This window comes from Marmota monax, unplaced genomic scaffold (genome assembly GCF_021218885.2).
Source record: "Marmota monax isolate L192 unplaced genomic scaffold, Marmota_monax_Labrador192_F-V1.1 WCK01_AAM20220418_F8-fsc00212, whole genome shotgun sequence".
NCBI lineage: Eukaryota > Metazoa > Chordata > Mammalia > Rodentia > Sciuridae > Marmota > Marmota monax.
Window position 1 is genome coordinate 2791656 of NW_026692413.1, and position 63821 is coordinate 2855476.

The following is a 63821-nucleotide window of genomic DNA, read 5'->3' on the forward strand; positions in this document are numbered from 1 at the left end:
CACATGTGAGGCAAGCACTCAACCACTGAGCTACAAACCCAATGCTGAGTTGACTTTTAATATAGGGATAGATAAGGATTAAATTTTATTATTTTATATGTAGATATTCATTATTTTTAGCACTGTTAAAGCAATTAACTTTTCTTCATTATGTATTCTTCACATACTTTTTGAAGATCAATTGACCATATGTGCATGAGTTAACTGGTGGAAGGAGGGCTCTTTATTCTGTATATGAATATGTATGATTTTCTCCCAGTTCTATACTGTTTTATCACGGTAGTCTTCTAATATGTTTTGAAATAGGGAAACATGACACCTCCAATTTTGTTCTCTTAGCTCAAAATTGCTTCAGCTATTCAGGGAATTTTCTTGAACCAAATAAATTTTATCATTTTTCTTCCTATTTCTCTGAAAATTTCTCTGGAAATGTTGGTCATTATTGCATATTTAGCCTAATTCAGCAATTTTTTTAACAATATTAACCTTTTAAGCCTGTTTATATGCATTTTCTTCTATTTACTTATTTCTCTTGAATTTTTTGCACAATATTACATAGTGTTCACAGCACAAGTTTTTAACTTTTGTTTTTCATACCTAAGCATTGTGTTAACTTGGTTGCTATTGTAAAGTCATTTTATTTTTTGCATACATAATTGTTAGTGTATAGACACAGCCTAATTTATACATTGATTTCTTTAATGCTGTCAAACTGCTGAATTCACTTACAGTTATAAGAGTTACTTTATGAAGTCTTCAGAGATTTCTACACATAAATAATCTCATCTTTGAAGAGGTTTTACTTCTTACTCTATGATTTCTATGACTTCTATTAGCTTATCTTGCCTAATTGCTCCAGCTAGAACTTCCTGCATTAAAGATGAATAAGAGAAGTAAGAGTGGGAAAGAATGTGATCTACAGGGAAGTGACATTTCTCATAACTCAGTGACACATGATTAAAACAGCAGGAACTCAGGTTCTCTGTGAGGTGGGTGAAAGAGGGATTTAACTAATCTCAACACTGGACAGAGTGCCTTAGAGACTTAGAAATTTTGAGTACATTAAATAAGGATAGAGGGGAAAAAATTGTGGATCACACAGCACTCTCCAAACTTCTCCTCCTCATACTACCAAGAAAGGAAGTGAAAAATTTTGAACTTCAACAACCAACTTGATGAGCAACACACAAAAAAGGAAGATCTTGCCAATCTACAAATTTTATATCTCTGTGAAGTACATACATAAAAACTCAGAAAAACATTTGGAGCAGAAAATGTACATATAATCTCATTGATATTTTTTCCACTGCAATAGAAATGATTCCTTAATTTTTCATCAAGAACTTTTAAAATTTTATTTTAGTTTCTTTTTTCTTTTTCTTTTTTTCTCTCTTTCTGTTTTGATTGAGTGATGAATAATTCATGGACATTTGTATATATACATATTTGTCTCAATTTTCTCATTTCTAGCATTTTTTGAAAGTAGTTCTATTTCATGACACTGTCTTTTGAGGGTTAGGGTTTATGATTAATATATTTTGGTTTTGCTTTGCACTTATCTAATTATAATATTCTCTTTCTTTCATTTCTTTTCTGACTAAATAATTCTACTGTTCTCACTTTCACACTCCCTTTATTTTTTTACTTCTACTTTCTCTTCTCCTACCTCCTTAACATCACATCCTACGTCTATTTTGCATTCTCTCTGTTCACATTGTAAAATAAACATCTTCTACAAACTCAATCATTTTATTGTTGGTAATTGTTTATCATACCATTTCTATTTATTAGGCCAATCATCATTGTAGATGTCATAGTAGAAACTAAAAATTCAGTTTAATGTTGTATACTTTTGCATTGAATATTGTGCTCATTTGTTTCCCCCTAATGTGTTAGGTACTTGAAACCTTCAGGAACACTACAAGTTTATAGGGTAGAAGCTCTGTCAGCTGAGATTTATACTGATAAATGGGTAGGCACACAAAATAACATGAAAAAAAACAAGGGAACAAGCCATCCCAAACAATCCAAAATACCCCCAAAACAAAATCCTTCAATAACAGAGTGGAGAAAATGTCATAGAAGGAATTGAAAGAATTCATAGTTAAACTGATATGCAAGGTAATAATCCATGTTATGGGTAAAATCAGAGAAAAATCCAGAAAGTAAAAGATCACTCCAATAAAGAGAGATTCTGAAAAGCAACCAAATGGAAATCCTTGAGAGGAAGATTTCCATAAACTAGCTTAAAAATTTAGTGAGAAGCATCACCAAAGTCTAGACCACTTGGAAGATAGAGTTTCAGACAACAAAGGCAAGATATGTAATCTTGAAAATGGTGTTTACCATGGGGAAAAGATGTTACGAGACCATGAAAAAAACCTTCAAGAAATATGGGATAATATGAAAAGGCAAAATTTTAGATTCATTGGGAGAGATGAAGGCTATGAAATAGAAATGCACTATATTTTCAATAAAATAATATCAAAAATTTCCAAAATATCAAGAATAAAATGGAAGATCAAATACAGGAGGCATAAAGGATCCCAAATACACAAAATTACCAGACCCACACCAAAGCACATTATTATGTAAATACCCAACCTACCAAATAAGGATAGAATTTTAAAGGCTCCTAAAGAAAACTGACAGGTTCAAATTAAGAGGTAAACCATCTGGATGCCAGTTGATATCTAAACTCAGACCCTCGAAGCTAGGAGGTCTTGGAATGATATATGCCAACCTCTAAATGAAAATGAATGCCAACCAAGAATATTATACCCAGAAAAAAATTTTCAGATTTGAAGATATAATAAAAACAAAAGTTAAAAGAATTATAAGTACAAAGCTTGCTCTACAAAACATACTCAATAAGATATTTCATGAAGAAGAAATTAAAAATAAAATTGAAAATTAGCAAAGAGTGGAATTACATTAGAAGAATAGTGAGTCAAAGTAGAAACTAATACAAATTAAAAATACAAAGAACCCAAAATGAGAGAAAATAAAAATAATCCCTCAATAATAACATTGAATGTAAATGAAGTAATATCATCAATAAAAATACATAGGATAGCAGAACAGATTAACAAACAAAACTAAACAGTATACTGTCTCTAAGAGACTCAACCTAAAAACCAAAGACATCCACAGACTGAAGGTGAAAGAATAGAAGAAAAACATATCATTCACATGGATCTTGTAAACAAACAACATTTTTATCCTCATAACAGTAATGTGAACTTCAACCCTAAATTAATCAGAAGAAAGAGGATTATTTCATACTGGTTCAGGGAATTATATAATAACAAGAAATAGCAATCATAAAATTTATGCCCCAAACAATGGAGCATCTACATACATCAAACAAACCTCAATTTCAAGAATCAAATAGACTGCAATACAATAATACTGGGTGACTTTAGCATGTTTCTCTCATGTATGGATAGAATTTCAAACAAATATAAATTAAGAAGCTTTAAAATTAAAATACATTAAATAATTTAGACTTAATAGACATAAAAGAATATTTTATTCATCAATGACTGAATACACTTTTGTTTCAGCAATACATGGATAATTTTCTAAAATAGACCATATCTTAGGCCACAAAGCAATTCTTAACAAATACAAAAAAATATTTAAAATATCTTGTATTCTATCATATCATAATGAACTGAAATTAGAAATCAACCACACAAGATTAAAAAAGGGATCTACTCTGATATCTGGAGATTATAACATGCTATTGAATGATAAATGGATAGGAGAAGAAATAAGGGAAGAAGTAAAATACTACTTAGAGTTAAATGAAAATAATGATACAACGTATCAATATCACTGGGACACTATAAAGGCAGTTTTAAGGTGGAAATTTATAGCAATGAGCTTGGTCATTAGAAGAATAGAAATACACTAAATAAATAAACATTACATCTAAAAGCCCTAGAAAAATAAAAACAAATCAACTCCTAAATCAGTAGAAGAAAGAAAATTAAAATCAGAGAAAAATATCAATGAAATGTTGTTGCAGTGACATTGAATGTACGTGACCTTGCTCAAGGACCAAGGCAGATTAGGGTGTTCCCGGTTTTAAGATAATCGTGTTTAGGGCGTTCCCAGTTTAGGTTCCAGGTTTAAGGTTTAAGATTATTCCTGCTGGGAATAGGGCGTATCCTGCTGCCTGAGTTCCCCTTGAGTTCTCACGGGATTTAGACAGTATATTTGGGAGATAGAAGCCCAGTGGAGGTGGATTTGGGCAGAGAACGTGGATTTGGGAAGAGAACGTGGATTTCCCCAGAACGTGATTGTAGACGGCTGGTGTGAGTTCGGGAATAAAGAGTTGCTGTTTGAATCTACAAGCTGTGTGGTGGCTCGTGATTGTGTGCCCGGCCACCAAATGCCGCAGTCTGGCTGGGCACAAATGCCGCAGTCTGGCTGGGCACAAATGCCGCAGTCTGGCTGGGCACAAATGCCGCAGTCTGGCTGGGCACACAATCACGAGCCACCACACAGCTTGTAGATTCAAACAGCAACTCTTTATTCCCGAACTCACACCAGCCGTCTACAATCACGTTCTGGGGAAATCCACGTTCTCTTCCCAAATCCACGTTCTCTGCCCAAATCCACCTCCACTGGGCTTCTATCTCCCAAATATACTGTCTAAATCCCGTGAGAACTCAAGGGGAACTCAGGCAGCAGGATACGCCCTATTCCCAGCAGGAATAATCTTAAACCTTAAACCTGGAACCTAAACTGGGAACGCCCTAAACACGATTATCTTAAAACCAGGAACACCCTAATCTGCCTTGGTCCTTGAGCAAGGTCACGTACATTCAATGTCACTGCAACATGGGGTACGCTGGCAAGGAAATTGTCATACCTACTTGGCTAATGGCTCCCAGCAAAATGTGGATGTGTAACCGATGTGATTCTGCAATCTGTATTTGGGGTAAAATTGGGAGTTCATAACCAACTTGAATCTAATGTATGAAATATGATATGTCAAGAGCTTTATAATGTTTTGAACAACCAATAAAAAAAAATTAAAAAAAAAAGAAATTCGAATAAAATCAAAAAAATCAATTAAACACAAAGTTGGTTCTATAAATAAATAAATAAAATTGATAAATCCTTAGCCAAGCTAATCAACAGAAAGAGAAAAATACTCAAATTATTAAAATTCATGATTAAAAAATCAGCATAGAAACTACTGATATACAGAGAATAGTTAAACTATTTTGAAAATATATAAAAAATAAATAAGATCATCTTGAAAACATTACAAATTCTAGAGATATATTACCAACACACATTGAACCAGGAGAACATAAAATATTAAACAGATCAATTTCAGTAATGAAATTGAAGATGCTCTCAGAAGCCTACCAACAAAGAAAAGTCCAGGATTAGATTCTCAACTGAGTTCTTACAGACCTTTAAAGAATAACTAAAACCAATCCTAATCAAATTATTTCACAAAACAGAAAAGGAAGGAACCCTTCCACACTCATTCTATGAAGCTAATGTCATACTGATACCAAAAAACACATCAAGGAAAGAAAACTTCAGACCAATATCTCTGATGAATATAAATGCAAAACTTCTTAAGAAAATACTGGCAAATCATTGGATTAGATAAAAGGGCTGAGCTTGTGGCTCAGTGGTAGAGAGCTTGACTGGCATGTGTGAGGCACTGGGTTTGATTTCAGCACTGTATATAAATAAATGAATAAAATAAAAGTCCATCAATGTATAAAATATATATATGTATATGTATATATATATATATATATATATATATATATATATATATATAGGGGAATGAAGGGAAAGGAAGTCAAATCATGTATAAAAACATATTAAACGGATAGTTTATCATGATCAACTGGGTTTTGTTACATGGATGCAATGTATGTTCAATCAATACATGTAATTACCCACATAAATAGATGTAAAGATAAGAATCATATAGATGATATAATTCGATGCAGAAAAAGCATTTCACAAACTACAGCATCCATTTTTGTTCAAAGCACTAGGAATAATATCTCAATTTTATAAAAGCTATATGTAGCAACCTCAAAGCAAACATCATTCTAAGTGGAGAAAAACAAGAAGCTCTCTTTCACCACTTTTGTTCAACAGCTTTCTTGAAACTCTAGCTAGAGCAATCAAGAAAAAAAATTAAAGGGTCATGAATAGGAAAAGAACAACTCAAGCTGTCTCTATTGGTGGATGCCATGAACCTACATTTAGTAGATCCTCTGCACCCCAAAAAAACTCCACTAGAAAACTTCTAGAATGCAAAGATGAATTCAGTAATATAGCAGAATACAAAATTAACAACCATAAATCAATTGCATTCCTATACAACAATGATGAATAAGCTGAACAAGAAATTAAGAAAACTATCCCATTCACAATAGCTTCAAAATATAAAATATTTTGGAATCAGTATAACAAAAGATGTGAAATATCACTACAATGAAAACAACAGAAAAATTAAAGAAAGAAATTGAAGAAGGCCTTAAAAGATGGAAAATTCTCCCATGTTCTTGAATAGGCAAAATTATTATCATCAAAATTGCCATACTACCAAAAGCAATATACAGATTTAATGCAATTCTCATTAAAATTCCATTGATGTTCTTCATAGAAATAAAATATACAGTCACAAAAGTCATAAGGAAAAATAAGAGGCAAGAATAACCAAAGAATTCCTTAGTGAGAAAAGTAAAGCAGAAGGCATCAAATTACCTGTGTATTCAGTCATTTAAATACAGAGTTATAGTAACAAAAGTAGTATGATACTGACAACAAAACAAGCATGAAGACCAATGGTGCAGGATACAAGACACAGTGACAAAACCATATAAATACAGTTATCTTATATTAGACCAAGGTACCATAGACATACTGGAGAAAAGATAGCATCTTCCACAAACGATGCTGGGAAAACTGGAAATCCATACATAGAAAAATGAAATTAAACCCCTATCTCTCACTATACACAAAACTCAACTGAAAGGGAATGAAGGACCTAGAAATTAAACCAGAGACCCTGTAGCTACTAGAAGAAAAATGAACTACAACTCTCCTTCATGTCAGTTTAGAAACAAACTTCCTCAATAATACTCCTAAAGTGCAAGAAATAAAATGAAGAATCAACAACTGGAATGGTATCAAACTAAAAGGCTTCTTCACAGCAAAGGAAACAATCAAGAATGTGAAGAGAGATCCTACATAATGGGAGAGAATCTTTGCCATCCACACTTCAGATAAATGTTAATTTCCAGGCTATACACAAAATTGAAAAACTTAACACCAAATAATATAAAATAAGGTATATAAATAAAATCAATAGATGAGGAAAGGAACTTAACACTTAACAGAAGAAGACATATGATTGGTCAACAAATATATAAAACATGTTCAACATCTGTAGCAATTAGAGAAAAGGTAATCTAAACCACACTGAGATTTCATCTCACTCCAGTCAGAATTTCAATTATCAAGAATACAATGTAACTATAAATATTTGTGAGGATGTGGGGTACAGAGTTCCCTCATAAATTGCTGGTGACACTGCAATTTGGTGCAACCACTATGAAAAGCAATATGGCATTTCATCAATAAACTTTGAATGGAGCCACTATTTGACCCAGTTAATCCACTTCTTGGCATATATTTAAAGATTTTAAATCAGCATACTACAGTGATGTAGCCATATCAATGTTTATAGCAGCATAATTCACGATAGCTAAGCAATATAACCAACCTAGATATCCTTCAACAGATGAATGAATAAAGAAAATATGGTTTATATAATAATGGAGTATTACTCATCCATAAATAATAATGACATTTTGACTTTTACTGGTAAAAGGATATGTAGATGATCATGCTAACTGAAATAAGCCAGTCCCCAAAAGCCAAAGATCAAATATTTTACAGCTATTTGAAATCTATCACACAATAATAGAGGGGTATAATAAATATTCAGTAGATTAGACAAAGAGAAATAAAGAGAAAGGAGGGTGAATAGGAAAAGGAAATATAGTGGAATGAGTCCAAAATCATTTTCCTATGTACATATATGAATACACCATTGTGAATTACACCATCATGTACATCCACAAGAATGCAGTCCTAATTAAAATAAGACATATTCCATGCTTCTATATTTATAGCAAAGTAAACTCTACTGTCATGTATAATTAAAAGACCAGTTTTAAAAAAGAAATTCATCTTTGCAAACTCTTTCTAGAAAGGCAAGATTTTGCCTAGAAGATGCCTAGAATTTTGTATTGAAGTTTAAATAATTGTGTGCTGAAAGACATAAACATAAAATTCCTTTAAATATTGTGGCTTCATAAGCAGGTGGCCAGATGCAGTGGAACATGTCTGTAATCCCAGAGGCTTGGGAGGCTGAAGCAGGAGGATCACAAGTTCAAAGCCAGCCTCACTAACAGCAAGGCACTAAGTAACCCACAAATACAAAATAAATACAAAATATGCCTGGGGATGTGGCTCAGTGGCCCCTGAGTTCAATCTCTACTACCAAAAGACAAAAACTAAAAAAAAGCAGGTGGGTCTTCTGAAAGAAAGCACCTTAGCTTCTCAAGTGTGCAAAATAAATATTTGGCATATTCACCATGTTAATACACAGTGAGGCTTCCAGTAATCTTTGTGGGGAAAAACTCTACCTTTTAGAAATTCATAAGATAACACTTCTGGCATTCAAATGATAAACTCTGTCACTTCTCTATGATGTAAAGTATATAGATAAATAGATAGGTAGATAGATAGATAGATAGATAGATAGATAGATAGATAGATGATAGATACATACATACATACATACAGATATAGTTATATAGCTATCAGATAACTTTTGCTACTTCACAAGACTAATTTCTGCATATAATTAAATATATTATAACCTATAATCTCATAACCTATATTCTCTATGCATCATATTCTGTACTCAAGCTGATCTGCATAATCTAAGAGTAAAATAATTTCTAACTTTCTATTTGTAGACAAGATTTTATGATGGTTTTATGAGATATTGAAATCAATGTGACAAAACCATACTTTCCCACATCAAACAATGGGAAATAAGATTTTTAAAAAGGAGATGTAAGACTGAATGTCTTTTCCTTTTTTCTGAATCTTAGAGGGAAATCTTTTATTTACTTATCATTGAGTATGATGTTATCTGTGAGCTTATAATATATAACCTTTATCATACTGATGTACATTTTTCTATCCCTGTTCACTTTTTAGTTTTATTGAATGATGGTATTGAATTTGTCAAGTGCTTTATTTCTACATTAATTTTCATATAATTTTATCTGCCATTGTGACATTATGTTTAGGATATGAGATTTCCCCCCCAAATCTCATGTGTTGAAGACTTCATCCCAATGCAGCAATATCCAGAGGTGGGGCTTTTGAAAAGTGATCATATAATGAGGATCTGACCTTATCAGTGGATTAACCCATTTGATGAATTAATAAGTGAAATGGATTACAAGCAGGTTGTGGAAACTCTATGCCTGTTTGATGTGATTGGAATATGTAGGTCATTTGGGGTTTGTCTTTGGAGACTACATTTTGACCCTGGACATCATCCCCCGCCCTTTCTCTCTCTCTCTTTCTGTGTGTGTGTGTGTGTGTTTCCCAGCTGTAATGAACTGAGAATTTTCCCTCCACCATGCCCTTCTGCCATGAAGTTCTGCCTCACCTCAGGCACAGAGCTATTGAGTGGGCTGGCCTTGGACTGAAACCAATGAAATAATGAGCTCAAAAAAAACTTTTCTTCTCCAAGTTGTTTGTGTCAGGTATTTTAATCATAGCAATGAAAAGTTGACTAACAAATAAAATCGATACTAAAACAATGGTGTCCCTGCTATGAATACACATGATGATCTGTTTCAGAAGCCTTTGGAACTACTTTGCAGGAGGCATTTGAAAATTTTGGAGATGCAGAATAGAGAAGTCTTTGAATATTTTAAGAAGAGCTTAATGAAAAATGCTGGTGTGAGCTCAAAAGACAAGAATATTGCTGTCATGTGGACAGTAAACACTGATTATGTAATTTCAGATGGAAATGAGGACTCTACTAGGAATTGGAATATAGGACACATGTGCTACATTCTGGCAAAGAACATGCCCTTAAGACTTTGTATAAAGTTGAATTTAAAGGTGATGGACTAGTTAACCTCGTGGAGTCTGCACAGACTTCAGTCAGTGTCATGAGTACTGCTGACTGGTTTTGACTATGTTTACTGTGAAAGTTTCAAGTGCAAAGCAGAGCAGAATTTTATAAATTACATTTTGACCAGAAAGTTGCATATAAAATTGAGAATTTTCCCTCCACCATGCCCTTCTTCCATGAAGTTCTGCCTCACCTTAGGCACAGAGCTATTGAGTGGGCTGGCCTTGGACTGAAACCAATGAAATAATGAGCTCAAAGTACTTAGTATTTAATAGGGCTAATCTCTTCTGCAACCACACAATTTTATATGCAATTGAACTCGCCACTATGTCCAGAGTTTAATACCATATTGAGAGGACATACTATTCCCAAGTCATTAAAGCCACTTCAGAAAAAAATATATTAAACTAACATGCCTTAAAAAAAACAAAAAAGAAAAAATACAAAACATCATAACAACGTTCTTTAGGATCCACTTTTCTATTGTTCTTGGTAAAGTTTTTGAAGTAAGATGTTTTCTTTCTGGGGTTTCAGCTATTCTGCAGTTTGTTTATTCTCAGCTCTGAACCTAACTGGTTGAAATTGTTAGAGTAGTCTGTGCAGTGTTTTTCTGCAGAGTTTCACTCTCATTTTGACTGGAAAGCTTTAAGCCTCCCCCTTTTCAGACCACATGCTGGGGTAAGGACAGTAAAATGCTTTGCTTGTCCTGTAATACTTTCTAGGCTTGAAAGAGATGACTAAGGGCTCACCAGATTTGGTTTGAATTTAATTTGTCTCAGTTCTTCACTCTATAGTATCTTCCAGGTTTCTAAATACAGAGCTCAGATCATCTATTTCAAGTGAAAGGGTTCCTCACTCTTCTCAGCTTTGCATTCTCAATTTACCAGTTCTAAATTTTTGTTTTGATTCACTCTTTGGGAGCTTCTAGGATAGTATGGCTCCCTCTGAACAACCTTCTGCTCTCATAGATACCTCCATCAGGTCAAGATATAACAAGAAAAGAAAATTACAGGGCACAATCTCTTATGAACATAAGAGTGTGCAGTGGTGCATACCTGTAATTCTAGTGACTCAGACTGAGTCAGGAGGATTGCAAGTTCAAAGCCAGCCTCAAAACTTAAGGAGACTCTAAGCAATTTAGCAAGACTCTTTGCCACAGTCTGGCTGGGCACAAATCACCAAGCCGCCACAAAGCACTTGTATGTTCAAACAGGAAACTTTATTGCCTGAACTCCAACAGCACTCCACGCACACTCCCTGGGAACTCTCCCCAATGCCACCCACTCTGGCACCCCACACACCAAGGGGAACTCCCCTCCCCCCACCGGGCTGCACGAGCATGGAAACCCAGGAGAACTCAAGGGGAACTCCAAAGTAGGGCGCCCGAGGCAGCAAGAGCCATCCTATTACCGGACAGTAAAGGTCTAATATACAATTGAATCAATCCAGCATCATTTTAATGGCTCGCCTCTCAACCATTACTTCTGGCAAAATGCCAGGGGCCATTCATCCTTGATTTCTTCAGCTATCCATTGGTCATTCCAGAGTGTATTACTTAGTCTCCAGGTGTTAGAGTAGCTTCTATTTTTTATTTTATCATTACTTTCGAATTTCATTCCATTATGATCTGCTAGAATGCAAGGTATTATCTTTATGTTTTTTTGTATTTGATAAGAGTTACTTTGTGGCCTAAGATTTGGTCTATTTTATAAAATTATCCATGTGCTTTTGAGAAGAAAGTGTATTCAGTCATTAATGGATAAAATATCCCCTATATGTCTATTAAAGCTAAATTATTAATTGCATTGCTTAGTTCTGCAACTTCTTTAGTTTTTGTTTGTAGGATCTATCCAGTGATAGGAGATGCATGTTAATGTCACCCAGTATTAATTTGTTGTGATCTATTTGATTCTTGAAAGTGAGAAGGGTTTGTTTGATGTATATAGATGCTTCACTTTTAGGGACATAAATATTTAAGATTGTTATGTCTTCTTGATGTATAATTCCCTTTAGCAGTATAAAATATCCTTCTATATCCTTTCTGATTAACTTTGGTGTGAAGTCCACTTTATCAGATATGAGGATAGAAATTCCTGTTTGTTTACAAGTCCCATGAGAATGATAGATTTATTTCTTATTCTTTTACCACCAGTCTGTGGATGTCTTTGCCTATGAAATAAGTGTCTTGGAGACAGCATATTGTTGGGCTGACAGACTATGTCTTTTCATTGATGAGTTTAGGTCACTTAAATTAGATGTTATTATTGAGAGATGATTTTTTATTGCTGTTATTTTGGATTATTTCTAGTTTTTAATTTTAATTAGATTCTCCTTTGACTATTCTTCTAGTTTAGTCACTCCCTTTACTGGTTTTCAATTTTATTTTTCATTTCTTATTCATGAAATATCTCATTGAGTATGTTTTAGGTGCAGGCTCTCTAATTGTAAATTCTTGAAACTTTTGTTTATCATGGAAGGCTTTTATTTCATCATCAATTCTGAAGCTTAATTTTTCTGTGTATAGTATTCTTTATTGGCATCCAATTTTTTCAGCAATTAGAATACTTATCCCAGGACCTGTTAACTTTGAGTATCTGAGTTGAGAAATAAGTTGAGATTTGGTTGGTTTTCCTCTAAATGAAGCTTGCCATTTTTCTCTGTCAGCCTTTAAAACTATATCATTCTGTATGTTAGGTACATATAATAATATAATATAATATAATAATATAATATAATATAATATAATAATATAATATAATATATAATAATGTGTGTTGGTGCGGGTTTGTTGTAATTTTGTATAATTGGGGTCATGTACGCCCCCTGTATTTATCTTCCTTATTATCCTTAAGGTTTTTCTTGAGTTGCAGATAAGACATTGGACTTGGATATTTTGGATAATTCTGGAACTATTAGTACTATGAAGGCTCATGAGGATGGATTCAAGATATTTGCATTGTGAGATGGGCATGAGCTTTCCGGAACCAGTGAAAGAATGTTATGATTTAGATACAAGGTGTCACCTAAAAATTCATATGTAAGACAAAGTAATAATTTTCAGAGGTTAGATTATGGCAGGTATAATATAAATAGTGGATTAATCCGCTAATATGGATTAATTGTACAATAACTGTAGGCAAGTAGGTATGGCTGGAGAAGGTAGGTCACTGGGTGCATGTTTTGGGGGTTTTTATCTCTGCTGAGCAAAATTTTCTCTGCTTCTTTTTGGCATGTCCTAAGTTGATTTCTTTTGCCATACTCTTCTTCATGATATTCTTCTTCACATTGGATCCAGAGCAATGGAATTAACTATGCATGGACTGAAAACTCTGAAACCACGAGCCAAAATAAACTATTCTGTTTTATGTTGTTATTGTCGGGCTGTTTGGTCATATCAAGAGTGCTGATTAAAATACTCTAAACAAACAACATTTATTCTGTCATCAACAATGCATCTTAATGCCTGTCTAACTTAGCTTACACAATTGAATAATTTGGAGGACTCCAAAAATAAAAATTCACTCAAGGTTTTGAATGCCAGCATATTCACATCCTACCTAGTTTTCAAAGCTCATGTCAAATTCTACACACTTTAAAAAGTCTTTTCAGAAAGTACCACCTCAAATTATGCTGTCATCTACTTTTCATATCATTTGCTATTCACTTATATACCTACATTTTGTCTTCCAAGTTAAGACTGTGACTTGATAATAGGTACTGACATATCATATAATTATTTTATATTCTCTACTACAACTAACACAGAACTAAGGAGGAAATAAATATTCAATCACTGCTTATTATTCTGACAAAAGTATACAGCATAAAATGCACTCTATTAATTTTTAAGGATACAGTACATTTTTGTTAACTATATATTTTTTCATCTTAAAGGATCTGAATTCTGTACCCATTGCACAACAATACCCCTCTTCCTTCTCCCTTTAGTCTCAGCTGGCATCATTAACTTTAATAATTGTTTTCAACATACAAAATAATGTAATTGAATAATAAAGGATTGAAAGGTACTTAAAAAATCTAAGAGGATATAGATCAGTGATTTATATCTAATTAGTTTGATGCTTGTATCTATTATCTTTCTTATAGTATTGGTAATGAATTTTCAAAACTTTGGTAAAAACAGATTGTTTAGCCCAAACTAAATGTAACCCTTCTTCTAGCTTTATTACAGACATCTTGGAGGGCTTTTTTTTTTGTACCAGGGATTGAACCCAGAAGCACTTAAACACTGAGTCATATCCCCAGTCATTTAAAGAAATTATTTTGAGACAGGGTCTTACCAAGTTGCTTAGAGCTTCACTAGGTTGATGAGGCTGGCCTTGAACTTGAAGTCCTGCCTCAGCCTCCCTAATTCCTGGGATTATAGGCATTTGTCACTGTGTCTGGCCTTTTTTGCTTCACTTAAAGCTCCCTGGCTGGTCACCTCCTCCACCCAATCTTACTTTTTTTGTATTCCATTGAAATAACTGCAAAATAAGACAAAGTCTGATTTTCATGATCAGTTCTAGAGAAAAAAAATATTTGAATGAGAAATTTATTGAGCAATCAGAGAACATGAAAAATAACTTTTGCCTTTATTTTTTTATTATGCACCTTAAATAACTCTTTTTGGTTTTTTTTGAAGTTTTCATTGTTGTGACCAAAATATTTTACAATAACAATTTAGATGAGAAAAAGTTTATTTGGAGATCACAGTTTCAGAGGTTAGGAAGGATAGTAGAACAAATTGGAATTAATAATCTATGTGCCTATATAGTCATAACCAGTGTGATCCTGCATCATATACAACCAGAAGAATGAGAATTTATGCTCAATTTATGTATTATGTATAAGAATTCATTTCACTGTCATGTATAACTAAGTAGAACAATAAAAAACTTTAAAAATAAATATAGTGTATTATAAGAAATTATGGATTATAAGAAAAATATAAAACCTAGAAAAAATGGACACTACTGGACAATTTTCCAAGTTTTAATCAAGAAAAAATAGAAAATATGAATAGACTAATACCAAAACAAATTCAATAATCCATCAGAAATTACAGACCATGGTCAAACAGGATACATCCCTGTTATGCAAAATGGCTCAATATATGAAAATGTATAAATGTAATACATTGTATCAAGCAAACAAAAAAAAACAAACCCATATGATCCTCTCAATAGACAGAAAAAAATTTGACAAAATTCAACATCCTTTTATAATAAAAATTCTAAATAAATTAGGTATATAAGGAAGACAACTTATCACACTGAGATCTATGTATGATGCATTTACAGTTGATGTAATCATGAACAGGAAGAAGTGTAAAATATTTCACTGATGATATGGAATAAGATTAGGATATCAAATTTTATTTTTTATCTGTCTCATTCAACATATAATAAGAATTTTTAGCAAAAGCAATTAGGAAAGATAAAGAAAGAACACCAAATTAGAAAGAAGTTAGTCTAATTTTTTCTGGTTGAAGATGGTATAATTTTTAGAGAGTAAGACCTAAAGACCCCATCACAGTATGGTTAGAACTGATAAACAAATGTAGTAAAGTTTCAGATTATAAAATAATCATACAAATTGCATTACCATTTTTATATATCAAAAATTAATTTGCTAAGAAAGAAATCATGAAAACAATTTTAAGTAGATACAAAAATAAATGACAAAGAAAGATTTAATCCAAGGAATTAAAATAACTCTATAATTATGTATGATAAAACACTGATGAAAAAAATTCAAGCAGGCACAAAAAAAATGAAAAACAAATCACATATTCATAGATTGGAAGAATTAGTGTTGTTAGCGGCAGGGCACAATCAGGAGCCACTTGTCAAAAGAAACTAACTTTATTTTTAGAACCACACATGCCAAACAAAACAGCCTCTCAGGAAAAACCCTCAGAGCCTCAACTGCCACCACCGGCTTTCCACAAGCCTCTCTCTCCCACACAAGCTTCTAGCCACCTCCCACAATCCTCCTGCTCTTGAGGGCGATTGGCTGGGTCACGTGGGCGGAGCCAAAAAGTCCCCCAATGAGCAGCTCCGTGGTCTGAAAGGGCAGGGAAACAGCCCAATGAGCATCACCGCAGAGGAGCCAATCAGCTAGATGTTGCTGAGGCCGCTGTGAGCCAAACATCAGCCGGCAGCTGGAAGTTTGCTGGCAGCTGGAAGTTTGCTGGGGCCCCTTCGGCTGTGGCTCTCAACATCTCCCCCGCTCTGTTTAAACAACAAGTATGTGGCTTAGGGACCGTGTCTGCCTTAGGTTGTCCAATAGTACCTATGGTCCTTAGGTTGGTACCATTGCAATTGGATCTTACCCATCACTGACTACCAGTCCAGTATACAGCCACATCTGTGGAGAGGTCTTTGTACCAGCGGGGGGGTGAGGTTCTTTGCCTCACCTCTGTTGGCCCCCAAATTTTAGCTGGACGATCATCAGAAGCAGAAGGGAGGAAGATACACCAAGCCAATTGACGGCTCCTTTTGGAAAAATTGTACCACCAATGACATCATCAGCAAAAATACCCCAACACTACCACAAGTTGCTGCACCAACAGATAGTTCACAATGCATACAGGTGAGCTCACAATGTGTCCAGGCAAGTTCTGCAAGCAGTTCAGTGATGGCTATTGTAGAAGCTGTAGATTGGTTTTATCTTTGACTTCACCAGCACTGGGATGAAGATAGGAATTCTGGCCATAATGGCTAAAGAAAAAATTATGTAACATTACAGAAGGCACTAAAAGAAAACAATTTTCTTAACAATTTACATTATCTTTAAGAGAATTATTAAATATAATGAAAAGGAAAGGTGAAAGTAAACAAACAGATCTGTTAACCTTCTTTTTTGTTTACATATTAAAACAATCCTCAACAGTTGTTTACCCAATTTAAATTAAACCATATAAATCACGTGAAAAAAAAATTTGGATCCATTTTATCATGAGCGCTCATCATATATGATATATGGACATACGTACATTCAAACATATAACACAAGTGTGCACACATAATATAATACATACAACACATAACATTATAGTAAAGGCCTTATAACTTTTTACAGGTGAAATCTCCATTGCAATGCTTAAAAACTCTATAGTCAAAAAATAGAACTGATCAGCAAAACATTAACCTAGGTCTGTATGAGCTCAAAAAACAAAATAGAACTTCATGATATGGCAAAGGGCAATAATAAAATAGATATTGAAAAAAGCATCCTGGTTCTGTCGCAGATGTAAGAATAGCCAAACTGGAGTTTTGGATATCAGTTGTTATGGATTTGAGCCAAATCATCTTCTTTTTGGTCTGTAGAAATCGCTTTAGTTAATCTTTCTGGAATCCAAATCGGCTGCTGTTCTCCCTGTGGAAACACATAAACAGACCCCCGACTCCAGACAATCACTGGGTCAGGACCTTGGTTAATCTCTCTGGAATCCAAATCGGCTGCTGTTCTCCCTGTGGAAACACACAAACAGACCCCCGACTCCAGACAATTACTGGGTCAGGACCTTTCCATTGTCCTGTTAGAATATCCTTCCAAAGTACCTTGGGCTTATGTACATTTTTTGGACACATATGCCTTTCCGCAGCACTAAGTCCTGAGGAATCCAAATTTAAAAAGTTTAGAGTAAAAAGGGTTATTTTAAGTTTATCTTTGGGGAATATATACCCCTTCCCAATTCCTTCTTTTTGCTTTAATAAGTACATTTTAATAGTTTGATGAGCTCTTTCAACTATGCCTTGTCCCTGTGGATTGTATGGGATTCCTGTTATATGAGTAATGCCAAATGTTGAGCAAAATTGTTTAAAAGAGGTAGAAGTATAACCAGGGGCATTATCTGTTTTTAACTGTTTTGGAACACCCACAGTGGCAAAATTTTGTAAGCAATGAGCTATAGCATCTTTAGTTTTTTCTCCGGCATGAAGGGAGCCCATCAAAAATCCAGAAGAAGTATCAACTGTAACATGCAAATATTTTAATTTTCCAAATTCTGGCAAGTGTGTGACTTCCATCTGCCAAATATGGTTAGGTATCAGTCCTCTAGGATTGACTCCAAGATTAACTTGTGGTAAAAAGGTCACACAATTTTGACATTGTTTTATTATTTGTCTAGCTTGTTCCTTAGTTATTTTAAAATGCTTTTGTAAAGTATTAGCATTGACATGGAACTTTTTATGAAAATTTATAGCTTCTTCTAGTGTAGAGAAAATATGTATGTCATGTGTAGTTTTATCTGCTAAATCATTGCCCAAACTAAGGGCTCCAGGCAATCCTGTATGTGCCCTGATATGTCCTATAAAGAATGGATCTTTTCTGTCCCAGATTAGACTTTGTATAGTGGAAAGCAAAGAGAAAACAGTAGAAGAAGGGGAAATACTACCAGCATCTTCAAGGGATACTATAGCATTAACTACATACTGACTATCAGAAAATAAATTAAATACAGAATCTTTAAACATCACAAAAGCTTGTAAAACTGCATTAAGCTCTACCTTTTGAGCTGATTGTTTGGGTACTAAAAATGTAAAAGTTTGATCAGGGGTAACTACTGCTGCTGTACCATTATTTGACCCATCAGTGAATATATTTGGAGCATTCATGATAGGTGTTTTTCTTGTCATTTTTGGAAAAATTACAGGATGCAATGACCAAAAAGACAATAAAGGATTCGATGGTAAGTGGTTATCAAATGAAACATTAGATTTGCACATGATTATTGCCCAAGTATTTAACTCATTAGCTAACTCATCAATTTGATTCATAGTATATGGAGTAATAATTTTATTGGGAGAAATTCCAAACACTCCCTTTGCTGCTTTTATTCCTTTGAGTATTAATTGTCCTACAGCCTCAGGATACCTAGTAAGAATAGTGTTAGGAGAATAAGATAAATGTATCCATAAAAATGGACCTTCTTGCCAAAATACTCCTGTAGGAATATTTTTTGTTGGTAGTACAATAAATAATAAAGGCAAACATATCAATTCTATCCAAATGCATATTTTCCATATATGTTTCAATGAATTTTAATGCCTTTCTTGCTTCAGGTGTTAACATTCGGGGTGAATTTGGATCTGATGGACCTTTTAGGATATCAAATAAAGGTCCCAACTCTCCTGTTGGTATACCTAGATAAGGCCTTATCCAATTTATGTCTCTTAATAACTTTTGAAAGTCGTTAAGTGATTTGAGTTGATCTATTCGTATTTGAATTTTTGGTGGACATACCATGGTTGAGGATAATAGAACTCCTAAATAATTGATTGGAAAATTTAATTGTACTTTATCTATTGCTATCTCTAGATTATAATTTTTTAATAAGTTTGTAAGTGTGGCATAATATTCTAGCAATGTGTTTTTATCTTTGTGTGCTAATAATACATCATCCATATAGTGAAATATTTGTAGTTCGGGATTTTGATTTCTAAGTGGCTGTATTACTTTGTTAACATAAATTTGACACATAGTTGGGCTGTTAGCCATCCCTTGAGGGAGTGCTTTCCATTCATATCTCTGATCAGGACCTTCATGATTCAGTGCAGGGATAGTAAATGCATAACGTGGACTATCCTCAGGATGAATTGGAATTGAAAAAAAAAAACAATCTTTAATATCTATAACTAAAACATACCAGGTTTTTGGCAAAGCAGACAATTGAGGAATCCCCGATTGAGCAGGTCTCATAATAACCATCTCATTATTAATGGCTCTTAAATCTTGCAATAATCTCCATTTACAAGATTTCTTTTTGGTGACAAAAATGGGAGTATTATGGGGAGATACAGAAGGTTGTATATGTCCTTCCGCTAATTGTTGTTTGACCAGTTCATGGGCTGCTTGCATCTTTTCTTTAGTCAGTGGCCACTGAGGAATCCATACTGGTCTTTCTGATTTCCAAGTAATTTTTATTGTCTTAGTGACCCCTCCTGAAAATCCAATCCATGTCTGTCTGTTCCTTGATCTATTTTTATTGGTGCTGCTATACCTTGTTCTTGTTCTCCTAATCTTTTTCCTTTCCTAAAACCTTGTCTAGCCATAATAGTGGGTGCATTTGGATTGATGTTATTTGATAATGTTAGTCCTAATTGATGTAGGACATCTCGTCCCCATAAATTTACGGGAAGATGATCCAATACATATGGCTCTATAGTTCCTTCATATCCTTCAGGATCCTTCCAATCTAATACCATTGCACTTCTATGGGGATTAGTCACCAATCCTAGGCTTCAAAGCATTTGAATGGTTTGTTGTAATGGCCAATATTTTGGCCATTCTGGACGAGAGATGATGCTAAGGTCTGCATCTGTATCCAGTAGCCCATTAAATTCATGTCCTTGAATATTTAGTTTTAGCATGGGGCGAGAATCTAAATTTAAAGAAAGCATAGCCCAATCTACACCTGTGGAGCCTAATCCCTTGGAACCTCTTTCTACAGTACGACTGGAAAATTTATCATGTAGGCTGGGTATTATTAGTAACTGTGCTATTCTATCTCCTGGTGAAATTACTGATATACCCTTTGGAGAACTGGCTATAATTTTTATTTCACCTTCATAATCAGGATCAATTACCCCAGGACTTATCATATGTCCTTTTAGAGTAGAAGAGCTGTGTCCCAATAATAAGCCTACTGTTCCTTTGGGAAGAGGTTCTTTTACCCCTGTGGGAATGATTTGAACTCCCATCTCTGGAGTTAGTACTGTTCTGGCAGAGGCGCAGATGTCCAACTCTGCACTCCCTCTGGTTTGTCTGATGAGAGATCTAATGGACAATGTGTCCTGGGCACTACCCTGATGGGGTTTCTGGGTTCCTCCAGTGCTCTGTATATTTGTGGCCTTGGGCCCTGGAGCATTGGGCCCCCCTGTCCATTTTTTGGCAATAGAGCCCGATGCCTTTCTCCATGATATCGTCGATAAACTCCTGGTCCTTGTTCCTTTTTTGATAATGGAGTACCCTCTATGGTGGTTTGAGAACGGCATTCATTAGCCCAATGTCTCCCTCTATGGCATTGTGGGCAAATTCCCATTATTCTACTCCTTTGATACCTAGTTTTGTTAAACCCTCCTCCTATGGAGCAATTCCTTTTAAAATGTCCTGTTTGTTCACAATTGTAGCAGGTTTTTGGCCTGGAATCTGAAACCTGTTTTACTGCAGCTGCCACGACTTGCCCTTGTTCATTAATGTCTCTACATAATTTGATATATGTGTTTAAATCTTCATGTTTCCATGGTCTAATGATATCTCTTCACCAATGATTCGCTTGCTCATAAGCCAGTTGTTTTATTAATGGCATTGCTTGTTCTGTATTCCCAAAAACTCTGGTAGCTGTTTGAATAAGTCTATCTACAAATTCAGTGTAAGGTTAATTAGCTCCTTGTATTACCTTAGATAATTGACTTTGTAAACCTCCATGTCCTTGTAAAGTCTTCCATGCCCTAACCGCATCAACAGCAATTTGTAAGTATATGCCAGGATCATGTGCAATTTGTTGCTGCTGATCCTCATAAGGTCCCTTTCCTAACAACATATCTAGATTTCTCTGAGGATAACCAGCTGCTGCATTTCGCCTAGCCGTCTCCTTGCAAAATTCCTCATTGGCAACCTTCTATAACAGGTATTGTCCTCCATTTAGCACAGCTTTACACATATTAGCCCAATCTGCTGGCTTCATGTTCAAGTTGTTAATGGATTCGACCATGCTTACAGTGAAGGGTGCTTGAGGACCATAGGTTGTTACAGCCTCTTTTACCTGCTTCACTGTTTTGAAATTTAAATCATGGTGAATTTGCTGCCTCCTGCCTGCTCAAATACAGGGCATGTTAATATTTGAGATCCTGTCTCACGATCCCATCTATCAACTGCGGGGTTTTGGGGCCTTCCAGCATATGGAGGTGGCCTTGTTAGTTGGACACTTACGTCCTCTGGTGATAGAAAGGTGTTAGTAGCAGTCTCCTGTTGTAACTTTTCCCCTGATGGCTTTTTCTGCTCTAAACTTTCTTCATCTGTCTGACTAGTCCGAGAGACCTTCTTTTTTACTTGAATTTTTTCCTCTGTCTGACTAGTTCGAGAGACCTTCTTTTATCTTGAATTTTTTTCTCTGTCTGACTAACTCCAGAGACCTTCTCTTTTACTTGAATATTTCTACTATAATACAACCCAACAAGATAATGCTAAACAAAACTGAAACAAAGTGAAACAAATTGGAACAACAAAAAATCATTATAATAGCCTCCTGAAATGTCCATCCATCCTTTCTCCCTATCTGTTCCTCAGATGTGAGCGGTTTTTCTTCCATCTTACACATCTCCAGGGACAGGCAACTTAAAACAAAAGTGAAGCAAAACAAAAGAAGAATCTTAAAATGGCTACCCATCCTCTTGCCCTGCCCTCAGGGGCGAGCAGTTTACCTTATCATTTACCCTCATTTGTTCCCCTTGTGGGCCAACAAATGCCACAGTCTGGCTGGGCACAATTCAGGAGCCACTTGTCAAGCAGAAACGAACTTTATTTTTAGAACACACACACACGCCACACCACACGAGCTCTTCTGGAATTCCCTCAAAGCCCAACTGCCACCACGGGCTTCCCACAAGACTCTTCACCTCCCCCACTCCTCCTGCTTTTGAGGCCGATTGGCTGGGTCACATGGGCGGAGCCAAAAATGTCCCCCAATGAGCAGCTCCGTGGTCTGAAAGGGTGGGGAAACAGCCCAATGAGCATCACCGCAGAGGAGCCAATCAGTTGGCAGCTAGAAGTTTGCTGGGGCCACTGTGAGCCAATCATCAGCTGGCAGCTGGAAGTTTGCTGGGGCCCCTTCGGCTATGGCTCTCAACAATTGTGTTCATTTAATATATCACATTGATTGATTTGCATGTGCTAAATAATACTTTTATACCTGGGAAGAATTTCACTTTATCATGGTAAATAATCTTTCTAATGTGCTGTTGTATTTGATTTGCTAGTATTTTACTGAGGAATTTTTCATCTATTTGGATAATAATCTTTGTTTATAATTTTTTTCTTTGTTGTGTCCCTATCTTTTTTTGGAATTAGAGCAATGCTGGTCTTATAGTATGTATTTGTAAGAAGTCCTTATTGATCATATTTTTTGGAATAAATTAAATGGCTTAGTAATGTAACCTCCCAATCCCCACTTTTTAAAAAATATTTTTTTCAGTTGTATATGGACAGAATACCTTTATTTCTCTTTTTAAAATTTTATAACTTTGTTATATATGTCAGCAGAATGTATTACAATTCTTATTACACATACAGAGCACAATTTTTCATATCTCTGGTTCTACACAAAGTAGTCTCACACCATTCTTGTCTTCATACAAGTACTTATGGTAATGATGACCATCTTTTGTATCCCCATTTCCCCTTCTTTCCCCTCCCTCACCTTTTCCCCTTTGCCCTATCTAGAGTTTAATTAATCCTCCCATGCTTCCCTCCCCACATTATGAATCGGAATTTTTAAATAAGAGAAAAAATTCAGCATTTTTTTGGATTGGCTATTTCACTTAACATTATATTCTCCAACTCATCCATTTACCTGCAAATTCCATGAGTTTATTCTCTTTTAATGCTGAATAATATTCCATTGTGTATATATACCCACGTTTTCTTTATCCATTAAGCTACTGAATGGCATCTAGGTTGGTTCCACAGTTTAGCACTGTAAATTGTATTCTAAAAACATTGATGTGGCTGTGTCCCTGTAGTATGCTGTTTTAAAGTCTTTTGGATATAGACTGAGTAGTAGGATAGCTGGGTCAAATGGTGGTTCATTTTGTTGCATATGGATTTCCAGTTTTCCCATCAACATTTGTTGAATAGGTTATCTTTTCTTCAATTTTTGTTTTTGGTGCCTAGTCTAATATAAGACAACTGCAATTATGTGGGTTGAAGCAGGTAGCATCACTATACCTGAACTTATACTACAGAGCAATAGTAACAAAATCAACATGGCATTGACACAAAAATATACTTATAGACCAATGGTACAGAATATTTATTATTATGTGGTGCTGAAGATTGAACATAGGGCTTCACACATCCTAGGTGGGAACTCTACTACTGTACCACAGCCCAGGCCCCCTAACCCTAACTTTTGTTGCCTACTTCTACAAATCCTCAGTGTTTCTGTCAGTCCCTTGAAGATAGATCTTTGGTAATGTTACCCCTTAAACTACTTTTCTTGGCATAGCCTTGAGATTAAAGCTCATTTCTTGCCCTTCACCACTACTCATTTTTTTAGCATATTGGTATTGGTTGGCAAGCCTGAACTTTTGGCACCACAGACACCAAGATCAAAGATGCCAGTGTTCTCTAGGATACAATTTAACTCAGTTGTCAGTTTTCTGCATGAATGATCTGCTGAAAGTGGGATGTTAAAGTGTTTAAATATTATTGTATTGGAGCCAATTTCCGTCTTTAGGCCTACCAATATTTGTAAAATGTATTCAGTTGCTTTGATTTTGCATACACTTGTATTTAGAATTTATTATTTCTTCTCACTGTACTGACCTTTTATCATTATATAATTGTTGTGGGGCAGGTCATTCAGAAAACATACCAAGTCACAGTTTTGTCAAAATTAAAGTGTCTTTATTTAGCAGGAAAGCCAGTGACTGTTCCCCAGAGGACCCATAATTGTCTCTGCAAGGAACAGCCCCAAGCCTGAACATTTTAGGATATTTAAAGGCAAAAACCACATCTGGGTTGATGTAGCTGCCAGCAAGTAGGCACAGAAGCTGAACTGGGCATAAAAACACAAGGGAGGAATGTGCCCCTCAAAATCCAGGATACTAAAATAACAGAACCCATGGACAGCAAAGTTGATGAAATGTCAGAGAAGGAGTTCAGAAGGTTCATAATTAAAATGATCTGTGAGTTTAAGGATGACCTAAATGAGCAATTACAGGCAAAAATTGACTACTGCAACAAAGAGATAAGAGAGCAAATACAGGTAGCAAAAGATTACTTCAAGAAAGAGATTGAGACTCTGAAAAAAAGTCAGAAATCCTTGAAATGAAGGATATAATAAATCAAATAAAAAACTAAATAGAAAGCATAACCAGTAGACTAGATCACTTAGAAGAAAGGTAATAAAGATAAAGTATACAATCTGAAAAATAAAATTGATCACACAGTGAGGATACTAAGAAACCATGAACAGAATAGCCAAGAATTATGGGGCAGAATCAAAAGACTGAATATAAGAGTTATTGGGATAGAGGAAGGCACTATTTCAAACCAAAGGAATGCACAATCTCTTCAATGAGATAATATCAGCAAATTTCCCAAGCATAAAGAATGAATTGCAAAACCAAATACAAGAGGCTTACAGGACACCAAGTGTACAAAATTACAACAGATCTAGACCAAGGCATATTATAATGAAAATGCCTAGCATACAGAATGAGTATAAAATCTTAAAAGCTGCAAGAGAGAAGAATCAGATCACATAAGGGGGAGACCAATTCGTATCTCAGCAGATTTTTCAACCCCAGACCCTCAAAGATAGATCATGAAACAACCTATAAGAAGCTCTGAAAGAAAATGGATGCCAGCCAATAATCTGATATCCAGCAAAACTAAGCTTTATATTTGATGATGAAACAAAAACTTCCCATGATAAATAAAAGTTAAAAGAATTTACAACTAGAAAGCCTGCACTACCAAGCATCCTCAGCAAAATATTCCACAAAGAGGAAATGAAAACCTGATGAAAATCAGGAGAGGGAGGTATTACACTAAAGGAAAATCTAATTAGACAAGAAACCAAGTCACATTAAATACCAAAAATAAACCAAAAAGCCTGGGAATAAAAATAATAATAACCTGTCTCAATAATAACCCTGATTGTTAATGGCCTAAACTCACAAGTCAAGAGACATAAATTACCAAAATGGATCAAAAAAAAAAAAAGACCCACCAATATGCTGCCTCTAAGAGACTCACCTCATAGGAAAAGACATCTACAGACTGAAGGTGAAGGGTTGGGAAAAATCACACCACTCACTGGACTGCAGAAGCAAGCAGCAGTTTCCATCCTTATATCAAGTAAAGTAGACTTCAAACTAAAGTCAATCAAAAATTATAAAGAAGGACACTGCATACTGTTCAAGGGAACCATATGCTAACAAGACTTAACAATTATAAATATATATGCCCCAAACAATGGACCATCTATGTTCATCAAACAAATTCTTCTCAAATTCAAGAGTCAAATAGACCACAATGTAATAATTTTTGGGTAATAACACACATGTTTCATCACTAGATAGATATTCCAGACAATAGCTGAACAAAGAAACTATAGAACTCAATAACACAATCAGTAACTTAGACTTAACTGACATATATAGAATATTCCAACCTTCAATGAGAGAATACACTTTCTTCTCAGCAGCACATGAATTCTTCTCTAGAATAGACCATATCCTATGCCACAAAAAAACTCTTAGCAAATATAGAAAAGTAGAAATACTACCCTACATTCTATCAGATCATAATAAAATGAAATTTTAAATCAATGATAAAATAAGAAATAAAATCCATACTCCAATACCTGGAGACTAAATAATATGCTACTGAATGAACAATGGGTTGGCAAAAGATACCAAGGAGGAGATTAAAATATTTTATAGGTGAATGAGAACACAGATATAACATCGAAATCTCTGGGACACTATGAAAGCATTTCCAAGAGGAAAACTCATTGCATGGAGTTCATTCCTTAAAAGAAGAAATGTCAACAAATAAATGACTTTACATTACATTTCAAAGCCCTAGAAAAAGAAGAACAAGTCAACATCAAAAGCAGTAGAAGACAGGAAATAATTAAAATCAGAGGTGAAATCAATGAAATGGAGATAAAAGAAACAATTGAAGAAATTGATAGAACAAAAAGTTGGTTCTTTGAAAAAATACATAAAATTGACTGATCCTTAGCCATGCTAATGAAGAGAAGGAGAGAGAAAACTCAAATTACTAACATACATGGTGAAAAGGAAATATGACAGACACTACATAAATACAGAAGATAATTAGAAATTATTTTGAAAACTTGTACTCCAATAAAGTAGAAAATATCGAAGGCATTGATTCCTAGAGTCATATAATTTGCCCAAATTGAATCAGGGTTAGGGTTAGGGTTATACACAATTTAAACAGATCAATCAAGTGATGTAATAGAAGACACCATCAAAAGTCTACCAACCAAGAAAAGCCCAGGACCAGATGGAGACATAGCCAAGTTCTACAAGACCTTTAAAAAAGAGCTAATACCAATACTCTTCAATTTATTTCAGGAGATAGAAAGAGGAAGCACTTCCAAACTCATTCTATGAGGCCAATATCACCCTGATTCCAAATCCAGAAAAAGACACATCAAAAAAGGAAGACTTCAGACCAATATCTCTAATGAACATACATGCAAAAATTCTAAAAGTTCTGGCAAATAGAATACAAAACATATTAAAAATATCATGCTCCATGATCAAGTATCCCAGGGATGCAAGGTTGGTTCAATAAATGTAATTCATTACATCAATAGACTTAAAGATAATAATCATATGATCATCTCAATAGATGCAGAAAAAAACATTGACCAAATACAGCACCCCTTCATGTTCAAAACACTAGAAAAACTGGAAATTACAGGAATATACCTCAACATCTTAAAAACTTTCTATGCTAAACCCCAGGCCAACATCATTCTAAATGGAGAAAAATTGAGGGCATTCCCTCTAAAACCTGGAATGAGACAGGGATGCCCCCTTTCACTAATTTTATTTAACATAGTTCTTGAAACACTGGCCAGAGCAATTAGACAGAAATTAAAGGGATACACATAGGAAAAGGAGAAGTCAAATTGGCACTATTTCATAATGACATGATTCTATACCTAGAAAACCCTAAAAGTTCCAACCAGAAATTTTCTATAACTAGTAAATGAATTCAGCAAAGTAGCAGGATATAAAACCAACACCCATAAATCAAAGGCATTTCTGTATATCAGTGACAAATCCTCAGAAAGGGAAATGAGGAAAACTACCCCATTTTCAATCACCTCAAAAAAAATCAAAAACAAAAACAAAAACCAAAACAGAAACACAAAAGAAAAAAAAAAAAACACCTTGGGAATCAACTTAATGAAAGAGGTGAAAGATCTACATAATGAAAATTACAGAACCCTAAAGAAAGAAGTCAAAGAAGACCTTAGAATATGGAAAGATCTACCTTGCTCCTGGATAGGCAGAATTAATATTATCTAAATGACTGTACTTCCAAAAGCACTATACAGATTTAATGCAATTTGTATCAAAATCCCAATGTCATTTCTCATAGAAAAATAAAAGCAATCATGAAATTCATCTGGAAAAATAAAAGACCCAGAATAGCTAAATAAATCCTTAGTGGGAAGAATGAAGTGGGTGGCATCACTATACCAGACCTTAAACTATACTACAAAGCAACAGTAACAAAAACAGCAGGTATTGGCACCAAAACAGACTGATAGACCAGTGGTACAGAATAGAGGACAAAGAGACTAACCCATAAAATTACAATTATCTTATATTAGACAAAGGTGCCAAAAACATTCATTGAAGAAAAGATAGCCTCTTCACAAATGGTGCTGTGAAAACTGGAAATCCATATGCCACAAAATGAAATTAAACCCCTATCTCTCACCATGCACAAAACTCAACTCAAAGTGGATTAAGGACTTAGGAATAAATCCAGAGACTCTGAATCTAATAGACGAAAAAACAGGCCCTCATCTCCATCATGTGGGTTTAGGCCCCAACTTCCTTAATAAGACTCCTTTGGCAATCAAGAATCAATAAATGGGATGGACTCAAAAAAGTTTCTTCTCAGGAAAAGAAACAATCTGTGAGGTGAATAGAGAGCCTACATCTTTGGAGCAAATTTTTACCCCTCACAATCAGATAGTATACTAATCTCTAGGGTATATAAAGAACTCAAGAAGTTTTATATAAATGAAAACAACAAACAAATAACCCAATCAATAAATGGGTCAAGGACCTGAACAGACACTTCTCAGAAGAGGATATACAATCAATCAACAAATACATGAAAAAATGCTCATCATCTCTAGCAAGCAGAGAAATTTAAATTAAACTTCTCTAAGATACCATCTAACTCCAGTCAGAATGGCAGCCATTATGAAGTCAAACAACAACAAGTGTTGGCAAGGATGTGGGGAAAAAGTATACTCATACATTGCTGGTGGGACTGCAAATTGGTACAGCCAGTATGGAAAGCAGTATGGAGATTTCTTGGAAAATTGGGAATGGAACCAACATTTGACCCAGCTATCCCTCTCCTCTTCCTGTACCCAAAGGACTTAAAAACACCATACTACAGGACAACAGCCACATCAATGTTTTATGGCAGCAAATTTACAATATCTAAACTGTGGAAACAACTTAGATGCCCTTCAATATATGAATGGATAAAAATAATGATATATATATATATATATATATATATATATATATATATATATATATATACACACACACACACACACACACACACACAATGGAATATTACTCATCAATACAAGAGAATAAAATCATGACATTTTCAGGTAAAAAGATGAAGTTAGAGAAGATAATGCTAGGTGAAGTTAGCCAATCCCCCACAAAACAAATGCTGAATATTTCTCTGATATAAGGAGGCTGATTCATAGTGGGTTAGGGAGAGGGGGAATGGGAGGAATAGACTAACTCTAGATAGGGTGGAGGGTTTGGAGGGTAAGGGAGGGGGCATGTGTTTAGAAATGATGGTGGAATGTGATGGTCATTATTAACCAAAGTACATGTATGAAGTCAAAAATTGGTGTGAATATACTTTGTATACAACCAGAGATATGAAAAATTGTGTTCTATATGTGTAATAAAAATCGTAATGCGTTCTGCTGTCATGTAAATTTTTAAAAGTTCAGGAAAAAGAAAGAAAAAATGCTATAACCTAAAGAGTAAAATGTTCAATATTTAAGCTTAGATCTCTCTGTACAGCTGTGTGGGGGATAGGAATTAAAGAAAACAATATCCAATGACTTTTATTGAGGATGGTAAGCAGACTTTATTCAAGAGTGGAATGTTATGATAATTACAGTGACAATAGTAATTGGATCTAGCAGTGTATGATGAAAGATTGGTGTCAACTCTTCATATATCATGGATAGGTGGGAATTTATAGCCAAGGAAGAGGTAATCAGTAGATGGAAAATTCTAAACAGTTACATTTAGTGTTAAGGAAAATCTCTGGGTAAACTCTCCTAACAGGATACTTTGGATATCAGATATCACTTCAAGGATGGTAGAATATGAGGAAACTAATTCTATCTAAAAGATGATCAGATAATTAGGATAGGGGTTCTTACTAAACTGATTTAGCAGAATTCTTGCTACAACTGAATTTTATAAGGAAATTACTAGAATAGTCTTAGGATAAGTTTCAAGAAATAGTCAAATATTTGGTCAAAGAATCTTGCCAGGTTTATCTGCATATAACTTACTTTTTCTTTTAAGGGTACAGAAGTTATGCTTTATTGTTGAGAGCCACAGCCAAAGAGGCCCCAGCAAACTTCCAGCTGCCAGCAAACTTCCAGCTGCCAGCTGATGATTGGCTCACAGCAGCCCCAGCAAACTTCTAGCTGCCAACTGACTGGCTCCTCTGCGGTGATGCTCATTGGGCTGTTTCCCCGCCCTTTCAGACCAGTAGCTGCTCATTGGGGGACTTTTTTGGCTCCGCCCACGCAACCCAGCCAATCGGCCTCAAGAGTAGGAGGAGTGGGGGAGATTGACAGGCTTGTGGGAAGCCGGTGGTGGCAGTTGGGCTCTGAAGGTTTTTCCTGAGGAGCTGTGTGGTTTGGTGTGTGTGTTCTAAAAATAAAGTTCGTTTCTTTTGACAAGTGGCTCCTGAATTGTGCCCAGCCAGACTGTGGCACTTTATTTCATTATTTGTATAGTTGCTGGAATGCTAAGTAAAAGAGAAATTTAATGAATCAGACACAATTTTCCTATGTCCATATATGAATACACAACCCGTGAAACTAACTCTACATCATGTACAACATAAAGAATGGGTTTCTAATTAGAATATGTTGTGCTACGTGTGTGTATAATATGTCAAAACATACTCTACTTTCATGTATATCTAAAAAGAACAAATAAAAATTTAAAAAATAAGTTTAACAAAACATGATACAGTCATATAAAGTAAGACTGCTACTTTTTAACCCAAACTCAGAAATTGTTTCTAAAGTGAAGCTGCAGCTTCACTTTAGAAACAGAGGTAAAATGCTATATTATTTTGGTCTCAGTAGTTGAGGCATGTAATAAAAACAAAACTCTCTAAAGTACCTTAATAAATTATATGCAAAAAATAAGTCCCTGGTTCCCGTGAAAGAATTGTTTTTATTTATTACAGTTCCCCAGAAGTAGTAATGCTCTTTGGAGAGTAGTAGTTGGTGCTTATTCTAAGGCCATTCTGTGAAACCAACTGCTTAGTTGTTCTTTAAAGCAGCTTATGAATCCACTTTGCTTCAGGCTGAGGAATAAAGCAGAAAGATGAAAATAAAACAGAAAACATTATTAAATATAGAAAACCCCTGATGTGTTGCAGACCATACCAAAGCATATAATTAATACATGGAAGGATACTTGGATATCATTTTTATTATTTATTCTTAAAAATGCAGGTTCCTGGACTCCAGATCTACCAAATCAAAATCTCTGAACATTGAGTCTAGCAATGTGCATGCTGATCAAGCTTCCTGAGTGATGATAATGTCCAGTGAAGGGTGAGAATTAATGAATGCGAGACTAGTCACCATTATTTGTACATGAATCAAAGTACATCATTATCACTTCATCAGTATAATCTCTCACTTTTTAACTACTAACTATTTTAGTGGACTAGAATGTCTAAAGATGAAAATATAACATAAAATGGATTTAAAAATAACTGATAGTAACTGCAAATTTTACCAGGATGATACAAATATTTTTAGTTGTAAATGTGTCTACTATAGAGATGTGTCATTCACATATAGATTTTTCTCTAGCTGGAATATGATAGTATTCTCTGCTGCCTCTATTAATATTATGGTTTTATCTTTTCCTTCTAATTCTCTATGTTTCATAATTATCATTTCCATGAAAGTGTATTATTCTGTTTCATGTTTTACTATAGCATTCCCTTAATTTTATATATTTAATTTAATTCCAAAGTCTTTCTCTTATAGATTGCATTGCAGTCATCATTTATGATTCTTTCTACATATTCCCACATACACCCAGAAGAAGGTAGGAAAGTTTGCATAGGTCTCCTTCTGTAATCATCAGTGAATAAATGCACCACTGTCTTTGAAGCTTCAACAGCTGCAATATATCTATTACATAAATAATAAATACAAAATTATATTTGCTGTATTTATGATATATGTGTGTGTGTTTTGTTGAATTATTAGAGGTGAAATTACCCCATAGGGTTGATTAGATTGATAGCTACCCATAGTCAACACATTTTCATGATTATATCTCATATTTATTTCTTCCTGCACAAATTATCTCTTATTTTTGTTTAACTTTTCCCCTATACTAAGGATTGAACTCAGAGCCTCATGCAAGCTAGGCAAACATTGCACCACTGAACTATATCCTTAGCCCTTTTCTGATTTAATCTTATAAGGATTTTGATTTTATTCTCAGAAATGTGCCTCTTCAGCACTCTTGATTAATAGTTCAATATTCTTTCAAACATTGCTATGCTTCCCAAATAATTGAGGTAAAGTGTTGATTAGATCTAGCTTTAAATACATGTGGAATTACTTCTATCTAGATATTGTGATTTGGGAGATGCACTACAGATGCCTTGCATTCTAAAGCATTCCACATTATTCCAAATCCAAATGCATTTTTTAGATCTGTAGCTTTAGCATTTTTAAACTCCTTTGTTAAACTATAATTATTGGTGGAAGAATAACAAAAAACAAACTTAATGCCTTCTTGGTAAGTTAACTTGATAGCTCTGAAAATGAAAAATTTTTGAAAATGTCCAAATAATGGGACATTGTACAAGGAAGTGATATTGTGGAATTAGAATTTATTATTGACAGCCGGGGTCCAACAATAGGACATGAAGCCTCATGGTAGGTGAGGAGGAAAGGGTAGATTAATTGGATGCATTCTTAGAGTGCCAGAAAGTAGCAGAAAATCAATAATTACAACACAAGCAAAACATTATTTGGAAAGTATATAGATTAAAAATGCATTTAAGAAATTATCCTCATATAAATCAGAACTTAATTTCCCTTCCTCCTGTTAGAGGTTTTACTTATTTCTTGTAATAAACTTTTGGAGTGGTGTCAAAATATCCTGTTGCTGCTTTTATGGGCTTTAGCCTTTTATTCTGACTACTATGACAGTTATTACTCAGTTAACATACTCTTTCAGAATCATCTTTTAATGTTCCATCTCTTAATACAATTTCACAGTTGCGTTAGTTGAGTAGTTTTGGATAGAAACTTTTCTATTGTCTGTCTGTCAAAATTTTCCTCATCCTTCATGATCCAGCTTAAATATCAGTTTCTTCACCATTATTCAACTAATGAATAGATTAGTTCATAGACTGAGCACACCAAAAATTCATAATAACTCCATCCTGTGTTCATGTAACTGTCCAATAATTATTTCATTCATTTCTCCCTACTTATCTAAGAAATATCATCTACTTATTCAACAAATATTGAGTGCCAGACACTTTTTAGGTCATTTCAGATATATTAGTAAGCAAAGCAAGGAGTTTAGCTTTAAGGAGTTTGCTTTTCTAGCAAAGGGTATGTACAATCCACAACCAACATAATAAATAATTAAATTAAATATTGGAAGGTAGCAAATTAATGAACATGTAGATGAGATAAGGGTGAGAGTGTGAAGGGGAAGAATAGCATTTTTTTGGTACCACGTATTGAACCCAGGGGCACTTAACTGCTGAGCCATATCCCCAGCCTTTTTTTTTTTTTTTTGTATTTTATTATAGACAGGGTCTTATTGGGTTGCTTAGGGCCTCCATAAGTTGCTGAGGCTGGAGCTGAATTTTCCGTCCTCCTGCCTCAGCTTTCTGATGCTGGGATTACAGGTAAGCACCACCATGCCCAACAGTTGCACTTTTAAATAATGAGGTCAGAGTTGCCTCATTGAGAATTTGACAGGTGAGCAAATTTTTGAAGAAGTAAGGGAGTTAACCATGCAGAAATCTATGGAAAGAATACTCTAGGTAGAGGAAATGACAACTATATACCCCTAAATAATATTCCTGGGTTATTCAAGGAATAGTGGAGGAGCCAATGTGGTTAAATCAGGTTGACAAAGTAGAAAAAAAATGAAATAAGAGGTAAAAGTGAGTCATATTATCTAGGGCTTTGTTGAAAATTGTAAACATTTTGTCATTTATTCTGGCATTATAGAGTTTTTTCAGGTTAGTTTGTTTCTTTCAGTTTTAATTTAATTCTGCTGATTCTAAGTATCATATATTTTCATCAACTTTGTTTTAAACAGCTTTGTTGATTAAATGGATATAAAACAAACTACATCAATTTACAGGTTGATGGGTTTCTACAGACATACAGTTGTCAAAACACTCCTGCAGTCAAGACATTGAACACTTCACTCACTCCCCAAAAGTTTCATATGCCCCTTCCCTTTGTTACAGGAGTTGTAAGCATAGGGTGACATAATCTGATATTCAAGGGGACATTTTTAAGTCTTCTTTTTAAACTTATTTATTGGTGCATAATAACTATGCACAACAGTAGGATTTGTTGTCAGATATTCATTCATGCACAGGATAGAACAGCATAATTTGGTGATAATACAATGAGGAAAGATTAAAAGCATAAAGATCTCTTATACAGTTACTGCAGTAATTCAGGAGAGTGATAACAATTGCTTAGACTTGCAGCATCACAACACAGTTAATGGGTAGCAATTAAATTCTAGGTATATTTTCAAGATAGGGTCAACAGAATCCAGCAAAGTTTGCAAAAGATAATTCAGATAAAATGGAGAAAGTTAAATTGATGAGTCAAATGAATATTACAAAAAATCCAAATAAAAATGTAATGTTCAAGTTAAAAATAAAGCCATGGCTTCTGCTGGCAAAATCTCCATGTTAATCAACAGATATTTATTAATCATATTCAGCATGCAGAACAACATTCTGGTGCTATGGTGAATATAAGAATTTAGTCAATGCCAATGGGGGATTTTCAGTTTGTTTGGAAGATAATATTAATGTCAACCAAAAAATAGAAAAAAATGTGTTATTTTTTGGAGGGAAAGTTGTGTTTTGAAGTAAATAACAAAAGAAGGGGGTACTGAAGAAAAATGGGAGTAATATAAAGAAGGCAAAAGGCAGTAATAACTATAATAAATCATTGTATTTATATAATAATTTGTCATTTACAAAACTCTTTTAACTTCTTTCTCATTTGAACATAAGAATAATTTATTATAATGAGTAGGTTAGATACTATTATTTATAGAGGATTTATTTCAAATCACTCATGCACAAAAATACAATTTAAAGATAAATTTAAATCTCAAATCCTTTTTTTCCCATCTGCAACTATAAATTGATTAAATATAAGAAATAACAGGTGAGCTTTTGGATAAGAGAACAGTCTAGAGATATATTTTATTCCTTCAGAGGTATGAAAAAATAAAAATAGAAATGCAAAATGGAAGAAATAATAATATAAAAATGCTTCCAAATAGAATATGTAGAGAAGAATGAACGTCTAAAAACTGAGCCATAAAAAAACAATATTGAATTGCACATGGAAAAAAGTGTAAGTATCAGAAACTGAGATAGAGAAATAGTGATATGAGAAGAGGAGGAAACAAATATGAGAGTAAACATTCAGGGATATTACAGGAAGAGATATATTTCTGATAAAGACAAAAGGTGACAAGGAAATGTCAATAGAGACAAAGCCATAGAATTTGGTGAAAGATCACTATAGGAAATCATGTATACTATGGAGGCTTACTCAGCCATAAAAAATAAAATGAAATTATGTCATTTACTGTTAAATGGAGGAACAACAGGAGGTACATCATACTAAATGAAATAATCCTGACTCAGAAATTGACTGTTCAAACGTTTTTTTTCTCATATTTGGAATCTATTGAGAAGGAAAATAATGTATAAAAAAGGGATCTCATGAAAATAGAAGGGAGAATAACAGAACAGACAAGGGGATCGAGAGGGAGGGAATAGTGTAGTGCATCAGGTGGTACTAGAGAAGGAAAACTACCAAATTATGCTATATTCATGTACAAATACACCACAACAAATACAGGTTTTACATATAACTACAATGAAATGATTAAATTAATAATAATAAAAAGAAAATGGATATTAGAATAGAGAAAGTGAATCATGCAGAAGGTGGAGGGGAGGGAAAGGAAAGTTTCAGGGGAATGAATCTGATCAAATTATGTGCATGTATAAATATGACATAATAATCTGAAGAATTATAATATGCTAATTAAAATGAGCAATTTTAAATGAAGAACTAGTAGCAACAGGAAAGAACTTAAAGAGTAAGGAAACTAGGCAAAAATTTCAAAATATAATATTTAAAGTCATAAATGGACTTAATAAAGAAATAAAAATAAAGGTTGAACCATACTAGAAGAAGGAATGTGAGGTCCTTAGAACATATTACATAAACATGGTAGAAAATCAATAGAAAATGTGTAAAATTAAGAAGCATATATGTAAAGATATTATTTATAGATATGGAAGTAAGCAGAAAAAAATTAAAATCTGGAACGTATATATGAGTCTTTCTGTCTAGGCTATTAAATTACAATCATGTAATTCCATATAATCTTTTTTTGGCTCAGTAAATGATAATACTTGATGGAAAACAAAATGCATTATCAATTAATCAATTTTCTAGAGAAAACAACAACAGTTGAGAATATTGGTTGGTTTACTTATAGACTTGAACATTTTCCACAGAATCTTTTTCTTTTTAATTTTATTTATATAATCTGAATAAAATTAAAATCCACCTATATATTTTGGGGAAATATAATAGGAGGAGAGGAGAGCTTCAGGGTTATGCAAAATACAATGCCATACACTACACTAAGCAATGTACATGCTTAATTTTCCTATGAAAAAGGTCTTTTTAATACCCCATTTTGCAATTCTGAAATGTGGTGTTCCAAATGATTAAGAAAGTACTCAACAGTATTGGTAGTAAGATGTAGACCAAGGATTCAAGTCAAAGCTATCTTAATACAAGAGTGTTAACAGAGCTAACCCTGAAATGTGACAGTAACTTTGTTTATGTTCTGCTGTGAAGCTCAGTAGAACTCGAATGGGGATGGAAAGAGAATATGACGTGATTCTTTGAATCCCTACTAAAGGAAACCTAAGACTTATTAACACAATCTGTTCATATATTCTTCAACACTAAATGAAAAGTATAAATATAAATATTTTTCCAGACACTTAGAATGCACAATGCACTTAAAAAAAATCCCACTTCAAATACCTTGTCTATTATGGCTAGCACAGATATTGGAGAGATAATGATAATGATGATGAGGAGGAGGAGGAGGAGGAAGAGGAGGAAGTGGTGAAGAAGGAGGATGATTGGTACTATTAGTTATGAAAATGTAGAAAAATTGACTGATTCAGGGTATATTTTGGTGGTAGGATAATCATGTCTTACTAAATGTAGAACAACGGGTTTCAGAAATTCAATTATCATGATGTGAACTTGTTAGCTCTTTGGAGAGACCAAATTCTCCACACAATAAATATAGTTCAGGTTCTGCTGTTGAAATTGTGCATATAGCAATAAAGAAAAAAATTACTTCCTGCAGGGAACTTGAATTCTAACAATGATTATAATTTTAAAAATATTGGGCTAGGGTTGTGGCTTAGCAGTAGAGCGCTTGCCTAGCGTGTGCAAGGCCCTGGGTTCGATCCTCAGCACCACATAAAAATAAGTAAATAAAGATATTTTAAAAAAATATTAATCAGCAATTAATTTGAAAATAAAGATAAATTCAGTGAAGAGAAATAAAGTAGGATTCAGGTTTTAGAGATCTAATGGACAGTGGGTAAGCGGGGTAATTAAGGAAGGCTTCTCTGAAGACCACATTTAAGCTGAAAAACTAAGTAATGAGTTTTCTATTCAGAGAGAACAATATAAATCAAAGACTTGGTGAGTAAATGGCTTTGATATGTATGAGAAAGAAAAAGAATGCTAATTCAGCTAGATAGCTAAATAAAAGGCAAAAAGTGATACAATTTAAGGGTGAAAAAAAGGGTAGCAGCTGGATAATGTAGGGACTGAAAACAAGAGTAAGGAATTTGACTCTATCCTGATTGCAATGGGAATCCACCAAAATCTTTTAAGCATTATATTGGTACACTAGTTGGAAACTTTCATAGTATTCCAGAAAGACAATGTTGATGATTTGGGTCATTAAAGTGGTAGTTTTGGAGATGAAGAAAACTGTGCTGCTTCAGGTTATAAGGTAGCTATATCTTACTAGTTGATTACATGTTAGGGGTGAGGAAAAGAGAAATTCATATTGTATTCGGGATTTAAAATCTCAAATAGTTGGATAGTGGTGCCATTTGATAAGACAGAGGCTAGAGTAGGAACAGATTTTAGGAGAGGTTAAGAGTGTTACTGAGTTGCTATGCTTAGTGGCACACTCCTGAATTTCAATTACTTGGGTGGCTGAGGTAGAAAAATCACAAGTTCAAGGTGAGCCTTGACAACTTAGCCAGACCCTACCTCAAAAAAGAGGTGTGGCCTTGGAATGTAGCTTAGTGGTAAAGTACCCCTGAGTTCCATACTCTGTGCAAATAAAACTCCATCTACTGCTGGGCATGATGGTGCAGACCTGTAATCCCTGTAGCCCAGGAGGCTGAGACAGTTTTGCAAATTTGAGGCCAGCCTCTTAGAAATTAGTAAGTCCCTATCTCAAAAACTATATGTAAAATAAAATGGGCTGGGGATGTACAAATCCCCTGGGATCAATTCCCAGTCCCAAAACAAACAAACAAACAAACAAACAAACAAACAAATAAATAAATAAATGTAAAAGAAAGATTGTTGAGACATATTGTGTTGAGGCGCCTAGTAGATAATATAGTGGAGATTTCATGCAGGCACTTGGAGTAAGAATTTAGATCTCAATGGGAAAAGCAAGGCTAAAGATGTTAAGTTTAGAATCATTAGTACATAGATGGCACTTAAAGCCATTGGATTTGGTTAATTCAGCAATGTGGATGGCATATATTAAAAGTCAAGAGCAAGACTTGTGTCATTACAATATTTAATGGTGAAGCAGAAGATAGAATGGAGGTGATTATAAGCTACCACCAAACAGAAATGAAAATAGGAGAGCACAGTGTCACAAATATTAAGTATAGAAAGTGTTTCTAGAAGGAAAGAATGGTTAGTTTAAAAGTTTTTTGATGGCAGAATAACATGGAGAGAGAGAGGAGAAACCAGTGTCTGTGGCCACAAAAATGGTATTTGGTAACCTTTAGAAGAGCAGTTTCAGTAGAATGATAAAGGTGGAAAAGCCTACCTGGACTGGGAATATGTAAAGGAATTTTATTAAGGAGAATAGGTATTATTTCTTATTTTCTTAATTAAATGTAGTCATTGGCTATAATTTTTCTCATAATTTACTTATTTTTATCAAAACTGCTTTTTGTAATAAATGTAGATATTTGAGGGTAATTTTTCACAATTACCTTAAAATTATTCTCCAGTGTATTTTAATTCCTTGTAAGTTTTGTCGACCTGGTGGCTACCCATCCATTGACTCAGTCCATAAGGTTCAGAGAAAAGATATCATGTAAAACAAGGGGTCGTTAATCACATTTGAGTTGCAAAGCAGGCTTTATGAAAATACTGGGAGAAAAATGGGCTTCAGAAGTAGGTCTTGTGAGAAATATAAAAAAGTTTCTAATTTTTAAACTGTTATTAATATATGGAATGCAAGTGGACGTCTGTACATAGTTTTATTATAAACCAAAAATAGAAACTTGGGATATAGGGTAAAATGAATTGCCTACCAGAGTAGAATAGAAACTGAAGCTCCTTGAAAGAGTCAAAGAAGAGGAGGAGAGCGGAGAGTAGAAAGAGGAGGAAAGAAAGGTAGAGTGATAGGAAGAGGCAATAAAGGAAAATGAGAAGCTTAAGATTAAGACCTCACCATAACTACAGATGATCTGTATTTTGCATGACAGAGGGTATTAGTCCCACTATACTGAGAATAGGCAATAAATACTGTGAGAGCAAAGAAACACATTGATGTTCAGAAACCATACATATGAGTTAAACCTCAACCAAAAACTAAAGAGAACCAGAAAGTGAGGCATGTGGAACCAGAAACCATCCTTCCAAAGTGATACATTTTTAAATATTTCCCCTAAAATAAGACTATTTGAGGGGCTGGGATTGTGGCTCAGTGATACAGCACTTGCCTCGCACATGTGAGACCCTGGTTTCGATCTTCAGCACAACATAAAAATAAATAAGTGAAATAAAGGTACTGTGTCCAACTACAACTAAAAAAATAAACATTAAAGAAAGACTACTTGAGGAATGGAGAAGGAAGACATAATCTGTTGAATGAGAAAAAAATAGAAGCTAAATATACATGGTATTTACCTCCAAAGAAATGGAGTTAACCTGAAAGTGACTGTTAGAAACCAAAGGAGACCGGGTTACTTGTGGACAGTTAATATTCATTTTCTGGTATCAGTAAAGATGATAACTCACAAAAAATGTTTAGTCCAGACTCAGATTAAATAACAATTTTTGCACATCTGAATTTTGGGATATTACCAACTGCTATGAGTAGATATTACTTAATTGAGCTTTTACTATATTCAGCAACTTCCCAGGAAATGACTTCATATATCAATTAAATCTGCCAATGTAGAAGTTTTAGTCAGTTTTCAATTTTGATTTAGGTAAGTATAGAGCAGTTAATCATTTTTGTTAAATGACCTTACTTAAAATTAATTTGTTTTCTTAAACTAAGATCCACTTCCCTGTGCTATAGTCCAAATAATTCTTATTCTCTAAAATGTTAACATTTGTTTTGCTACTCTTTTAAGACATTTCACAGTACTTATAATCTCTCCTGCCTCTGAGACCAAATTTGTACAATATTACAATTAAAAGAGGGCTATTCTTTAGAAAATATGAAAATTCAAACTTTTAAAAGTCTTAAATTTAAAAATATATTTTTCCCTGAAAAATAAAACAGGAGTAAACATACCAAAGGAGCATATCTTTGTTTTGGAGGTGGAGGAGGCATCTTGCACTGAGAGACACGTTTCACTTTAGGTGATGGTAAAAAAGGCTCACAAGGAGGGAGTGGTGGTCTTTCTCTTGTTGGAGGAACTCTACCTGAAATTGTTTGCTTCTCTTTTTCTTGGAAAGTAGTCTTTTTGGATGACATTCTGGATCCACCTCTCTTCAGGTCTGTTGGTGCCTTCCTTGAATCTGTGGAAGTGGCATCTGAGTCCTCAGTTATCTTTTTAGAATCCTGTTTATTTAGTGATTTATCAGAGTCATCCGTAGTAGACTCTATTTCCTTCTTTGCATCCTTGGACTCTTTCTTTGAACCTTTCTTACCATCTATTGCCTCTGCATCAGTCTCACTTTCAGTATACTCTTCACCCTTCTTCTTTTTGGCATCTTTCTTGCCCTTCTTTTCACCTTTTTTACCTTTTTTGGTATCCCCTTCAGACTCAGAATCAGCATCAGTAGATCCTGCATCCTTCTTCTTTTTGGCATCTTTCTTGCCCTTCTTTTTACCTTTTTTGGTATCCCCTTCAGATTCAGACTCCTCAGTAGAGGCTGCATCTTTTTTTGAATCCTTCTTCTTGTCACCTTTCTTTGATTTCTTATCCTTCTTATCATCTTTCTTTGTATCTTTTGACTCTTCAGATTCAGCATCAGTGGACTCTGTGTCCTTCTTTGAATTCTTCTTCTTGTCACCTTTCTTTGATTTCTTATCCTTCTTATCATCTTTCTTTGCATCTTTTGACTCTTCAGATTCAGCATCAGTAGACTCTGTGTCCTTCTTTGAATCCTTCTTCTTATCCTTCTTTCCACCTTTCTTATCCTTCTTCTTTGCATCTTTTGAGTCTTCAGATTCTGCATCAGAGCCTTTCTTTCCGCCCTTCTTTTTCCCCTCCTTTTTTTCCTTCTTTGCATCTTTCTTTGAATTGTTCTGTGAATAATTCTTTGACCATGTATTGACATCCATGAATTTAGTAACAATCTCCTCCAAATACATAATTAAATCTACATTTGAAATATTTATTGAGCAAGTCTCTGATTTGCCATCAGAATTCTTCTTTAAGATCACCTTAGAGTCTTTCTTTGGATTGTTTCTTGAGTATGTGGATTCAGTATCTCTCTTCTTGGAATTCATTGTATTCTTCATATCTTTATTTGAATATGTTTTAGAGCCTAACTTAGAATATTTGAATTCTGGATTTTTTTCTGATTTGGATTTTGATTTCTTAAATATTTCACTTTCAAATGATGTTTTTGATGGAGTTTTATCTCCTTTACTTATTCTTTTAGGCTTATCATCTTTTACTATTTTCTTGGATTCTGGATTTGCTACATATGGGCCTGTTTCTTTCTTGGAATAATTCTCTAAAATTGTTCTATTTTTAACATCTTTTGACGTTTTAATTTCTGCCCTTATATCACGGGTTTTGGGATTATAATGATGTCTGAATGGAGCCTGTATCCCGATAGCTAGGTAAATGGATGGCCTTTGAAAAATTTTTCTAAAAGAATGCCTTATCCATATATGAGCTGGCTTCTGACCTTCCTCTAGTTTTCTTTGGTCTTGCCTCTGAAAAGTTAAGTTAGAATAACGAGAATTTGTGAATGTTCTATATTTTCATATTGCCATATTGAAATAGTTTATCTTTTCATTAAAAATCTATTCAAAATTGAATATAATATTTTTTCTATTTCAAGGTTGTGTGTGTGTGTGTGTGTATGTGTATGTGTCATAATTCTGCTTTGAAAATTATATGACTTTAAGGGAAATGTTAGGATACTCTTAATGATTCATATTAGGATTGGAACAAGTTCTTAATGATCTATGATATCTATGATCTGTCCTGACAATCAAAAGTGTGGTCCTTTTGGAACATTATCTCTGACATGCTGCATGCCCCCCCCCCGATTGAGCCAGGAAAAACTGATGACTTTGAAATTTATCAGGGATATTCTTGTGATAGGTGTATTATTCAGAACAAACTTTCTATTTCTGCTTTTCAAGTCTCTAGTCAAAATTAAAACCTGAGATCATGACTGTGGAGTATTGTTGAAAATGGGGACAAAAAAATGAAACAAACATTTCATTTGATCTACATAAACTTGGGTAGCAATGCTATAACTGGTTTTCAACTCATATCCAAAGATTTGTCAAATGTGGTTTTAATAAGTTGCCACAAAAACTGATTTTATATTTACTTATTATACTCTTTGAATATTCCAGTAGAGACACCAACAATCCAATGTCCATATGATATTAAAAGAGAAACACGAAGAGAAGTATGCTTCTTGGATCACTACCAGTATAATTAATGGCCTTTGAATGAATGCATTAGCTGTAACTTTGGGAGATGCTTTAAAAATATTGTGATAGCAAAATAGGTGTCCCATGCATACCAGTTTTATGCTTTGCTAATTAATAGGATAACTCATTTTATAGAAGGAATAGTAAACTTCAATCTTCTAGTATCATGTAGCCTCAATTGCAAATCAAAGAATATAGGAAGCTGCAAAACCACAAAATCACTTCTGCTATAATATTCAAATTTTAGGTTATTTTTGTGTGTAGCTGGTGAACATTTTCTGACAGTAACCACCAGATATAGCATTAGACTTCAAGATTGATTAATTCATTAGCTATGTAATGACTTTGATGTAAAGTAACATGTACAAATAAGAGTTTAATCTGAAACAAGTTTGAGGCAATCTGTTCAACAGAGAAAAATAAATTCAAAATCTGCTTCCAGGTATTAGATTATTTTTATATGACTTATTTACATAGGTTGTACCAATTTAGATTAAGTTTAAAATAATCTTTTCCCTACTTACAGAAACTGTGATTTGTAATTCTGAAGGTCTTGCTTTCTCTTTTCTACTTGGCATGGATGGTCTGGGAAATGTCCAAGCAAAGTGTTCTTGATTCCATGATTTTCCACTAGTTTCACTGACTAAAATGAGAGAAAGCAACAAATAATTTGAAATTAATAGCAACACTTGCATCAACACTGAAACATTCTTCAGCAATATATATATCTATATCTATATCTATATATATCTATATCTATATCTATATCTATATCTATATCTATATCTATATATATCTATATATATATATATCTATATCTATATATCTATCTATCTATATATATATATATATATATATATATATATATATATATTTAGGATAACTCAAAATATAGCTTCTTTCTGGAGACTTGTAATTTATTTGTATAGTAATCAGGGAAAATAAAAATCAATTACTCTGTTTAATATTGAATTCTGCTTAATGTAACATTTATAATTTTATTTCCTGGATTTAAAAATTTCATAAATATTTACCTAAATCATCTTGGTAAAATAAAATAGTAGGAATGGAAAACAGATAAAGATTAACTATTTCATTCCAAATGCCTACATCATCTCCTTTGTTTTGGTTTGTTTTCCTTATGCCATTTTGGTTATATTGCAGATAATATTATGATTCCTTCTATAGTTCCCACAATAATTAGTGCAATGCTCACCATAAATTATTCAGTATGATGTTTGATTGATTAATTTTGAGTGCTTGTTTTAGCACCACTGTCACTTCAATATTATCCCAAATAATAGAACTTAGGGCTATTAACCAAGTAGTGAGTATGACAAAACTTCTTAAAGAATGGCGTATATACACTTGAGGGCATCCAGAATAGAATAATTAGGAAAATCAAATTACTCATAAGCTATTTCAAAAGAGCAATGGTATTCAAAACTCAGGATAGTTCTCCTGGAGATGAAGAGTCTAGTGAGAGATGTGATCAATTTATTCATATATTTAAAGAGCTACTATATGAGAGAGTAGTAGTAGTAGTAGTAGTAGTGATAACATAATTTCAATTGTTAACATTTATGTGGTGTTTAATATTGTCAAACTATGTTCCAAGTGCTTAATATATAAACCCACTTATTCATTACAAAACTCTTTGAAATAGAAAAGACAATTACCTCCATTTCTTATGAATGAAGAAAAATAAAGCACTGATAGAAGTTAAATTCTTCCCTCAAATCATAAAGCTATTAAATAGTAAAGGTTCACATATAGACAAGTTGACCTCTGAGTTCATGTTCTTAATCACAATGTTACAGTTTTCTTTCTATATTTCCAGAGGGAAGAACTATTGGAAAAAATTGTAGCATAATGAATTATTTCAGCTCAATATATTAATGAGAATTTCCAAAGTTGCAGCTCTTCAACAAATGGTATGTTCAGTAATTACATTCACCTCTCTAACTATATTTGTTCTCCTTAATTTGGGTTTTGTAATTTTGATTTTTGGACACAAGATGAAGTTAAATAAGTAAGCAGATTTTATACTATGAGGAGGAAGGAAAAGCTAAACAAGTCTTTCATTTTAAGTTAGCTAATACAGACCCATATTAAGGTCAGAACACAAACATGCATTCATTATGTTTTATCACAAGTTCAAGGAAGTTATTGATTTGTCATATTTAACAGAAGATTCTAGTCATTATTTGCTAAAATTATTTTAAACTGTAAAAAATAATTGAACTTCAAAGACTAAGTTCTTACTTGGAATGGTATTAGCATATGTTGTGATGTTCACGTCTTGTCTGTCAAAAAAAGAAAAATGTTTTAATTGAATTTATATTATCAATAATAATAGCCATAAATATAATCATCCAATAACTACACTTTGTAAATCCATGAAATCTCTCATCATCAATTCTTAAAAACAAAATAAAGTAAATCAAAATAGTGAAATCTATTTATATTTGAGTCAAAACTATTTTCACTTCCAAAATAAAGCTCTAATACCCAGCACAAAACACAGTCCTTATGTATCATTAAATAACAACTAACTTAAAAATGTCTATAAAAGACACTGAGTAAAACAGTTTCTAAGCTAGTGGTTTTAAACTAGATGTAAAAAGAGAATTTGGAAATTAAAAAAAATGAAAATATCAGAAAACTATCGCTAGATTGGGTTACAATCTCTAGATTAGGTTGATCAAGTATATATTTTTAAAAATCTCAAGGTGATTTTGATACTGATCTCTGGTTAAGAACCACTGCTCTAAATAGTGTTGAAAATGAAAACATTTTAGATTTCTGAAATTTGTACTTTTTCAAAAACATTAATCAATGACCTACTAGTGTTTTTTTTTGACTAGTAACTTTATTTCATGAGTTCATATATGTCACATATAATATAAAGTATATCACTAACAATTCTGAGACTTGATGAGCAGAACTATATTTTAATATTTGGTGTGTTCTAATTAGTTATACAAAACAGTAGAATGGGGGAGAGGGGAAGATGGCGGCGAAGGGAGTGCATCACCCCCGTGTACCGCGTCACTGTGCGGGAGAATGACAAGTTAGAATGGCTAAAAGCTATCTTGTTAGGAATTTCCAGCAAAATTGGGGTGCTCCAAAACTTAGAGGAAGGATTTCCATTGCACAAGGATCAGCTACGGGGGCTCAAACGCAAGTGATTTGTCCGCACGGAGGGTCAAGCTGCTTATTCAGCAAATCGCCCCGTGGCTAGAGTCTGCGGTGCGTGCTGGGAAATGACGAGATAGCAATGCAAAGATACAGCACTGTGGATTCTGCGGGCTCCAGTCGGCTGTGCAATCACTGTACTCAGTGCTGAATTCTGGGTTTGAGAGGGGGAAGGAAGAGGTCCAATTCAGTTCTCCACACCAGTCAGACCACAGAGGAAGCCAGCGGCCACCATCTTGGAGAGCTGACGTCACCATCCCTGTTTTCGACTGATCGCAGCTCATTCAGCTATAGAACAGGTAATTTCAGGCTGCCATTCGCCTGCGTCTCGCAGACAAATTACTCAGGCTCAGTGCTAAAGAACCCGCGGAAACTGCTTCTTGGAACCTGCTCCTATCAGAACATACACTGAGCCCGGAGCGGCCGAATTCTGGCTCCCGGAACTGCTCTGGCCCAGGGCTAAAGAACCCGCGGAAACTGCTTCTTGGTCCGGGTCCTGCTGAATACTGTGGAGGTAAATACCAACCGAGCCTTCATAGGCAGTGGCAACAGGATTGAGACGGGGCTTGTGAGGGCCGGTCAGGACCCACCCGCTGCTTTGGTCACCTGGCAAAGGGAACGAAATGTTGCCATTCGCATGGGATACCAACATGGCAGAGATCTGATGTCATCAGAAAGCAGCAGAGGAGATAACTTCATCGATAACAGTGGCGACAGAAACAGTTGGTCTCCTGGTAAAGAAAGTGAGTCACAAACACCCAAGTCTCTCTCACTTTGTCATCAATCCAGGGGGGCAGAGCAGAGCCGCTGCCCGTGCCCGGAACAGGCACAGTGACCCGCCGGTGTGGTAGTCACGTCACCCCAATTGGAGTAGGGGCAGAGCAGAGCCTTCGCCCGTGCCCGCAAGGTAGGCAGACCTGCGACTGACCGGCGGAACAGGCCCAGCGGCCTACTGGCATGGTAGACACATCACTCCAATTGGTGTAGGGGCAGAGCAGAGCCTTCGCCTGTGCCCGCAAGGTAGGCAGACCTGCGACAGACCGGCGAAACAGGCCCAGCGGCCTGCCGGCATGGTAGACATGTCACCCCAATTGGAGTAGGGGCAGAAAAGAGCTGCCACCCGTGCCCGCAAGGCAGGCAGACCTGCGACCGACCAGCAGAACAGGCCCAGCAGCCCGTCAGCGTGGTAGACAGATTACCCCAATTGGAGGAGGAGCACAGCCGCTGCCCGCCCCTGCAAGGGAGACTTTTCAACTATACAAGAGCAATATAAATATATAGGGGGAAAATTTCAATAACACAACAGTTTCACCAAGCAGAAAGAAATGCGAGCAGTATGAAAAGACAAGGAAAGAAAGGACCCCAAGCAATGCAGGTCAACTCAACTTTAGAAGAGGTAATATCTGCAGCAGATGGAATGTCAGATAAAGAATTCAGGATATACATGCTTCAGATGATCTGGAGTCTCAAGGAAGACATCAGACAGCAAAATCAGACAATGAAAGATCACTTCGACAATGAATTACATAAACAAATCCAAGAAGCAAAAGATCAACTATACAGGGAGATAGAGGTTATAAAAAACAAACAAACAGAAATCCTAGAAATGCAGGAAGCAATAAACCAACTTAAAAACTCAATTGAGAATACTACCAGCAGAGTAGAACACTTAGAAGATAGCATATCAGACAATGAAGACAAAGTATTTCAACTTGAAAAGAACATAGACAGGTCAGCAAGACTGTTAAGAAACCATGAGCAGAACATCCAAGAAATATGGGATAACATAAAGAGACCAAACTTAAGAGTCATTGGGATACAGGAAGGTATAGAGGTCCAAACCAAAGGAATGAGCAATCTATTCAATGAAATAATATGAGAAAACTTCCCAGACTTGAAGAATGAGACAGAATCCCAAATCCTAGAAACCTACAGCACGCCGAATGTGCAAAATCATAAGAGATCCACACCTAGACACATTATAATGAAGATGCCCAACATACAGAATAAGGAGAGAATTTTAAAAGCTACAAGAGAAAGGAAGCAGACTACATTCAGGGGTAAACCAATCAGGATAACAGCTGATCTTTCAACACAGACTCTGAAAGCTAGAAGATACTGGAATAACATATTTCAAACACTGAAAGAAAATGGGTTCCAACCAAGAATTGTGTATCCAGGGAAATTAAGCTTCAGGATGGAAGATGAAATTAAAACCTTCACGATAAACAAAAGTTAAAAGAATTTGCAGCTAGAAAACCATCTCTTCAAAACATCCTTGGCAAAACATTACAGGAAGAGGAAATGGAAAATAACAATGAAAACCAACAGTGGGAGGTAGTACAGTAAAGGGGGGAAAATAATCAAAGAGGAAAACAAACCATGTTTAGTAACATAAATAAACAAATATGGCTGGAAGAACAACCCATATCTCAATAATAACCCTAAATGTTAATGGCTTAAACTCACCAATTAAGAGACACAGGCTAGTAGAATGGATCACAAAACAAGACCCAACAATATGTTGCATACAGGAGACGCATTTGATAGGAAAAGACATACATTGGCTGAAGGTGAAAGGTTGGGAAAAATCATATAACTCATATAGACTTCGGAAACAAGCAGGAGTGTCCATACTCATATCAACTAAAATAGATTTCAAGCCAAAGTTAATCAAAAGGGATAAAGAGGGACACTACATACTGCTTAAGGGAACCATACACCAACAAGACATAACACTCATAAATATATATGCCCCAAACAATGGTGCAGCTATGTTCATCAAACAAACTCTTCTCAAGTTCAAGAGTGTAATAGACCACCATACAATAATCATGGGAGACTTCAACACACCTCTCTCGCCACTGGACAGATCTTCCAAACAAAAGTTGAATAAGGAAACTACAGAACTCAATAACACAATTAATAACCTAGACTTAATTGACATATATAGAATATACCACCCAACATCAAGCAGTTACACTTTTTTCTCAGCAGCACATGGATCCTTCTCAAAAATAGATCATATATTATGTCACAGGGCAACTCTTAGACAATATCAAGGAGTAGAGATAATACCATGCATCTTATCTGATCATAATGGAATGAAACTGAAAATCAACGATAAAAGAAGGTAGGAAAAATCATGCATCACTTGGAGAATGAACAATAGGTTACTGAATGATCAATGGGTTATAGAAGACATCAAGGAGGAAATTAAAAAATTCTTAGAGATAAATGAAAACACAGACACAACATATCAGAATCTATGGGACACATTGAAAGCAGGTCTAAGAGGAAAATTCATTCCTTGGAGTTCATTCCTTAAAAAAAGAAAAAAAAACAACAAATAAATGATCTCATACTTCATTTCAAAATCCTAGAAAAAGAAGAGCAAAACAACAGCAAAAGAAGTAGAAGGCAAGAAATAATTAAAATCAGAGCTGAAATTAATGAAATCGAAACAAAAGAAACAATTGAAAAAATTGACAAAACTAAAAGTTAGTTCTTTGAAAAAATAAACAAAATCGACAGACCCTTAGCCATGCTAGCGAAGAGAAGAAGAGAGAGAACTCAAATTACTTGCATACGGGATGAAAAAGGCAATATCACAACAGACACTTCAGAAATACAGAAGATAATCAAAATTATTTTGAATCCTTATACTCCAATAAAATAGAAGATAGTGAAGGCATAGATAAATTTCTTAAGTTTATGAGTCAGGAGGATATAGACAACCTAAACAGACCAATATCAATTGAGGAAATAGAAGAAACCATCAAAAGACTACCAACTAAGAAAAGCCCAGGACCGGATGGGTATACAGCAGAGTTTTACAAAACCTTTAAAGAGGAACTAATACCAATACTTTTCAAGCTACTTCAGGAAATAGAAAAAGAGGGAGAACTTCCAAATTCATTCTACGAGGCCAACATCACCCTGATACCTAAACCAGACAAAGACACCTCAAAGAAAGAAAACTACAGACCAATATCTCTAATGAACCTAGATGCAAAAATCCTCAATAAAATTCTGGCGAATCAGATACAAAAACATATCAAAAAAATTGTGCACCATGATCAAGTAGGATTCATCCCTGGGATGCAAGGCTGGTTCAATATACGGAAATCAATAAATGTTATTCACCACATCAATAGACTTAAAAATAAGAACCATAATATGATCATCTCGATAGATGTGGAAAAAGCATTCGACAAAGTACAGCATCCCTTTATGTTCAAAACTCTAGAAAAACTAGGGATAACAGGAACATACCGCAATATTGTAAAAGCAATCTATGCTAAGCCTCAGGCTAGCATCATTCTGAATGGAGAAAAATTGAAGGCATTCCCTCTAAAATCTGGAACAAAACAGGGATGCCCTCTCTCACCACTTCTGTTCAACATAGTTCTTGAAACACTGGCCAGAGCAATTAGACAGACGAAAGAAATTAGAGGCATAAAAATAGGTAAAGAAGAACTTAAATTATCACTATTTGCATTGACATGATTCTATACCTAGCAGACTCAAAAGGGTCTACAAAGAAACTATTAGAGCTAATAAATGAATTCAGCAAAGTGGCAGGATATAAAATCAACACGCATAAATCAAAGGCATTCCTGTATATCAGCGACAAACCCTCTGAAATGGAAATGAGGACAACCACTCCATTCACAATATCTTCAAATAAAAATAAAATACTTGGGAATCAACCTAACAAAAGAGGTGAAAGACTTATACAATGAAAACTACAGAACCCTAAAGAGAGAAATAGAGGAAGATCTTAGAAGATGGAAAAATATACCCTGTTCATGGATAGGCAGAACTAACATCATCAAAATGGCGATATTACCAAAAGTTCTCTATAGGTTTAATGCAATGCCAATCAAAATCCCAATGGCATTTCTTGTAGAAATAGAGAAAGCAATCATGAAATTCATATGGAAAAATAAAAGACCCAGAATAGCAAAAGCAATGTTAAGCAGGAAGTGTGAATCAGGCGGTATAGCGATACCAGACTTCAAACTATACTACAGAGCAATAGTAACAAAAACAGCATGGTACTGGTACCAAAATAGGCGGGTGGACCAATGGTACAGAATAGAGGACACAGAAACCAATCCACAAAACTACAACTATCTTATATTTGATAAAGGGGCTAAAAGCATGCAATGGAGGAAGGATAGAATCTTCAACAAATGGTGCTGGGAAAACTGGAAATCCATATGCAACAAAATGAAACTGAATCCCTTTCTCTCGCCATGCACAAAAGTTAATTCAAAATGGATCAAGGAGCTTGATATCAAATCAGAGACACGGCATCTGACAGAAGAAAAAGTTGGCTACGATCTACATACGGTGGGGTCGGGCTCCAAATTCCTCAATAGGACACCCATAGCACAAAAGTTAATAACTAGAATCAACAAATGGGACTTACTCAAACTAAAAAGTTTTTTTCTCAGCAAAAGAAACAATAAGAGAGGTAAATAGGGAGCCTACATCCTGGGAACAAATCTTTACTCCTCACACTTCAGATAGAGCCCTAATATCCAGAGTATACAAAGAACTCAAAAAATTAGACAATAAGATAACAAACAACCCAATCAACAAATGGGCCAAGGACCTGAACAGACACTTCTCAGAGGAGGACATACAATCAATCAACAAGTACATGAAAAAATGCTCACCAAAAAATGCTAGCAGTCAGAGAAATGCAAATCAAAACCACTCTAAGATACCATCTTACTCCAGTAAGATTGGCAGCCATTATGAAGTCAAGCAACAACAAGTGCTGGCGAGGATGTGGGAAAAAGCGTACACTTTTACATTGCTGGTGGGACTGCAAATTGGTGCAGCCAATTTGGAAAGCAGTATGGAGATTTCTTGGAAAGCTGGGAATGGAACCACCATTTGACCCAGCTATTCCCCTTCTCGGTCTATTCCCTAAAGACCTAAAAAGAGCATGCTACAGGGACACTGCTACATCGATGTTCATAGCAGCACAATTCACAATAGCAAGACTGTGGAACCAACCTAGATGCCCTTCAATAGACGAATGGATAAAAAAAAAATGTGGCATTTATACACAATGGAGTATTACTCTGCATTAAAAAATGACAAAATCATAGAATTTGCAGGGAAATGGATGGCATTAGAGCAGATTATGCTAAGTGAAGCTAGCCAATCCCTAAAAAACAAATGCCAAATGTCTTCTTTGATATAAGGAGAGTGACTAAGAACAGAGTAGGGACGAAAAGCATGAATAGTTGATTACCATTAAACAGGGATGAGAGGTGGGAGGGAAAGGGAGAGAGAAGGGAAATTGCATGGAAATGGAAGGAGACCCTCAGGGTTATACAAAATTACATACAAGAGGAAGTGAGGGGAAAGGGAAAAAGATACAAGGGGGAGAAATTAATTACATTAGAGGGGGTAGAGAGAGAAGAGGGGAGGGGAGGGGAGGGGAGGGGGGATAGTAGAGGATAGGAATGGCAGCAGAATACAACAGACACTAGTATGGCAATATGTAAATCAATGGATGTGTAACTGATGTGATTCTGCAATCTGTATATGGGGTAAAAATTGGAGTTCATAACCCACTTGAATCAAAGTGTGAAAGATGATATATCAAGAACTATGTAATGTTTTGAACAACCAACAATAAAAATTAAAAAAAAAAACAAAAAAACAGTAGAATGAACTTTGACACATCATAAATAAATATAACATAACTTCATTCTTGTTGTTGTGTATGATTGCAAAATCACACTGGTCATGTAGTCATATATGCATATAGGGTAATAATGTTTGATTTATTCTACTATTCTTCCTATCTCCATACTTCACTTCCCTCTGCCTAATCCAAAGTAACTCTTCTCCTTAGCCCCCTCTCCATTGTGAACTAAAATCTGCATATCAGAGAAAACATTTGGCCTTTGGTGTTTTGGGATAGGCTCATTTTGTTTAGTGTGATATTCTGCAGCTCCATCCACTTACCTGCAAATTCCATAATTTTATTCTTCTTTAAATCTGAGTAATATTCAATTGTGTATATATACCACAATTTCTGTATTCATTAATCTGTTGAAAGGCACCTATGTTTGTTCCATACTTTAGTTATTGTGAGTTGAGCTGCTACAAACATTGATATGGCTGTGTCACTGTAGTATGCTGATTTTAACTCCTTTGGGTATAAACCAAGGAGTGGAATGAGTTGGGTCCTAGATCAGTGATACAGAATAGACTACATAGAGACAAGCCCACATAAATACAGTTATCTCATACTAGACAAAGCTGCCAAAAACATTGACTGAGGAAAAGATAACCTATTCAACAAATGGTACTCGGAAAATTAAAAATCTATATGTAACAAAATCAGATTAAACCCCTATCTTGCACCATGTGCAAAACTCAATTCAAAATGGACCAAAAACTTATGTACTAGAACAGAGACCTTGTGCCTAACAGAAGAAAAAGTAGGCCCAAATCTTTACCATGTTGGCTTAGGATCTGACTTCCTTAACAAGACCCCTAAAGTGCAAGAAGTAAAATTAAGAACCGATAAATGTTATGAATTTCCACTAAAAATCTTCTTTTCAGCAATGGGAAAAAATCAATAATGTGAAGAGAGAGCCTACACATTGGGAGAAAATCCTTACCACATGCACCTACAATAGATCATTAATCTCCAGAATACATAAAGAATCCAAAATATTAACACTAAAAAATCAAATAAATGAATCAATAAATGGGCAAAGAACTGAACCATTACTTCACAGTTGAATAAATATAATCGACTAACAAATATATGAAATAATGTCCCACATGTCTAGCAATTAGAGAAATGCAAATCAAAACTACTCTAGGATCTCATCTCACTCTGGTCAGAATAGCAATTATCAAGAATATAAGCAACAGTCAATGTTAGTGAGGATTTGGGGGAAAAGGTACACTCATACATTGCTGGTGGGACTGTAAATTGGTGCAATCACTCTGGAAAGCAGTATGGAAAGTCTTTGATGAGTATGCATTACTTCAATTCAGTATATAGATGGTATCGTGAGCTGCATCCCTGAAAATTTAACAGTGTTGAAATCTGCCAAGATTTCTGTATTTCTACCCTTTTATTGGGGGGAAGAAAGATTTTATACTGGCATTGATTTTGTCTTCCTTCTCACAGTCTGAAGTTTTATTTTCTAAATTTTATTTTTGGAAAAATTTTATCAATAAACCATTTTGAGTACAACTCAATATGTTGTACATATAGTTCTTTGTCTACTACATGCACTATTAATCATAAATCAAGGTAAAAAGTTGCAAAGATGAAGTGAAATATATAAATTGACATTCTAATATCTTATCCTTACACTTCAGTGAATTGATTTTCACATGAATCTCACCTGTGTTGGCTCCTATAGTTCCAGATTCCAGTTTGACTCTCATAGACCCGTTCTAGCTATGCCCCTGTGCCTCCAAACACCAGGAAAGCGCCTGAAGACTCAGTCTTCAGAAACGTCCCCATGAATACAGGCTCTAAGTCCAGCCAGTGCAAAGCCAGCTTTGGAAGACCTGGGAAAGATGTATTATTACCAGGCCAGCCCACATGACCCCAGCATTCAGAGTCATACCAGTGCCAGGCAAGCTGCCATAGTCTCAAGTTTCAAGTCAGCATCCTTGAACCAAAATTCTATATCCACAATAGGCCTAGGTTGGCAAACATGTACACTATCTCTGTGCCAGTACTTATGACACCAGGCTCCAGAGTAGAACCTGTACATCCAGCAGTCTCCAGACTGGTTCCCCCAGACACAGACTCAAAGCCAATCTAGAGCCAGGCAGGTTTCTGAAGCCCCAGGGAAGAAGCCAGATCCTGAAATTCCACACTTCAGCTTTTGCAAAATCCAGGCTTACTTTAATGAACCTAGGGTTGAGATCCACCTATGGGGCCCAATGCCAGACTGTCCCAAATGAACTCCCACAGACTCAGGTTTTAGACTAGCTTCCCTGAATGCAAGCTATAGGCTTTGCCATTACCAGGCTTGCCCAAGAATCTAGTAAACTCAGGGTACACGTCTGTTCCAGACTCACCTAAGTAGACCCTGGCATACAGTCCAGGCCAGGCAAATTGAAGCTCCAGAATCCTCTTTACAGACCCAGACTACAGGGTAACCCCCAGGAACCCAGTCCCACAGACTAAGGGTCCAGGACTGTCCCAGTGAGTGCCAGGCATAGTTGAAAGACCTCATCAAACTATTAAAATGTACTTATTAAAGCAAAAAGAAGGAATTGGGAAGGGGTATATATTCCCCAAAGATAAACTTCAAATAACCCTTTTTACTCTAAACTTTTTAAATTTGGATTCATCAGGACTTAGTGCTGCGGAAAGGCATATGTGTCCAAAAAATGTGCATAAGCCCAAGGTACTTTGGAAGGATATTCTAACAGGACAATGGAAAGGTCCTGACCCAGTAATTGTCTGGAGTCCGGGGTCTGTTTGTGTGTTTCCACAGGGTGAACAGCAGCCGATTTGGATTCCAGAGAGATTAACCAAGGTCCTGACCCAGTGATTGTCTGGAGTCGGGGGTCTGTTTATGTGTTTCCACAGGGAGAACAGCAGCCGATTTGGATTCCAGAAAGATTAACTAAAGCGATTTCTACAGACCAAAAAGAAGATGATTTGGCTCAAATCCATAACAACTGATATCCAAAACTCCAGTTTGGCTATTCTTACATCTGCGACAGAACCAGGATGCTTTTTTCAATATCTATTTTATTATTACCCTTTCCCACATCGTGAAGTTCTATTTTGTTTTTTGAGCTCATACAGACCTAGGTTAATGTTTTGCTGATCAGTTCTATTTTTTGACTATAGAGTTTTTAAGCATTGCAATGGAGATTTCACCTGTAAAAAGTTATAAGGCCTTTACTATAATGTTATGTGTTGTATGTATTATATTATGTGTGCACACTTGTGTTTTGTGTTATATGTTTTAATGTATGTATGTCCATATATCATATATGATGAGCGCTCATGATAAAATGGATCCAAATATTTTTTTTTCACGTGATTTATATGGTTTAATTTAAATTGGGTAAACAACTGTTGAGGGTTGTTTTAATATGTAAACAAAAAAGAAGGTTAACAGATCTGTTTGTTTACTTTCACCTTTCCTTTTCATTATATTTAATAATTCTCTTAAAGACAATGTAAATTGTTAAGAAAATTATTTTCTTTTAGTGCCTTCTGGAACGTTACATAATTTTTTCTTTAGCCATTATTGCCAGAATTCCTATCTTCATCCCAGTGCCGGTGAAGACAATGTAAATTGTTAAGAAAATTGTTTTCTTTCAGTGCCTTCTGTAATGTTACATAATTTTTTCTTTAGCCATTATTGCCAGAATTCCTATCTTCATCCCAGTGCTGGTGAAGTCAAAGATAAAACCAATCTACAGCTTCTACAATAGCCATCACTGAACTGCTTGCAGAACTTGCCTGGACACATTGTGAACTCACCTGTATGCATTGTGAACTATCTGTTGGTGCAGCGACTTGTGGTAGTGTTGGGGTATTTTTGCTGATGATGTCATTGGTGGTACAATTTTTCCAAAAGGAGCCGTCAATTGGCCTGGTGTACCTTCCTCCTTTCTGCTTGTGATGATCATCCAGCTAAAATTTGGGGGCCAACAGAGGTGAGGCAAAGAACCTCACCCCCTGCTGGTACAAAGACCTCTCCACAGGTGTGGCTGTATACTGGACCGGTAGTCAGTGACGGGTAAGATCCAATTGCAATGGTACCAACCTAAGGACCATAGGTACTATTGGACAACCTAAGGCAGGCACGGTCCCTAAGCCACATACTTGTTGTTTAAACAGAGCGGGGGAGATGTTGAGAGCCACAGCCGAAGGGGCCCCAGCAAACTTCCAGCTGCCAGCAAACTTCCAGCTGCCGGCTGATGATTGGCTCACAGCGGCCCCAGCAACATCTAGCTGATTGGCTCCTCTGCGGTGATGCTCATTGGGCTGTTTCCCTGCCCTTTCAGACCACGGAGCTGCTCATTGGGGGACTTTTTTGGCTCCACCCACGTGACCCAGACAATCGGCCTCAAGAGCAGGAGGATTGTGGGAGGTGGAGAGAAGCTTGTGTGGGAGAGAGAGGCTTGTGGAAAGCCGGTGGTGGCAGTTGAGGCTCTGGGGGTTTTTCCTGAGAGGCTGTTTTGTTTGGCGTGTGTGGTTCTAAAAATAAAGTTAGTTTCTTTTGACAAGTGGCTCCTGATTGTGCCCAGCCAGACTGTGGCAATCACCTACTATAAATCTTCTATTTGTGAACACAATTTCAATTTTCTTCTCAGCTTAGCTTTTTTTTTTTTTTGCTTTACCTATTTTTTATTTATTTATTATACTTGTGATTATATTCCTTGTTAATTGAATGAGATTTGAGTATTTGGAAAATTTTCAACTTACGTAAATTTCAAAAGATGCTAATCTTAAAAGATTCACTCTTAGTTAAGTATCCTTTTGAAAGAAGGAACAATGTGGCTAGATAATTTTTTGCTGACATTGAAGGGATTAGGTATATGACTCAAGGATTTTGTTAACAGTTTTTTCAAAAGCCATGAACAGAGATGAGATCTGTGTAAGAACCATTTTTCTAATGGTATGAATTCTTATGATACACAAAATGATCCACGAGTATTTGAGAATATCATACCAGCAGAAACACTGCTGGTTTGTACTGTAAGGACAGAGACTGCAAGAATAAAAGAAGGCCATTAAGAGTAAAAAAAAATAACTATAGACAGGAAACAGGCTGAAAAAGCTACTCAGCTCCAAATATGGACTATCCTTTATGAAAAAAGATAAATAACTCTGATAGAAGAGCTGAAGGACCAGTTAATGGAACCTCAAGCCACAGTAGATTAATCACAGGCATTTGAACATAATGTTTGTTGCCCCATTTGTCTCAGAAATTGTTGTGGGGAAAAGAATAAAAAAGTGGAACTCATGTAAATAGAAGAGAGACCAATAGAATAAAGAAAGGGGATTGACAGGGAAGGAGGCAGGGAAGGCATGTGGAAGTATTGGGGAACAAAGTTTATCAAATTGTGCTATGTTCTTGTGTGAATATACCACAACAATCCTGTATGTGTATATATATATATAAAATTATTATGTACTAATTAAAATAATAATAATAAAAGAAGGGAAATGAGCAGAGTAGATCAAGCAATTGGAGACAGAATAGGAGAGGGAAAGGGATGGTACTATAAAATTATAAAATTATATGCAGGTATGAATTTTACATGATGAATCTTAGTATCAGGTATAATTGTAAAGAACCAATAAAAATTATAACCAGAAATGAAAAGAAATCACTTAGGGTCAGTGTCTTTTCTTTTTTCCATTTTCTTCCTTGTGGAAAGAGAATGTCTAGTACTATTTTATCATTGTCAAATCACTGAATTTGGGGAGCAGAAAACTTGTTTTCTAGCTTCATAGTTCTGTTTACTATGACTAATTTTGCTCCAAGATGGATCATAATCAGCATCTCATTTACATAAGATTTAGATTATGGTAACTGGGAAATTTGGGCTGATAATATTTAGATAAGATTCTTCACTTGAATTAATGCTGGAATGGGTTGACAAACTGGAGAGTGTTGTATTTCTGTGTGTGTATTTGCATATGGGATGGCATGAATCTTCAGTGTTCAGTACGGACTACAGTAGAGTGAATAATAAATTTGAAAGGTATTCTTTCTTAATCCCTGAAACTTCTGAATGTTACTTTACATGGAAAAAAATTTCAGGTTTGATTAGGATATTCAACTGTGAAATTGATCCTGGAAAATTCAGGTTTTTATTAAATGTAATCACAATGATCACTTAAAGGAGGAGGCAAAGCAGGGGTTGAGTGCAGAAAGGGAGAAGGCAATGTAATAATAGAAAAGAGATTGGAATGATGAAGTCCCAAAACCAATAAATTCTGAAAGCCCCCAGAAACTGTAAGATATAATGAATTAATCCTTCTCTGATGCTTCCAGAAGGAATCAGCTAGCCAAAACATTTCTTTTAGTTTTCAATGGGTCATTTTTGAATTTTATGATGTATAAGTAGAATAAAGTAAATTTCTCTCATTTTAACCCACTGAATTTATTGTTATTAATTACAAACAATAAAAAACTAATATACAAGGTAACAAAATAATCTTATAATAACACATAAAAGAAATGAAGATGCTGTGAATGTTTCTTCTTGTGGAATTTAGTGGATAGTGGTGCCAATTTCAGGTCTAGAAGGATATGATGTAAGACATTTATTTTGCACATTAAGGTTGGGATTTCTATTAGACATCAAAGAGATGATGTCAGTAAAGCCACTGCATGCATGAATCTGGAAATTAAAGGAAATGTCTGGGACAAAGATTTAATTTGGAATTCATCTGCGTATAGTAGGCTTATAAAGCCAATATTATGGGAATAATAATTTATAATGGACATACATAGGAAGAAGAAGATATCTAAACCTGTGTGGGCTTTCTAACGTTTAAATATTAGTCCAAGAGTAGAGGCTGAGAAGGAATAGCTAGTATGGTAGAAGAAAAATTAAGAAAGTGTGGTGACACAATAACCAAGCAGAGAATATTTCATCAAAGGAAGTAACTGCACCTAAATATTACTATTATATTCTCAGATGTGGGAACTATTGGAGAACTTAGTTTCCATGGAATGGTAAAGACAAAATTCTGCAATGGATTTAAGAATAAAAACTAGTTTCCTTACAGAGGGGTCTGGGGATCTGGGACAATCTTTTTTGTTCTTTTAGAACTCTCTATTGTATGAGTGTATTAAATTCTTCAATTAAAATATAGCTTAAAAGTAATTGTAATGGGAGAAAAGGAAGATTAGAAATTAATATGAATAATTATTTCAAAGACTTTTGCTATATAAAGGTGACAGAAAAAGGAGTGGCAGGTGTGAGAGGCTGTGGGATGAAGTTTTTCCTTAATGAAATACTACATTTGGGGGGATATGATGATATAAACAATACCATAGAAAGTTAAGAAAAAAATTGTTATAGAAGAAAAATAGTCAATTATAATGGTTATATTATTTCATTACATAATAAAAAATATCCCATTACCAGTGCTGTGAATTAAATTGTCCCTGTGAAAAATATATATACAAATTCTAACATCTGTGAATGTGAATTTATTTTGAAATAGGGACTTTGATTGTCCTCCAGAGATTCCAGAAGCAATCAATCAAGCTTTTGAACTTCTCATCTTTACAACTGTAAGATAATCAATTTATGATATTTCCAGTCAACCAGTTTATGGTAGCTTGTTATGACAGTCCTAGGAAACTAATATTCCCAGGTATAGGCATAACACTTAAGTATCGTGAAAAAGAAGACATCTTCTTTAACAGAAAAGAAGGAACAAAATAGGATAAAGATGCATGTAGACTAGTATATTCAGTTGTTAGGATAATAAAAACTGTCAATATTTGTCTCTATTATGTAAAGAGTGGGATGTGGATATATCTCAGTGGTATTTACTTTTTAGGTGGAAGGACCTAGATTCAATCCCTAGCACCATCCACATATAAAAAATGATTGAGGTGCTGAGAAAATATTGCAGATTTGAGAAAGAAGAAAAGGCAAGAAATTTTCATATTTGAGAGTAGGAGAATGTTAAACAGTACAGAGATATTTAATATGATTGCCAAGTAGCATTAATCACTCACTTGAAGTTTTTCTTTCTAGATTTAAATTGAAGGTAATTATCATGGTTACATGTTTTTGGTCACCCAATTCAATCTGTAAATGTGTGAATGTAGAGTGATGAGAGAGTTGAATTTACTTTAAATTAAGGATATTTTTCTCCAGCAGAGATGTCACAATTAAGAGTTGGGCAAAGGGAACTGATGAAATATGTGGGGGAGCATTTGTGCTCATCAACCATGATCATACAAGAATTTAAAATAGATTAGAATTTATGATAAGTAAGAATGTAAGTAAAATCAAAGGGAAGAATTCCTGTTGGATAGATTTTCTTTAAGGTGTAAAGTAAATGTTTTAGTAGATATTAGAGATAATTGAAGTAGTGGTTAAAGAGAATATTTTTGAAATTGAGATTTTGGACAGATATGTATGGACATGAACCACTGAAATTGAAAGTAAAATAATCGAAGAAGATCAAAGAATTGAAATGGTAGGTATGAGAATGATCATCCACATAGTAAAGTCATCAGAAATTGGGACAAGGATACTTTTGAAAACAATGATAGGGGAACAAACAGAATATCATGGTGAAATGGAAAGTGACCTTGAAGTCAGGTGATGATTATAACAGGAAAAAGTAGCAGGTTATGTAATCTAATGACATGATTTGAAGATGACTGTTTTTGGAAGTAGAGAAGGAACATGACCTGGAAATGGCAATGGGAAAAAAAAGCAGACACCTATTAAGTCCAGTAGCAGAAGTGTATATGGGAAGAAAAATCAACCAGTCTAGGAAAACATTGCATTTGAAAGAAAGCCAGTTTACAGTTTGAGTAAGAAGGTGGACATATCATTCAGATAGGATTCAGGAGAGGACAGAGATGGTTTTACTAATGACAGTGATTTCCAAAGAGTAATATCCAATAGTGAAATAGTATTGGGAACTTCATTATGCAAGAGGGAAAATCAGATATAGGCAGAATCAAAAAAGAAATGTTTTTACAAAATAACTGTTTGAGAAACTTACTCCAGGGAGTTCAATTTTAATTAATAGATAATATCATTATTTTCTTTTCAAACTATATTGAATTTTCTTTTTCTAAAAGTATATAATTATTGAGGATGGAGTTGCAGTTCAGTAGAGTGCTTTGCTTAGCATCTGTGAGGCACTAGGTGCTACCTTCAGCCCCACATATTAAATACATGAAATAGAAGTATTGTGTTCATCTATAACCAAATATATATATATATATATATATATATATATATATATATACTCATTGAAAAATTCAAACATTATAGGGATGTTACATTTTAAAAGGAAAAAAGTCCCTTAATTCCATAAAAAATGGAAAATAATTTTCAGAATTTCAGTTTCTGGGTCAAAGATGTTGTAAACTTTCTTTTTATTTTTGATACTGTAAAAATTGACACTTCTTTGTCTACAAATTGGCTGTTCATGTGCCCAAACTGTTTTATACCACTTTAATTTTATTTTTCTTATTGTTATAAGATTTTAATATTAGGTTGTGAAATAGAAATTTTCCACTTTTGTGTGTGAATTGGCTAAATATCAGCACTCTCACATGGTTAACCTTAATATAATGGATATTAGCTGTTATCTCCAAGTGAATATGATATATGTTACACTTATTTTTATTAATTTCCACAATATTCTTTAAGAGAAGTTTGACTGTGAAAATAAAAAGAATAATGAAAGACATACTATTAAAGGCTACATAAATACTGTTGTTAATTCAACAGGAATAGTAGCCCCAGAATAACTCCTTTAAAATACAAACTCACTATAGTGTTCTTTAATTAGATATGATATTCAGTCTTTTTATTAGGACCATAGTATTGTCCAATTTTCTTATGCATATCATTAAGTATACCAATGTTTTAGGCATAATAGAATATTACTGTATTGTATC

The 63821-nt window shown here is 34.8% G+C and overlaps 1 protein-coding gene across 1 annotated transcript; it reads right to left on the reverse strand.

Moving 5' to 3' along the window:
- Positions 1–31807: 31807 nt before the first annotated feature.
- LOC124091542 (cylicin-1-like) lies at positions 31808–46274 on the reverse strand (the record flags this gene model as incomplete). The annotated part of the gene is made up of 4 exons (XM_046442615.1): positions 31808–31840; positions 41635–43233; positions 44493–44611; positions 46234–46274. Coding segments are annotated over 4 exons (1792 nt in total), but the record flags the coding sequence as incomplete, so codon positions are not given.
- Positions 46275–63821: the final 17547 nt, after the last annotated feature.